Below are 72,089 nucleotides of genomic sequence, written 5' to 3'. Positions count from 1 at the left end.
AGCTCCTGGATCTCCCATGGAAGTAAGGGTGCTATGGATGCTGTACATGCAGCCCAAACTGTAAAGTGAAAGTACGATTACCTGCATTAAGGAATTAGTTCAATGAGAAAAACCATGAACAAGAGAGTCAGCTTTGATTTAGCATTCTCAACCCCTACAACTAATCCCACAGCAATTTAGTTGTATTTCCTCAAATGTCTCTAATTCCCTCCATTTACAATGACTCTGGCATGATCCAAGAAATTATCGAATTTTTTTCTACCAAGATCTTTTCTAATCAGAGCTTGTATTATTCTGGGAGATACTGTACTAATTGTCAATTATTTTCATTACAAAACAAATGTGAGCAATCTTTGGGCACTCTTGAACCTTGAAAAAGCTCAGAATCAGTCAGGTTATACCCAAATCTGGTAGAAAAAAATATATATATCAGTCTCTCCAGGTACCTTACCTATATCTCTGCCTCCTGTTCTTCAGCCTCCTGGAAAGCTCATGTCCCTGAATATATGTTAGGCAAATTAATTGAACAAATATTTATTAAGAATATGGTATGTGTTTAGTGATGGGACACCAAAAGTTAGTAACAGAGTGGCCTGGTCAGGAGTGTGACAATAAAATAGTGACATAGTTTACTATATAATAACAAGAGTGAAAAGTAACATGAAGGAAAAACAAATCATGGGGAGAAAATGTATGTGTGTGTGCTCATGTGTGTATATTGATAGCTTACGGTGAACAATGTTGGATTCGTGAACTCCAAAGAAGATTTCGCTTCCAGACCAGGGACCAGGCTTGATCACTCAAGAGCTTTTATGTAGCAGCGTTTTATTAAAGTAAGATAAGGGACAGAGAAAACTTCTGGCATAGACATCATCAGAAGGGGGACAGAGAATGTGCCCCTTGCTAGTGTTAGCAAGGGAGCTATATACTTTTTAAATTAGTTATTATAATAAATCAAAAGAATGTCTCAAGTTTTTAAAGATCTTACTAGACCCACTCCCATAATTTACATTTTAAGATAACAGGATTAGCCAGGAGGTTTTCAGGAAGGAGAAACTGTCCACAAGCAGGGTACATTGTTGTTATATGATCCTTAGTGCAGAGTTTAAACTGAGTTGTTTGTTGTGTAATCACTTCCACGCTTAAAGAAAAAAATGTTTCATGTGACTAAGACTAAGGAATGTAGAGGGAAAAAAAAGATGGTTGTCCTTTCCTCCTCCTTGAGAATTCCAGATCCCTAACTCTGTTTGGAGAGCCCCAGCCTCCTTTCTCCTCCTGGGGGACCCCAGACCTCTCATCAACCTGCCAAGGAATTGAGTCTCTCAGTATCAAAAAACTAAAGTAGGGGTAAGGAAGAATCTCTCTAAGGAATTTTAGAAAAGATCAGTTTGAGTTACATAAGCAAAGAAGAAGGATAGTAATATATCCAGGAAGGCCCTGAAAGACTATACAGCACAATTCTGGGGGAAGATGGAGACCAGGCAGAGGCAGGATAGAATCCTTGCTAGATTCTGAAAGGCATTAAAGATTCTGACATTTTCCCTGAGGTCACTAAGAAAAAGACTGCAGGGTTTAAAGAGGAGTTGACAAGATCTTGTTTATGCTAAGATAAGAGCAAAGTGAAGTGCACTGTGGCCTCAGTGTAGAGAATAGGCTGCAAAAGGCAGGAAAGTGGAAGCATAGAGATGAATTAAGATGCTATCCTATCATCCACTTAAGAGATGATGACCTCTCGGACTCAGGTGGTGATCATGCAGATGGAGGGAAAGGACAGATCTGAGCTATATCATGAAATAGAAATAAAGTGATGGGTGATAGTGCATGCATGCATGCTTAGTTGCTTCAGTCACATCAGGCTCTTTGCAACACTATAGACTCTTGCCTGCGCAGCTCCTCTGTCCGTGGAGATTCACTAAGCAAGAATAATGGAGTGGGGATCTCCACCACCCAGGGATAGAACCCACATCTCTTGTTTCCTCCATTGGCAGGCAGGTTCTTTACCACTAGTGCAACCTGGGAAGCAAGAGACAAGTCCCAAGAATTCTCAAGTTTCTGAGATTCTGCCTCAATCTTTGTTATAACTACATGATATATCATTTTATATGGATCATCTTATAGATTCATTTGTGCATTTGACAAATATTTCTGGAGCCTATAAGCACAATCAGTCAAATCAGTCAATCCTAAAGGAAATCAAACTCTGAATATTCTTTGGAAAGACTGATGCTGAAGTTGAAGTTCCAACATTTTGGCCACCTGATGGGAGCAGCTGACACATTGAAAAAGACTCTGATGCTGGGAAAGATTGAAGGCAAAAGGAGAAGAGAGCTGCAGAGGATGAGATGGTTAAATAACATCACTGACTCAAAGGACATGAATCTGAGCAAACTCTGGGAGACAGTGAAGGATGGGGAAGCCCTGCATGCTGCAGTCCATGGGGTCGCAAAGAGTCAGACTGAACAACTGAACAACAAAATACTCATCTGTGCATTTGACAAATACTTCTGGAGCTATTCACACAGTGATTTAGACTGTTGGTGACCTGGCTTCAAATATTGGTTCCGCCTCTGTCTGCCTTGAGCAAGGTTCTTAACCATAAGTATGTGTATCCTCAAACATGTTCCTTAACCACTTGTGAGGTTTCTGAGATTCTAGAGATTGTGGGAAATAGATGGAATACACATCCCTGAAGAATATCCTGATTCTTAGATATTTGACCTTGCACCATTGGTTTATAGGACAGAATCAAATACTAGGGCTAAGAAACGACTTTTCTTTTAGTGAAGGTCTCCAGGTGACTGTATTTCCAGCAGGTGAAACAGTATTTCAGAGGGGTCTCCTTGAGTTCACAGATGGCAAGGACTGCACCAACTGAATGTTTCTTTTCAGAGGTAGAGATGGCTACAACAGAGTTTGCAGACATTGGTATCTATAGGATGAGGTGGAGTGGAGTGGAGTGGGATGGGGTAGACATAATAGAAGAATTCTAACATTCCAACATCATCTTATTCATTTTTCAACACTGCAAATGGACACTCAGCCTCAGCATCCGAAATACAATACAGAATGACAGAGACCATGGTTGACAGGAAAGAACAGGCCTGATTAAATGTGACAGCAGATACTCATTTCTAGCTGTTACTAGTGTGCCTGGATTTTTTAAAAGAATCCAGAAATCCAGAAAATGTTAATGCTACCTCTCCTAATATGTAAATGTTGGCCTAATTTTTAGAATAAATTGATATATGGGTCATCAAAGACCTCCAATGTGGAATCTTGGGTTTCTACGACCTCAAATGGTCCACCATGGGATCGAGTAACTTTGGAAATGAATGAAGAGGACGGAATCTCCACTGTGACAGTAGAGCAGTGTGACGCTGACACAGAAAACTTGCCTCACCAAATAAGCAATGATCCAAACGGATGAACTGACACAGAACATGAGTGTAGGCAAAGGAACGGAAATGTGAAACTAAAAGACAATTCAATCACTTCCAGTCTGGTGGTAAATAGATGCTACTTCCTGGGGCACCTACACTGCTTGCAACTGAACACAGCTGCAGCTGAGAAAGCATGTTACTGCTAAATCACTGTTTTCATCTCATTTTTCAGATAATTTCCATCCAGTTTATAAGAAACCCCTTCAACCCACTGCAAAAAAAAAAAAATTCTAAAAATAAAGGTAAATGCGTTTTTCCTGCTGGTATTTCAAGATACCTAAAAGCAAAACCAGTTTTACAGTGATAATCTATTGTTATAAAAATCTTCATTATACAAAAGCTAGGAGGGTGCAGACTTTTTAAAATTTCCGTTTCTCTTTTAGATATGTTATACTCCACACTGTTGTTGGTGGTTTTTGTTCAGTTGCTAAGTCATGTCTGACTCTTCATGACCCCATGGACTGCAGCACGCCAGGATTCCCTGTCCTTCACTATCTCCCGGAGTTTGCTCAGATTCATGTCCATTGGGTTGATGATGCCATCCAACCATCTCTTTTCTCAATTGTCACAGGCATCACAGTTGCTTCTTCAGCTGAGCTGTATTGAATGAGTGGGAATCTGCTGGCTAAGATGGTATGATTCTCAAAGGTAAAATTCCTAGAAGTTAATATTTTGATTCATGTAGACTGCTACCAAGGCTAGATGCTTATCTTACTTTTTCTTTTCCAAAATTGGGGAAGCAATCTTTAGCAACCAAAATTTCTCAGTAGATAATCCAGCAGCTCTGAGCAATGCTGGAGAGCCTTCATCATTTCTGTTTGATGTACTTTCATGAGGGATAAAAGCATAGAAAACATTCCAAACTCAAACACCATGATGCTCTGTGACTTCAGCAGTAATCCTAAAATAGAACAAAATGTATCATATCTGTTTGAGGTTCTTCCTGAGAATTTTCCATCATGAGATGCAGCTTAACCTACCCATTGGAAGTGTACAGCTAAGTCGCTTCTGTCTTGTCTGACTCCTTGTGATCCTATAGACTGTAACCTGCCCGGCTCCTCTGTCCACGGGATTCTCTAGACAAGAATACTGAAGTGGGTTGCTATTCTCTCTTAAGGGAGGCCCAGGAGGAATTCCTGAGCCATCCTGACCCAGGGATCAAACCCATGTCTCTTATGTCTCCTGCATTGGCAGACAGGTTATTTACCACTACGGCCACCTGGGAAACCCCACTGAGAGTATAACTAAACTATTTATTTCTTAATTTGTGCTTGGGTGCTTCAGTTGTTTCAGTCATGTCCAACTATTTATGACCCTATGGCCCATAGCCTGCCAGGCTCCTCTGCCCATGGGATTCTCCAGGCAAGACTATTGGAGTGGGTTGCAATGTACCCCTCCAGGGGATCTTCCTTGCCCAGAGGTCAAACTGGAGTCTCTTATGTCTCCTGCATTGGAAGGTAGGTTCTCTACCACTAGCACCACCTGGGAAACCCCAAATTCTTTTTCTAAGTTCAATTCTTAGTAAACAATTTTGCTTGCAAAGCGCAAGTTAAACTCAATGGTGCTTGAAAATGTTTTTGTGTTTCTCTTAAGGAAGGTTTCTGTTAAGGCTAAATGGTTTGGCTTGGAAATCTTAAGCAGACACTTGCAAAACTAAATAACTACAGAAAACTGATCAGTTGGGTTTAGCTATTGTGATGAGCTTGATGATATAACCGTAAAGAATCCACCTGCTAACGCAGGAGAGGCAGGTTGGATCCCTGGATCAGGAAGACCCCCTGTGGGAGGAAATGACAGCCGCTCCAGTATTCTTGCCTGGAAATTTCAGTGGACACAGGAGCCTGGTGGGCTGCAGTCCACGGTGTCACAGAGTTGATCTAATTGAGCACACACACACTTCCTTTCGAGTCACTAAAATGTCTCACAATGTATGTGTTTGCTTTCCTCTGGAAAAAAAAAAAACTGAATATTTAAGGTCGTTCCTTGAAGAAATCTGCCTGCTAAGTTGCTTCAGTCGTGTCCGACTCTGTGCGACCCCATAGACGGCTGCCCACCAGGCTCCGCCGTCCCTGGGATTCTCCAAGCAAGGACACTGGAGTGGGTTGCCATTTCCTTCTCCAATGCATGAAAGTGAAAAGTGAAAGTGAAGTCACTGAGTCACGCCCAACTCTCAGCGACCTCATCGACTGCAGCCTACCAGGCTCCTCCATCCATGGGATTTTCCAGGCAAGAGTACTGGAGTGGGGTGCCATTGCCGTCTCCAGAAATCTGCCCAGCTTTCCTTAAACTTAGGGGGGGAAAAATTACCATTTATCTAACTAAAGCCTGCTTTGTGATTTCCTTCTACAGAAAGTAAATTAGTAAAGGTGAGTAATTCCTGAATAAGTGCATGTGAGTAGCATGGACCACAGAGCCCTGTGACACACTTAATACCAATAATTTCCTTTGCCACAAAGTGACTGCTCCTGAGTCTTCTACATGAAAACACTCACAATTCCTGACACACCTTGGGGAGGGTGTGTACCTCAACTGAGAGCCAATGACTTATCCAAACCACTTATTATACAGATAAATAAAGACCAAAGAATTGCAATGATTGGTTCTATCTTTTAAAGAATAAGATCAGTAGCCAGACTTCCTGGATTTCAAATTCTTGCTTTTTCCTAAATTGGGCAAGTCCTTCTTATTGCTGTGATACATACAAATATATATTATAAAAATGGACTCTACCAGAATCTCTTTAATTTGTTTAAATATTATCCTTTTTTCTAGTTCTCTCTTATATGTACACTTGGCAGTCACCAGAATATCCTCCCCAGAGGTCATGGGAAGATGGCTCTGAACATGTCTCTGAATCAAGAATCACACACGCAATGTTTGACTAATTTTGCTTCAACCTTTTTAAAGTCACATGTTTCTTTGGAATCATTAGCTTGATCAACAAAGTAACATGAGAAATAAATTTGTAAATTATAAAACAAATGTATTAAATATTTTCTTTATATTTATTTAGATTAGCATACATTAATATAGTTTTACTAATTACTAAGTATTACTATCATTACCTTCAGTTTTAACTGAACTGTTTCATGAAGTTCAGTATTCAAGATAGCATTTTCTATCTTTTCCCATTTTTTTCCTTTCTGGAATCTTCTAGAAATAATTATTGATTTAGTTTTAACAGAATAATTTTGTTAATTATAGCTTTATAATATTGAATATTTCTTTTTCATCTCATCCTAGATTTGTTTCTTTCCCCAAGATCTTAATATCTTGACCTGAGTGTACTATCGGCTTATGTCAGTACTGTTTCACAGGCTTTCTAGTTCTATTACTGTTCCATTTCCTATTTGTAAAGTTTTTTTTTCTTAAGGTCATTTACTATGAAAGACTAGAGATCTCTTTAAGAAAATTAGAGATACCAAGGGAACATTTCATGCAAAGATGGGCTCGATAAAGGACAGAAATGGTATGGTCCTAACAGAAGCAGAAGATATTAAGAAGAGGTGGCAAGAATACACGGAAGAACTGTACAAAAAAGATCTTCGCGACCCAGATAATTGCCGGGGTCCAGCCCCGGTGGATCCAGGGTGATTCGAAGGTGGAGGGACGGAGTCGGCATCTTTGGAAAAATACATATTTAATCACAGATATAGAGAGATTAGAAATGGATAGTGTAGTAGGAAGATTAGTGGAGAAAAGGAGGCTGAATAACTTGGATTACGTGGAATAGCATCCATGCTCCAGATGGGAATTCAGCCAGAAAAACGGGAGCAAGAAAGAAGCGACATGGGGGAATCAGTCTTTCCGGAAACTGATCCGATTTCTTTATTTTGGGGTTTGCTTATATACCTTTTGTTACACATAGGGATGAATACAGAGTCACGCGGGGGTCAGCAGTCCTGACCTTTATCAAAATCAGGTGCTTCACATAAATGTATAAAAAAAGGTCTTAGGGATATTACATCATCTTCTGGCCATGAATGAGACCTGCTGACATTTTATGATCCATTCTTTCTGATAACCAAAAAACTTATTTCTTCCAAGGGTGTTTTTTCTTAAACCAGGCACCACCCTCCAAATAAAGTTTCATTCCTATAGGGTGAGGGTGTAGTGAGTTACAATCAAGAAAGGAATTTATTTAACCCAAGGTTAACATGATTAATCTTAAAGGTTAATACTTATTTCTCCTATATGTTTAAAGGTTAATACTTATTTCTCCTATATGTTAGTTATATTCATTATAAGGGTAGGGAACATGGATATTTAGCAGCAAACATCAGCCCAACAAATGAAAATCCTTTCACCAATGCTCCCCTTAAGATCTATTTAGTCTTAAGATATGATAAAGTTACATTCTTACATAGCAAGGACACAGTGATTTATAACAAAGTACAGTGATCTATTACAAAAGAGAAAATCCATTAACTCAAAAAGTCTAGTATTGCTAACATCAAAAACTACTATATTTCCTTTGCTATATTCCAAATACATTGATTAATATATTCCCAGGTGCCTAAGGATATAGAGGCCTGGTGGCAATCATTGACTCAACAAGAAGAAAAAGTCCCATGCTAATTAAGACTCTCAAAATACTCCAAAACTCTCTGTGCTGTTTACAGTTAAGAGGTAGTAAACAATCATGTGGCAGGAGTATGGATAATCCTGTCACACAAGCTAGTCTGTCAGCAGAGAGGTTTGACCTGAGACATCCTTGTCCCACCCAGCCCAGGGAATTAGCAGCAATTATTGACACAACAAATGAAAAACCCTTCACCAATATAATTCCTAACCAACTATACTAATAATTTCTAACTCCCCAAAATAATTTGCCTTTAGTAAGTCTAAAACATCTCATGCCTCTCAGGTTGGGAGGCTATAAACAATCACATGTGGCCGGACAAACCTATACAGGTGGGCTAGATAACCTTCAGAGGAGTCCGTAAGCTGAAACACTCTTGTCACGCCCAAGAATTTTTATTGCCTTGGAGCTGCACGTTTACTCCTTCTCCGAGAGAAACGGTTATGGGGGAGAGCCCCCCGTAAATTCAGAGGTGTAGGTGAGAGCATAAAACAGACTCTGGCTTTGGGGTTGGATGCTCGGGAACAGGGGGTGTCCTGAGGCTTGATCACGCCTTTGCGTATGCCAAGCCTCCTTCCTCATGACCTTTGCCATGGGCGGAATTCCTCACACTGGCCCCCGGCAGATAATCATGATGATGTGATCACTAATCTAGAGCCAGACATCTTGGAATGTGAAGTCAAGTGGGCCTTAGAAAGCATCACTATGAACAAAGCTAGTGGAGGTGATGGAATTCCAGTGGAGCTGTTTCAAATCCTGAAAGATGATGCTGTGAAAGTGCTGCACTCAACATGCCAGCAAATTTGGAAAACTCAGCAGTGGCCACAGGACTGGAAAAGGTCAGTTTTCATTCCAATTCCAAAGAAAGGCAATGCCAAACAATGCTCAAACTACTGCACAATTCCACTCATCTCACATGCTAGTAAAGTAATGCTCAAAATTCTCCAAGCCAGGCTTCAGCAATATGTGAACCGTGAACTCCCTGAGGTTCAAGCTGATTTTAGAAAAGGCAGAGGAACCAGAGATCAAATTGCCAACATCCACTGGATCATGGAAAAAGCAAGAGAGTTCCAGAAAAACATCTATTTCTGCTTCATTGACTATGCCAAAGCCTTTGACTGTGTGGATCACAATAAACTGTGGAAAATTCTTCAAGAGATGGGAATACCAGACCACCTAACCTGCCTCATGAGAAATCTGTATGCAGGTCAGGAAGCAACAGTTAGAACTGGACATGGAACAACAGACTGGTTCCAAATAGGAAAAGGAGTCCGTCAAGGCTGTGTATTGTCACCCTGTTTATTTAACTTCTATTCAGAGTACATCATGAGAAACGCCAGACTGGAAGAAAGGCAAGCTGGAAACAAGATTGCCAGGAGAAATATCATTAACCTCAAATATGCAGATGACACCACCCTTATGGCAGAAAGTGAAGAGGAGCTAAAAAGCCTCTTGATGAAAGTGAAAGAGGAGAGCAAAAAAGCTGGCTTAAAGCTCCACATTCAGAAAACGAAGATCATGGCATCCGGTCCCATCACTTCATGGGAAATAGATGGGGAAACAGTGGAAACAGTGTCAGACTTTATTTTTTGGGCTCCAAAACCAGTGCAGATGGTGACTGCAGCCATTAAATTAAAAGACACTTACTCCTTGGAAGAAAAGTTATGACCAACCTAGATAGTATAGTCAAGAGCAGAGGCATTACTTTGCAGACTAAGGTCCATCTAGTCAAGGCTATGGTTTTTCCAGTGGTCATGTATGGGTGTGAGAGTTGGACTGCGAAGAAGGCTGAGTGCTGAAGAATTGATGCTTTTGAACTGTGGTGTTGGAGAAGACTCTTGAGAGTCCCTTGGACTACAAGGAGATCCAACCAGTCCATTCTGAAGATCAACCCTGGGATTTCTTTGGAAGGAATGATGCTGAAGCTGAAGCTCCAGTACTTTGGCCACCTCATGCGGGGAGTTGACTCATTGGAAAAGACTTTGATGCTGGGAGGGTTTGGGGGCAGGAGGAGAAGGGGACGACACAGGATGAGGTGGCTGGATGGCATCACAGACTCGATGGACATGAGTCTGAGTGAACTCTGGGAGATGGTGATGGACAGGGAGGCCTGGCGTGCTGCGAATCATGGGGTCGCAAAGAGTAGGACACGACTGAGAGACTGAACTGCACTGAACTGAATAGATATGTAAACTTGGATAAATTTAATACCTTCTCTGAAAGTCAGTTTCCTTATCTGTAAAATGGAAATAAAAATATCTACCAAACTTTTTAAACTTTCTATTTTCTACTGAGATATAGCCAATTTACAATGTTGTGATAGTTTCAGGTGAACAGCAAAGGGACTTAGCCAAACATGTCATGTATACATTCTCCTCCAAACTCCCCTCCGATCCAGGCTGCCACATAACATTGAACAGAGTTCCATGTGCTATACAGTAGGTCCTTGTTGGTTATCCACTTTAAATATAGCAATGTGTACATTTCCATTCCTTATATGTATAATCTAAAAAGATATGATATAAATGAACTTATAAAACACAAAGAAACTCATAGACTTAGAGAACAAACTTATAATGGCCTGTGGGGGAAGGACAAAGGGAAGGGATAGTTAGGGAGTTTGTGATGGACATGTACAAACAATGTTTTTATGAGAATTAAAAACAGAGGGTTTTTATTTTCCCCAATCTTCTTTCCTCCAATCTATTTTTAAATTGCAAATAAGTAAAAACTGAATTGGAAAAAATAAAATTAAGGGAAAAGGTCTATAATATTTTAATACTATATTTATAAATGTAACAGATTCAGAAAATTGAGTCTTTGCTAACTTGTTTAAGGTTTTTTGCTTACTACAAACAAGAGTTGAAGTCCTTTGATCTAGTGGATACAGAGCAAAGTAATAACTGTTCATCTCTTTCCTTTTTATCTTCTTTTTAAAAATTTTTGAAGTATAGTTGATTTGCAATGCTATGTTCATTTCAGATATACTGCAAAGTGATTCATGTATATATATATATATATATACTTTATAAATTATTTTCCCTTATAAGTTACTACAAAATGTTAAGGATAGTTCTTTGTTCTGTACAGTAGGTCCTTGTTGGTTATCTGTTTTATATATAGTACTGTATATGCTCATGTCTTTCTAATAAGTAAGAGGGTACAGAACAGGGAGACTGAAAGCTCATAAAAAAGTATAAACCTAGAAATTAATAAGGGTGACACTTTATTCTACATTAATGGTGAAGAATAATAACTTCCATTCAAAAATCACTTGCCACCTGACACATCATCTTGGCTTATACTATTTTGTGAGAAGTGATACTCAGTAGAACTAACCTTATGTGACTATATGGGCAGGAAGGATAAAAATAAAGCTGTTAAAGAGGAACTTGACCAGTAGCTTCAGGATACAAAGCACAGCTTTATAAACAGATGGACGGCTGGGGAGGGACAGCTTATAGTTAAAGCTTAGATATATGTTTTAAATTATTAATACTAAATTTTTGTAGAATGGACTAAGGGTGAAGATTATTTTATTACTGTGTAAAGCAGACATTCTCAGAGCTATAATGAAGCAAAGTCTGCATTTCCTGGGAATCTGGGTTATATGATCTATCTGCTCCCCTCAACTCTTAGATTCCATGAATTGATGAGGAAAAGTGGCAAAAGCATTTAAAGAAAACCAAGGAGAAATATTATTTGACCAAGATTATTTATTAAGCAGAGTGCTTGATACCTAAGAAATAGATTAATCAGATGATTGCCCTTGGAGACAGACTCTTTAAGAGTTTCACAACTTGCATCCGAATTCAGATAGGGTGAATTTTATTTTTTACAAGATATACAGAATTACAACTACCATCTGAACAACACATCAAGAATTCTTAATTGCTTCAAAAGATAAAGAATTAGTAACTTTTGCTATTGCTCTAGAAACTAATTATAGCAGAAGCTATGTACCTGCCTAGCAACTAGTATTTCTTCAAAAACAAAATCACAACCATTTTCCCACCCAGGATATTATTATTCCATTCTACCAAGAGAGTCTCTGAAATTAGATTCTTTGTGCAGAAAGCATGTCCAGAAAACACACAAAAGGAGGACTTTGGAGTTTAGATTACGTGCCTGAGTGTGTAGAGCTGAAAATGAGGAGCAAAAATACAGAAGACTGACAGCAACTGGGTACATTTTCTTCACAGTGGAAAATTTGAGAGACTTTTCCCCTGACACAAAACCAAGAAAACAGCAAGATTGTTGACACCCCCAGGGATTTGTAAAATGCTTCACAGTTCCCTCATAATTATGAAAACAAAAGTCCTGATTTCTGAGATGTGATTAAAGTTTCACAACTGATCATTCAGTTCAGGTCTTGGTTATCCTTTCACTGACCACAACTTTTTAATGAGTTGGCTAAAATTTATGTTAAGGAAGAATAGTTGTGTCAACATTCTTTTTTTTTTTTTTTCTGTTTTTATCCACTGAATCACTTATTCATACAGCTCTAATTGAACTTTAGTTTTTTCTAATACTCCCTCAAAGCACTTCTATTTCCCCCTGATTCAACGCCCCCTTTAAGATTCATTTTTTACATTGTTAATCTGAACTCCGGTATCTAAAGACAGAAACAAATACTGTAAAGACAGGTAATTTTGTTATTTAAGAAAAATGTGTTTACTACTACGAACATTCATCATTTTAACCACAAACTTTTTTAAAATAAATTTTTCTTACCAGATATTTCCTGGGCTTTTTATTTAACAAAAAATTATTGCATGGCTATCATATACCATGCATTGTTATTGAGGGGTACAAAAGTACTGGGGATATGAGGATGAATAAAATATAATGCATGCCTTCAAAGATGATTCTTTAATTAGGCAGACAGACTTGTGTATAGTTACTTTGAGAATGTACAAGGTGCTTACAGAATCACAAAAGAGGAAAAGTCAGATTCCAGCCTCAGTATGTTAGATGCACATAAATACATCACTGAGAAAGGTTTTAAAATAAAAAACATGCAATATTATTCATCGTGTAACATTGCTCCTACAGAAAATCAGAGTCAGAATAATTATTCTTAGTGAAATACTTTTTTAGGAATGCAATTTGCCACGAATAGAAAGCTTTCATGTTACTAGTAAATATGAAGTATTCCTCTTCTGTATTACTATTCTCTTTCTTATGAAAAGTAAAATAAAATATACATCCCGCTCTCTTCAATTTCTGGAAGCCTGACTAACCTCAATGATCAACATTACTGCAATAATCATATATTTTCTGCTACCATTACCCAAAAATCAATGGGCATGAGGTGAGAAATAAGGGGAAAAAATCTGAGTTGTTGCAGCCAGAAAAATATATTTATTAGTATTACAAATGAAATGCAATCTTGGCCTTGCATCTGCAGAGTTCAAGGTCTAATTCCAATGCAGCATTCTGGCCAGTGAGGAGATGGAAAGTCCCTCGCACTGCACAAGAGCCATGGTTTTCACTAGACATCCTTAGAAGGCAGGGGAATCTTCAAGGACTCGCCCTCCAAAGAATAAAAATGAGCTAGGGTCTGAGTGTAAGAAACTAAGATATAGTAGTGACATTGGTTCTCTCCTGTTGAGCCCATATTGTCAAAGCAGACAAATGCAATTACAGGTTGTGAGCCATCTGTAACAGCAGAAGTGTGTACAATTCTGACCAAAGCCTCCTTGAATTAGACCACAGGCAGAACGAGTTTATGATTAAAACCAAGGTCACAGTGCAAACCACTATGAGTCACTGTTGATGGAAACAACAAACAGATCTGCAAGGTCTGCAGAAGGGACATTTTGTAATATAAATAAACAAAGGAAGCAATCGCAAAGATGAGCACACAAGAGACTACCCGAAAAAAAAAAAAAAAGCTGATTGGGGAAAGTGGCAAGGAGGGGGAAGACTTCTAGAAATAATTTTTTAAATCATTTTTCTATCTTTGTCTTGAGTGTTTGGTTCATTTCTCTTTATAGTGCATATTTACAAGTAAAGCCATTGTTCTTTATTTTAAAAGCAAAGACTTTTTAAATAATTACCATTGAGTTACAGGATGCAATAAAGGAGTAATTTTTTAGGATGTAAAGATTTTCAATACATATAGATATAGCAAAGAAATTCATGGGATTTGGTGCTTAAATGTTATGTTTTGAACAAATGCAGAAGTATAAACAAGACTTATGGCAGAAAGTGAAGAACTAAAGAGCCTCTTGATGAAAATGAAACAAGAGAGTGAAAAAATTGGCTTAAAGCTCAACATTCAGAAAATGAAGATCATGGCATCTGGTCCCATCACTTCATGGGAAATAGATGGGGAAACAGTGGAAACAGTGTCAGACTTTATTTTTCTGGGCTCCAAAATTACTGCAGATGGTGATTGCAGCCATGAAATTAAAAGATGCTTACTCCTTGGAAGGAAAGTTATGACCAACCTAGATAGCATATTGAAAAGCAGAGACATTATTTTGCCAACAAAAGTCCATCTAGTCAAGGCTATGGTTTTTCCTGTGGTCATGTATGGATGTGAGAGTTGGACTGTGAAGAAAGCTGAGCACCAAAGAACTGATGCTTTTGAACTGTGGTGTTAGAGAAGACTCTTGAGAGTCCCTTGGACTGCAAGGAGATCCAACCTGTCCATCCTAAAGGAGATCAGCCCTGGGTGTTCATTTGAAGGACTGATGTTGAAGCTGAAACTCCAGTACTTTAGCCACCTGATGCGAAGAGTTGACTCATTTGAAAAGACCCTGATGCTGGGAGGGATTGGGGGCAGGAGGAGAAGGGGACGACAGAGGATGAGATGGTTGGATGGTATCACTGACTCGATGGACATGGGTTTGGGTGAACTCCGGGAGTTGGTGACGGACAGGGAAGCCTGGCATGCCGCGGTTCATGGAGTCGCAAAGAGTCGGACATGACTAAGCAAGTGAACTGAACTGAACTGGGCATGCAAGGGCCAGAAGCAGAATCTAGCCTTCCAGAACAAATAGCTAGAAGGAAAAGCAGAAGCACAAAGATCAGAACCAGATCAAAGACTTTTCCCTTAGCTACACTTATTGGAGGTAGTCACCAACTACTCAGTGATGCCAAATTAGACACTAATATAGAAATATACTGCATACCATTGGTTAAAAAAAATTGTATATGATTTTTCCAGCTGGTCACACAGGGTAAGGCAGAGATTCAAAGCATGAGAGGGATTTGGCACAAGGGAACTTTTTCAATCCTGAGATGAAAGAGACCCTTTGAAAGTGTTCCCTGGATTGGAGAGAGGTTCCCTACTGACAGCCAGCAAGAAAATGGGGGTCACAGTCCTACTGCCACAAAGAATTGAATTCAGCCAACACCCTGAAACCTGGAAGTAGATTCTTCCCTAAGGCTTTCAGATAAGAATCAAGCCCTCCCAACAACTTGATTTTGGCTTTGGTATTCTCCTAAGCAGAGTATTCACCCAGAGAGCCCTCTCAGACTTCTAACCTACAACAGCATGTGAGATAATAAATGTGCATTTAAACTATTAAGTTTGTGGTACTTTATTACACAGCAATAAAAATCTAACATACTTTCTTTAAACTTAAATTTAAGTTTAAATTTGAATCTAGGTTTGCTTAAACTAAACTTCAGATTTGACTATATATCTGAAGTTTCAAATATAATGTTATCAAATATATTTGATTATATATCTGAAGTTTCTAAACTTCAGATTTGATTATATATCTTCTTTCGCTTGAAGTTTTCACAGGCTTCCTGTTGAAGGAATGAATTCTCCTTAAGCTTATCATGACATTCCGGAAACTTTATAATCTGGCTCCTACCTACCTCTCCAGCTTCATTTACAGACAGTCATTCTCAGGAAAGAAAGAAAGAAAGTGAAGTCACTCAGTTGCGTCCAACTTTTTGTGACCCCATAGACTGTAGCCCACCAGGCTTCTCCATCCGTGAAATTTTCCAGGCAAGAGTACGGAACTGGGCTGCCATTTCCTTCTCTGGGGGATCTTTCTGACCCAGGGATCAAACCCAGGTCTTCTGCATCACAGGCAGACGCTTTGCCATCTGAGCCACCAGGGAAGCCCAGATTTTCAGGATACCAGGCTCCACCCATGCTGGACCACTTGCCTGTCCTAAAACACAGTGGTGAAGGTACAACAGATTGCCTCTCTCAACATCCCTTTCAATTTGTATATTGCAGAATCTAAAAAACTAAAAACTGTATTCCCTATTGTGGTAGACCCACCCAGATGAGTCATGCCTATGTATAATCCTCCCTCGCCAGGTGCAGGCAGAACCTGAGATTTGCTTCTGACCAATTAGTATATGATAACGATGATGACATGTCAGTCTGATGGCTAGCTTATGCAAGACTGTATCTTAGCAGACTGGAAAGATTCTACAGCACATGTTAAGTTGGGATTTTTTAGGTGTCTCTTTTTTCTGCCCTACTAATTCAGCTTAGAGGTAAAAAAGTGGGTTGTATATATCTCCATGGCATTGAACGCCACCACATCTAATAACTCTCATTGAATAGAACCACACTGTTAGCGCCAAATACAGTTATACCTGAATAACTGTAATCAGAGAAGCATCCAATGTTTTGTCAACTCTGGAGTATCAGGTGACTGATTCTCTTCCTGTGGCCAACATAGCCATAGGAATCATTTAATTTTGAACTTCATACAGAAAAAGAGTGAAAGAAAATATCTGCTTTCATGCCCTACAAAACTATCCTATGAACCCACTCTTTTCAGCTCTCCCAAAATATCACTAAACTTGCTTAGATAATAATTATCTCTCCAGATCAGGCACTTCTCTGACTTGTTTCCTTAGTTACTCCTACACTTAAGGATCTTGATAAACATTAGAATGCTTTCCAATATAAACGCAGAGGATTTTGAAAAGTAAAAATAATATCATCCAATTTTGTTATATTTTAATCATTGTAAGATTCAAACATTGGTAATTTGAACTTTTTAGTAATGCTAATTAATTTTTCATCTCTTTTATGACCAAAAAGCTAAAAGCTGGCATTTTTAAACTGGGAAAACATCTCTGAGAATGATCAGACAGGTCCTGAACTGGATATAAATAAAATATTAATTAGGCTTGGTGGTGGCAGGAAAGACTTTAATGAGTAGCTTTCAGGAGACTCTGGAGCCAATACTAAAGCACAAATAAAAATAAATCTTATTCAATATTTTACTTATGCATATTTTTCTACCTAAGTAGATAGTAAATTAGTAAACCACAGGAAGTATGACATATTTATTTGGATTTATCCCTATTAATAATTAGGTCTTGAAGAAAAGAGATTTGTCCAAGATACTCAATTCCCAGATCCTAACCCAGCTACTATTATAGCTATAAGACACCTCTTCTATCTTCCAAAAGAAAATATAGACAAATAAATGGAACTTCATAAAAATAAAAGCTTTGAGCATCAAAAGACACTATCCAGAAGTGAAAATATAACAGGCATATTAAGAGAAACTTTGTAAACATATTCTGACAAGAGACTTATATTCAGAATATATAAAGAACTCTTATAACTCAATAATAAAAAGACATTACTCAAATTAAAAATGGGCAAAGAACCTAATTAGACATTGTTCCAGAGAAGAAATACAGTTGATCAATAAGCACATGAAAAGATGCTTAAATCATCAAGAAGCCATTAAAAAAATGTTTAGTTGGAAGTTTGGCAGTTCTCAAAAAAGTTAAATATAGAATTACCATATGAGATCTTGCAATTCCTCTCTTAGATACAACTCTAAGAAATGATAACACAAGTCTTCATTAAAAAGTTGTATATGAATTTTCAAACAATGTTATTCATAAGTTAAAAAAATAACCCAATATCCATTACTAAAGAATGGATAAATAGAATACAATAATAACTACGCAACAAAATGTTATTCAGCCATAAAAAAATAATGTACTAATAAAAATACAGGGATGAAATCTGAAACATATGCTAAGCAAAAAAGGTCAGTCTTAAGAAACATACTGTACTCTTTTTATTGCATTTAATTGTCCAGAATAGGCAAGTCTATAGCGAAAGAAAATAGATTAGTTGCTTCCCACTGTTGGTGGGGTTCCAGGGAAGTCGGAAGTAACTACCAACAGATATAGATTTCTCTAGGGGGGAGTAATGAAAATAGTATAAAATTGATTATGGTGATAGTTGCACAACTCTGGTGTATTAAAGTTGCTATATATTTTCAAGAGTGAATTGAATGGTATGTGAGTTATATCTCAACATAGCTCTTCTTAAATGCCTTCTAGGAACTTCTTTGGTGTTGCAGTGGCAAAGGCTACACACTCCCAATGTAGGAAGCCTGGGTTCAATTCCTGGTCAAGGAACTACATCCCACATGCAGCAACTTAAGATCCCATGTGCCCCAACTAGGACCCAGCATGACCAAAACTAAACAACTGCTTTTTTTAAAAGCCTGCTAAAATTTGTACTAAAAATCTAAAATAAAGTAAGTCCAAACTAGTGTTGGTGGGATGAGAGAGAAAAAAGGAATAGAAAACAATACAATTACAATCACTTCAGGAAAAAGTAAAAAGGGATGAAAAAAGGAATATAGAAAAGTACACTAAACAAGTATAAATATTAATTAATCCAGTAATTACTACTAATAAGTACTCTCATTATCAATGGGTTAAACAAGTTAAAATATAAATATAAAATATAAAGATTGTGGAACCAAGTGTTATATGCATGATGCCAACCTTAAACATAAAACATGGAAAGAGTAAAAGAAAAAAATGGCAAAATACATACTTAGTATGTATAATAGTTACAATACTAGTGATGTAAAAGCTCATAGAACTATAGTAAAGTCAGATAGAGATAAAATTATATACATTACTAGAAATTTTGTCATTAAATATTAGTAAAATTTTAGCTTCCAAAAAGGTATATCAATACTAAACCACTATACATGTAAAAAATTATAACTTTAAGATATTTTAAAGAAGCAGTGAGCAAACTACCAAGAAAAGCTAAGCTCACCGTGAAAGTGGAAGATTTTTACATACTTCGTTCAAAAAGCAATAGATTAAGCAAAAAAAAAAAAAAAAATATATATATATATATATATATATATATATATATAGTAAAACTAACTTTTGGGAATTAACAAGCTTAATTCAAGGAACAGGGGTAGAACATTGCATTTAAAAGTTGAAGAAATCAGAGTAAGACATTAGGAAAATTTTGTGTGCCATAAACCAATTCTCAAAAACATTCTTAAAATTACAAATGTAAAAACTATGTTTTCTGACCTCCATGTTGTTAAGTTTCCAAAAATGAAAGCATAATCTTAATACCCTAACACCAAGTTTACAAGTCAAAAAAGAATTTGTGGACTTTAGAAAATACAAAATAAATGGAAAAAAAATGCACATATAAGCTCAAAAGATGGTATTTAAAGGGAAATTTATAGTTCTAAGTAATTTGAAATTGTAAGTATTGGAAATCAACTAAATGTCTAACTTAAAAAATTAGAGAAAGAAAACCGAATGAACCCAACCCAAATAGACTAAAGGAAGAGAAAAACTGATAAGTGCTGAAATAAAAATAGAAGACAAATATTTAAAGTCAGTCTCAATAATACTACAAATTGATTTAACCATCTAAAAGATAAATAAAATTTTCAAATAACAATATCGTAAATGAGAAAGTAAGCAGAGCTACAGATCAGGCACATTAGTTATTGTAAACATTATTAGCAATTTCATAACACTAAATTTGAAAGCTTAGATAAAATAGACAAACACCTAGAAAACATTATAAAAATGTCTGTAGAAAATAAACCTACCTGAAGAGTCCTATATTGATTAAAGCAGTTAAATCTCTCTCAAAGATAAACATACGGCTTTGTAGGTGAATTCTATTGAACTAAAGGTAAAAAATGCAATTTATACAAACAATTCCAGGGAAAAGAAAATGAGGAAGCACTCACTGTATCTTTCAAAGAGGCTAATAAAACTCTGATTTTGAGAATAGATAAGTGCTGTATAAATATGTATATATGGCTGAGTCCCTTCACCATTCATCTGAAACTACCACAACATTGTTTGTTAGTCGCTATACCCAATACAAAATTTAAAGCTTTTTTTAAAAAAGAAAATTTATAGGTAAATCTAAGCCAGTGGTAGTTTTAAGATTCTAAACAAAATATGAGTAAATCAAATTCAAATATAAATATATATATACACACACACACATATATATATGGCAAGAACCATCTGAGTTTAAATTAAAACATGAATATTTGATGCAACATTAGAAAATATTTTAATACAATTCACCAAATTAAGAGATTAATGGAAGATTACCTCAAATGTCCCAATGAATTTTTTTAATTGTGATAGATCACTACACATTTATTATTTTTTACAAAACTTTAATAAACTAAAAATAAGTAGCATATTGTTTAAGGGTATACTTATACACAGTTCACAATGAGATTGGAACCCGTGACAAAGATGCAGTAGGGAGACCTGTTTCTCAGCTCTGAGGACCCCATGATCACCAGGGTGTCTGGCCTTTGGATGATAAACCTTAGAATGGCTACTAATAACTAAGCTCTTACTTTACGTCTGCTATTTTACATATATTATTTCTAATCTTGACAGTGATCCTGGAAAGCATATATTTTAATCCCCTTTCTACAGATGTAGAAACTGAACTTCCTATTAGTTAAATAATATCCCCAAGTCACACAGATGATAAATTACACTCAGAATGTTAATCCAGTTGTAACTGAATCCAGAACCTGTGGACTTCCTAACTCTTCCATCACATCCATAAACACAAAAATTCTTTAAAAAATTGAAAAATCAATATCTGTAAACAGATAGCCAGCAATAAATAAAACGAGAGTAGTTCTGGGTTAAAACCATGTTTGTTCATTTTTTTTAGAAGTCACACAGCTTGCTTTTACTTTTAATCAAATCTAGATTTAATTTTAAATTGGCTTTCAACAAGACTGAAATAAGTCACTTTACAGGTCTATTTCCTTTTCTGTTCTCCCTGAAGACCAACTTGGACCTGGCATACTAATCAGTGTCTGAGGACTGACAGAATAAATTTTAGGTATCAGAGGCTTGATAGCCTTTCTCACAAACCTGGTAGGAAAAAATTCTCTGCGCTCAGCGCCACCAAGGTGAAAGCCACAGACAACTGGCTGTCCTCCCACTGGTTGACCCTCCTCTCCCCTAAAGACTCTCCTATTCTCTCCTCTTTGAGTAAAGTTCTATTTAGAGCCACAGCAATCATCAGTTTCTATTGAACGTCTTCAGAAATTTTCAAGGTAAACCTAAAATTTAGCAGAACTAACGCAGCTTATCTTCTTTTAATTTTTAAAAATAATTTTATTTATTTAGTCTGCGGTGGGTCTTCGTTGTTGTGCAGGCTTTTCTCTAGTCGCTGCAAGTGGGGGCTACTTTCTAGTTGCAGTGACTTCTCTTGTTGCGGAGCACAGGCTCCAGGGTGCTCAGGCTTTAGTAGTTGTGGCACATGGGCTCAGCAGTTAGGGCTCTCTGACTCTAGAGAACAGGCTCAGTAGCTGCAGCACAGGGCTTAGTTGCTCCATGGCATGGGGGATCTTCCCAGTCCAGAGATGGGACCCATGTCTCCCACACTGGCAGGTGGATTCTTTATCACTGAGCCACGAGGCAAAACCCCTGTTTAAAATGTTAAATGCCACTGTATTAGCATGATTGGTTGGTGTAATCAAGAGTGCAGCAAATTAAAATGAATTGCCTTCACCCCCACAATAGACAATAACATTGCATGATTTAAAGAAAAATGTCAGAGGTTAACTGATGTCAAGGATTTGCTATTTCTCCCAGCAACCAGTCACACAGTGGGCTGTCAGTATGCTAAGAGCTCAAAATCATTCCAATTGATAGGCAGCTTGAAAGGTCAAGTGTAGGCAAAAGCAATATGTAATCCTTTCTGCATTTACTCCAATACCTCTTTCTCATAATAAATATCATTTGTTTTGAAGTTTAATGTAACAAGGCTACATATGATTAGCAAAGTATGGCTTTTTTAATTTATATTTTAACATATATATGTATGTATACAGAGCTACTGTCAATCAGGAAAAACAAATCCTTCTCTAATGTGAACATGTTAAGTAGCACAGTTTTTTAAATCTTTAGACCATATTGAGTTATTCAAAGATTTTAACAGTTTCACTCTCATTCAATAAAATCAAGTGAATTTGACTGTTCAAGCCATTAATAGTAATGATGAGTCTTATTAGCAACCAGCATTTTGCAGCTATTCTTAGGATAAATTTAGCTAAACTCAGCATGTCAAATTAGAGCAAAGGATTTGATATATTTTCTCCTCTCCTCTCTCCACTATTCTTTACTTTGCTAAAAGGGTGATGGCAGAAAATTAAAAACGTTCTTAGGCATTATCCTTCCCTTTAAATAGAGCACCCATGGGTTCCAGTAGGCACCCGGCTTCAGTGCCTGGGAAAATGGCAGAATTTTGTTTCACATAGATCAATTTTATGTCTCAAAAGATCTTGAAAGAAGAGTAGAAAATGTATATGCATACGCAACGTCATTTTATTATTGCTTAGTGACTCAGATAGCAGTTGCAACAGTCGTAAATATGTCTTACCCATTTCTTACCCAGTATTAGCATCCATCTAGTCAAAGCCATATTTCACATACTAAATATCACATGGATGTCTTAGCTCAAGTCTTAACTGAAAACCAGATAAGGTTGGTATACAAGTGTACTATTTTATATGTGAGACAGGGAGCAGAAAGTGGAAGACCAGGGAAGGAGTGATGGTTAATTTTGTGTATCAATTTGACTGAGCCATGGGATATCCAGGTATCTGGTCAAACATTTTTCTGGGTGTTTCTATGAGGGTCTTTGAGCTTACCTGGTGGTTCAGATGGTAAAGAAGCTGCCTGCAATGTGGGAGATCTGGATTCAATACCTGGGTTGGGAAGATCCCCTGGAGGAGAGCATGGCAACCCACTCCAATATTCTTGCCTGGAGAATCCCCATGAACACAAGAGCCTGGTGGGCTCCAGTCCATGGGGTCACAAAGAGTCAGACACGACTGAGTGATTAAGCATACATATGAGGGTCCTTTGGATGCAATTATATTTAAATCAGTAGATTGAGAACAGCAGTTTGCTCTCCTTAATGTGAGTGGGACTCATCCGCTCAACTGAAGGCCTGAATAAACAAGAAGTCTGACCCTCACTCAATACACAAGAATTCCTCCTTGAGTTCCTTCAATCTGGGATTTCAGCCCTTTCCTGCCTTTGAACTTACACTGGAACAGGGACTTTTCCTGGGTCATGAGCCTACAGACTCACCCTATAGAAACATGTGAATCAATTTCTTGTAATAAATTTATGTGCATATATGCACACACTTTTGTTACATACATACATACACACACCTTATCAGTTCTGTTTCTCTGGAAAATCTGACTGATACACAAGGTAAAAGAGAGAAGGTAACAAGTCTCTATAAGGCCGTGTTCTCGTGTTGTAAACCAGCGTGGACAATGGGTGACCAACCTATCGTGAAACTAAAGGATATATCTCACAACTCATCACGAGCAGTTCTGAGTTGCTCACTGTGCTGGATGCATTCCCACAGGTCTCCCATTCCCTGAGTTAGAGAAGTTCCAGGGCAGAAAACAGAAGACCAGCATATGTCCTCCAGTTAGCAGGCTGTCAGCAAAAAGAGGCTCAAATCAATGAAACTGAATATAGGAAATCAACAGAGAAAATCAATAAAACCAAAAGTTGATTCTTTGAAGAGATCAGTAAAATTAACGTCTCTAACCAGGAAAAACTTTTTTTTAAAGGAGAACAAAGAATATACAAATTACAAATCTAATATCAGAAAATTAAAGAAGAGACATCAGTATCATTGCCACTGATATTGACATTGACATTGAAAAGGACAATCAAAAAGCAAATACTATGAACACTCCAGGCCAACAAATTTTATCATCTAGATCAAATGGACCAATTCCAAGAAATATTGATATTTGTTGATGCATGAGAGAATCTAATCAGTTTGAAAAATTTAAGTGACGTGACTGGTTCACAGTCTATACTGTTAAAGGAAAATTGTTTGAAGAAATAAACATGATTGCTATGTGCCTGGTACCTGTGTCCTTCCCTGATTGTTTTCTCACCACTTGGCCTCCTGGGCTCTAGCTGCAGGCACGTCAGTAAGCCACATGCTCTCCAGCCTCAGATCTGTAACTCGGCACCACACCCCCTGAATGTGCCTCATGTCGTCTATTCCATTGCACCTGACCAATTTCCACATGATTTCACAGCTAAAATTCAACAAAGATGTTTGTTTTCTTGGTTTGCTTATTCATAGTGACAAGTAGTGGAGTTGAAGGAAAGAGTACAGGTTTTGAAGTGGCCAGAGATCTGAACAGAGATCTAAAAACTAGAGAAAATATTTGGTTATTGACCTGGTAGAGATGATGTAAGGGAGGCACATTAATGCAATGCCCAGAACATATTAGAATAATAATAATTTTCATCATATTTCCTACTGTATGTTAGTTATTATGACTGTGTGTATGGGCATGTCTGTGTTCATCAGCATAACCTCCTCATTTGAGAGTCAGCATCTCTTTTTGCAGTAGAATGAGAAACTCTTACTCTTACTGAAGACTAAAATGCCAATGCAGTGGCCTTGGCATTGATGAATGTCATCATTTCTGATATGCTTACACAAAATTATTATCGCCTTTTCCTCAGGCTATGTTCTTACTACCTATCACCTCATTAACATTTTTTTAAATCTTCTCTCTACTGATTACTGTTTGCCATTCTATCCCCAAAACATTTTTTCTAAAGATATGACTTCCTGTATAGTATTTTCTCTATCAGTAGTTATTTACCTGTTTTTTTTTCAATTAACAATTATTAATTGAAAGTTACTTTAAAGCCTTCACTGCATATACTGAGAGAAAGGTGACAAGGTTTAGTTTCTCTGCTCTCTAGGGAGTTTATTTTCTACATAAATAACACAGAAGCCAAAGGGCAATTTTGATCATAAGCTAAGTATTATTAAGGGCTTAATACAGAGAGTCTAGGAACTTAGGAAGCAACCAGTGGACCCAGTCTTAAAACAGCAGAACAGATTCCACAGAATAACTGAAATGAGATGGAATGCCTGGAGATCAAGTGGAAATTACTCAGGCAGAGGGGAGCAGAGAAAGCTTCCCAGGAGCATCAAGGGATACAGGACTATTACAGACCCAGGAGTGAGAAGAAAAATCAGAGTAAGACATAGGAACCAGGCACACAGCAATCATGTCCAAATCTCCAAACACTTTCCCCAAAGCAGTATAGTCCATGTACCAGTCATTTCAGTTATATTTTTCAAACCAATTAGAGTCATTAAGCATTTGGAAGCCATCCCATTCCATATACTGCACTAGTCCCCAAAAACACAATGGAGAATAAACCAAAGACCATGCCCTTGTCAAGCTTGTGTTGCAATGAAGTAGACAGGCAATAAGCAAGTCAATGAAAGCATGCATTTATTAAAATGTTTACTACTGTCATAAAGGAAATAAACAAGGCACTGTGACCGAAAAGTAGAGTGAATAAAAAGGCCTTTTTAGAGAGATCATTCAGAGAAGTCTTCTCTCAACATAGAACATTTACGCCAAGTCCTGAATAGTGAAGAGCCAGTCATGTAAAGAGCCGGGGAAAGAGCACATAGGCAGTGGGAAAAGTTGCGCTGTGTTGAGGACCCAGGTGTGTTTCTGGAACCAAAATATGGCCAGGGTGATGGAACATGTGCTGCAAGACTGAGAGTGGTATGAAAGGAGGGTGGCCAGAGATGCAGAGTTGAATCATTCAGGACTTTGAGGGTCAGCGTGGAGTTTATTCCAAACACGATAGGAAGAATCCAAAGAGTTTTAAGCAAAGACATGGCATGCTCTGGTTTATATCTTAATAACTTTTTCTGAGAAATTATTGAATGCTGATGATTGAATGTGTATACTTATTATTGATTCATCAACAAATGTTTGCAGAATGAGTGAATGAAAAATGTATCTGTTCCCTTTTCTATAAACTGAAACTTTCCACTAACTGCCACAGTTTAAGAAGCTACAGGAGGCTGTAGTCCAACAAAACAAGGATAAAAATCAATAAAGAGAAAGACAGGAGTCCAGGAATAAGCGCAAGGAAATAGTGCAGTATTATCTGGCCAGCAGATCAAGGTATTTGCCAACCTCTATTAAGGCAAGGATGAGATGGCTGGATGGCATCACCGACTCGATGCACATGAGTTTGGGTGAACTCCGGGAGCTGGTGTTGGACAGGGAGGCCTGGCATGTTGCGGTTCATGGGGTCGCAGAGTCGGACATGACTGAGTGACTGAACTGAACTGAACTGAACTGATTGAGGCAAGAAGATAGCTGGCTCCAGAAGAGAGTCTTTCAAGAAAGAAATGTAACTGATTATTATGCTCGACTATATCAGCTTTGTTGAATATTTAGAGGCTTCCCTGGTGGCCATGAATCATAGAGAACAGGACTTCCTAGGTAGCGCAGGTGATAAAGAATCTGCCTGCCAATGCAAGAGACACAAGAAACTCAGGGTTTGATCCCTGGGTCAAGAAGATCCCCTGGAGTAGGAAATGGGAACTCATTCCAGTATTCTTGCCTGGAAAATTCCATGGACAGAGGAGCCTGGAGGGCTACAGGCCATGGGATCATGAAAAGAGTTGAACACAACTGAGCAACTGAGAACAAACACACATACAGAATATTGAAACATATCCCAGTGAAAAATACAAATGTTAACATTAACTCCAAGGAAGAAAGGAAAAGTAATTGGAATATCGCAGGATACTATTTGGCTCAACAGAAAACAGGCCCAGGTGTCATTTAAAAACTGCCACTAATGCAACTATGTATCTATGCTTGCTTCTGGGAAGCCAGACTAGTGGGGGGAGAGGTGAGGCTCCTGTGTCTCTTTGCTGGGCCTGGTTTTAGAAGTGATGCTGTAGAAAGCCTGATTAAGAACTTTACCTATTTATACAAAGTTGGGTCCCAAGCTATCCAAACTGGTTCTAAATTCACTTTACCTATTCACAAGAGTATCTCATGTCTGCAGCCTGTCTTGATTGTTGCCTAAATAGCCTAGAGACTATGAGCATTACTCTTTATTTATTTTTCTCACCTGAAGACTGAAGGTTCCATGTAAGGATATTAAAGTATCTTTACAGAATTATTCCCTTTGAACATCACTTCTAAATCTGAAAAAATGTTTCCATAAACAGAGAAGAAATATGTCTGTTATTACTGTTCCACATTCACTGTTTTGCCCTGTCATGACCCAGCTGCAATTATTCATATAATCTCCTTTGTTTCCAATCCACTTTAGTCCTATTAAAGAAAAAAGCTTATGCAAAAACTTAATTACTATTTAATCTGAGGATTTAATAAGTTAATTTGGCATTTATGGTTTGCCAAATAAAGTCAAAAATTCCCACCATCACATCTAGCTCTAGGCCACCTTACAGAATCCATTAATAAATTATATGTAGTAGCTAATATCTGAACACAGAGCCAATAATTTCACTTTTAAAATTAAGAATGTGGCTTTTAAAGTGTATTTCCAGAATTCTAACTAACACAAGCTAATGAGCTGAGTACTGGGGGCAAGCCAAGGACACAATTAAGAGAAAACTAATGAAAGACCAATAAAATGTAATTATTTTTCAAACCAGAACTTAAAATGACCGCTGCTATTTTTAAAGCATGTGATTATGTGACATTGTATGTAGACACGATGACCTCATCAACTTAAAAAAGCCCTACTGAATGCAAGCTTTCTGAGGGTGGTGATTCTTACTGTATTTGTCAAAACTCAACATCCTGTGCTTTGAATGGTGCCTGGCACTAAGTAGATGCTTTAGTATTCTTTTGAATTCAGGAATAAAAATTTAATATACCATATTCTACTAATTGACACTTTAGCATGAGACCAATTGCACTTTTGTTCTGTAGCATGAAAATGAATTATCAGCATTATAACCCTGGAATTTCACCAGACCCTAAAGTTCACAATAAATGGTGGAAAATTCTGAAAGAGATGGGAATACCAAACCACCTGACCTGCCTCTTGAGAAACCTATATGCAGGTCAGGAAGCAATGGTTAGAACTGGACATGGAACAACAGACTGGTTCCAAATAGGAAAAGGAGTACGTCAAGGCTGTATATTGTCACCCTGCTTATTTAATTATATGCAGAGTACATCATGAGAAACGCTGGGCTGGAGGAAGCACAAGCTGGAATCAAGATTGCCAGGAGAAATATCAATCATCTCAAATATGCAGATGACACCACCCTTATGGCAGAAAGTGAAGAGGAACTAAAAAGCCTCTTGATGAGAGCGAAAGAAGAGAGTGAAAAAATTGGCTTAAAGCTCAACATTCAGAAAACGAAGATCATGGCATCTGATCCCATCACTTCATGGGAAATAGATGAGGAAACAGTGGGAACAGTGTCAGACTTTGTTTTGGAGGGGTTCCAAAATCACTGCAGATGGTGATTACAGCCATGAAATTAAAAGATGCTTACTCCTTGGAAGGAAAGTTATGACCAACCTAGATAGCATATTGAAAAGCAGAGACATTACTTTGCCAACAAAGGTCCATCTAATCAAGGCTATGGTTTTTCCTATGGTCATGTATGGATGTGAGAGTTGGACTGTGAAGAAAGCTGAGCACTGAAGAATTGATGCTTTTGAACTGTGGTGCTGGAGAAGACTCTTAAGAGTCCCATGGACTGCAAGGAGATCCAACCAGTCCATTCTAAAGGAGATCAGTCCTGGGTGTTCTTTGGAAGGACTGATGCTGAAGCTGAAACTCCAGTACTTTGGCCACCTCATGCTAAGAGTTGACTCATTGGAAAAGACTCTGATGGTGGGAGGGATTGGAGGCAGGAGGAGAAGGGGATGACAGAGGATGAGATGGCTGGATGGCATCACCGACTCAATGAACATGGGTTTGGGTGAACTCCGGGAGTTGGTGTTGGACAGGGAGGCCTGGTATGCTGAGATTCATGGGGTCGCAAAGAGTTGGACACGACTGAGCAACTGAACTGAACTGAATTGAAAGTTCCTTCTGAATTATCAAAGGTACCACACCATTCATACTTTACTGTAATTTAATAATCACTTGTATTTTATTATATTCTGATCCTTTGATCAGTGGCCAGGCCTCAAACCTGACAGAATGGTAATAAAATTCTTGTAGACATCTTTCTTCCCATTGCTTAAAGGAGGTCACAAACTTGTGTCCCTCAAGCTATATACAGTTTGCAGGTATATCTTGCATTATTTGGTCTTGATATCATTGGTATATATATATAAAATTTAAAAATTGAAATTGTTGGGACTTCCTTTGTGGTCCAATGACTAAGACTCCGTGCTCCCAATGCAGGGGGCCCAGGTTCCTTCCCTGATCATGGAATTAGATGGTACATATCATAACTAAGTGTTCTCATACCACAACTAAAGATCCTACATGCAACAACTTAAGACCTGGCACAGCCAAATAAATAATTTTTTTTAATTTTCATTGCTATCAAAATTTATGTCAGGTCATTTCATATCAAATTTTAGATGTGTGAAATCTTTTGGAAAAAAAAAAAAGTATAATATCTGATGACACTGTGCCCAAATTCCCACATGGAATCAATAGGCAGAAGCTGAGCACCACCACTGTCTTTAAACAGAGCAGGTATGTTCTGTGTTGCCATGCTTCCCACCATTCTCTTTAGACTTCTTAATCAGACTTGTTCATTTCAGTGCTCAAACTGTTGATTCTTGGAGAATAATTAAGAAGGACATGAAATACTTTCCTTCGGCCTCTCTATTCTTTAATATTACCTATAGGAATCCAAGCTTGTAAGTTCTGGCCTAAAGGATAGAGTACAATTGCTTTAGCATGGCAGACCCAGCCCTTCATTCTCTGACCAAAAGAAACATGTTCATCTTTATCTTCTCCCATTACTCTTCATGAAGTTTATTCTAAACAAAATTCATTTCCCCAATAGACCATAACCGTTCATTCCTGCCTGTCTTTTGTAGGATCTATATTTGGCCCATTATGCTTCTACAGGAATTCTGTAAATTTTTTCAAATGCCATCCCCTCTCCTTCAGATAGTAAATGCACATATGCCAAGAATTTTAATGGGTTCTATGGGAGACAGAGGTAAACAAGGGACATAAATCCTACCATAACAGAAATTAACAACAAAGTCACCCTTGTTAAGAATTAGAATAAAATGTGCTCTTGTCTGCTTTCCTGAACGGTTTGCTCAGGGAGGGGTGGGGAGTGCACAAAACAACCTGAAATTTTTTAATTCAAAAGAAATTTCATATACTGTGTATTTGGTAAGATCTCTCATAAATGCTCTTCCCCTGCCCGCAAAAAAAAAAAAAAAAAAAAAAAAAAAAGATGCACTAAAAACAGAAACAAACTCAAATTCAGATGAGAAAGTAAATGTTTTATTCAGGAGAATAAAACAATCTTGAAATAACAGCTTAACGAGTGACATGAGAAGATTAAAAAGTGTCACTGTGGTCACTGCCAATATCTCATCGTTTCTAGTTTAGAATGTGAAGTAAAAGGGAAAAGTAAAGAGTAAACACTGCAGAATGCAGTAAGAAAATCTCAGTCAGCAGGTTTGTATGGATTCTGTCAGAGAATAGACATTGTTTCTCATAACTTGTCAATAACCACATTAAGACACTAGAAGTTTTCACTGCATGAAGAATTAGAATTTGAAAATAAAGATGAAAGTAGGGAGGGTGTGGGGACAAAGAAATTTAGCACATGGGGGTTTGCAGTCAGGAACTGAAGGAGGCAGATATCAGGATCTAGCCTGGCCTTGGCTAGTCAAGGAAATTGGGATCGTACCCTGTCCTCTTGCTCCCATTCTGAAATCCCCTCTATTCACTTTTCTGATGGCAAAATCATATCCTAATATATACCTTTCCATCCAGGTTGCCAGAAGCCAAGAGAGAAACATAGATTTATGATTTTAAACTTCTGATGAGACCTTCACACAAATGCCTTATTCCTTCTAAGAGGCTTCCTAATCCTAAAATTTTCAATCTGTCACTTATAAATCAAAAATTGGGAGGCACAGAATTTAAAATTCTGCAATGGAGATGCAACTGACAGTTCCTACCTCTTCCTAGTGTGATTTTCTTCACAACATCTTCACAGGTGAAGACACTGAGGCTCAATGATTTAAACTCAACTTAAAAACCCAATATATACACCACTTTGCTTTCTAAAGAGAAAATGATAGAACAACACTTGTTGAGGTAAGTTGAACTGTACATATATAACACAGTTTGAAATAAAAATCAATACAGTAGCATTTGTTTAACAAGAATTTATCAATAACCACATTAAGACACTAGAAGTTTCTACCACGTAAAGAATTAGAATTTGAAAATGAAGGGGGAAGTAGGGAGGGCATGGAGGAAAAAGAAATTCAGCACGTGGGGATTGTAGACTTGAAATAGTTTGAAGAAACACATGAAGAAAAAATACTTTTAAGTTATGTTGACTATAATGTTCTCCTCTGTCCGTGTGTGTGTGTGTATATATATATATATATATATATATATGTGAATATGTTTATATTTGAATATATTTAAATATATTTAAGGACTTATACAGATATAGACATATAATTTTAATAATGATGTAGGATTATAAAAAGAATTTATAGAATACTATCTAAATGAAAAAAATTCCACATTTTTTTAGACAATGGTTGCCTAAATTAATTGTACATAGATCCTGAAGATAATATATTTGCTGACCTGCATGCTAATTTTACCTTATATGTGCTTTTCCATTATGATCAAGATGAAAAAAAAATTCAGAACTAAAGGCCAACACTGCTCACCTTAGACCATTTGGGGAGTTGGTTTTAACTAAAATGATCAGAACCAAACTATGAGTTTCTCTGGTGGCTCACATAGTAAGAATCTGCCTGTGATGCAGGAGACCTGGGTTCAATTTCTGGGTCGGGAAGATCCCCTGGAGAAGGGAAAGGCTACCCACTCCAGCATTTTTGCCTGGACAATTCCATGGGGAGAGAAGCCTGGTGGGCTACAGTCCTTGGGGTCACAAACAGTTGTATACAACTGAGCAATTAACACACACACACACACACACATCCATACTACACTGAATGGAACTGAAGTGATGTGATCTGAATTAACACCACCAGCAACTAAGCAATGCTTATAAACTCGAACTTATGAGAAAATGATAAGAGATTTTTTTAACAGCATAAAAAATAATGAGGTGAGCCATGGTTATAACAATCAATGAGCGAGAACACAGTGTGTTAGGCTTTTACTGCGTCTTCAGCTCATCATTCTGGCTGGTGATTTTCACAGTGAAGATGCAGATGGAGATGAAAGCAGTGTTTAGGGAAAGACAAAGCTTTCATGATGCTAGAACATATCTTAAGACCCAACTTTTAAGTGAAGTCCTTATCACAACATATTACTCTATGTGCTTAGTCGCTTAGTCATGCCCAACTCTGCAACCCCACAGACTGTAGCCCACCAGGCTCCTCTGTCCATGGGGATTCTCCAGGCAAGAATACTGGAGTGGGTTGCCATGGGATCTTCCCAACCCAGGGATCAAATCCAGGTCTCCTGCACTGCATGCAGATTCTTTACTATCTGAGCAAGATAAAATTTAGACCTATTTAGAACTATTATAATTATCAGTTCACCTATTTAACTTACCAACTAAACAAGAGTTCAGAAATGAAAGAGTCAATGCCTAATTCATTTCGTAAGTACAATTTCCAGCACAGTGTACATCACGGGTATGTAGGTATGAAATATTTACTGACTTGCCTCATAAAATTATTATGTACGACACACACCTAAATGAGAGAATCTAAATATTTGAAGTTTTCCAGTTTGCTAGCTTCTGATTGATGAAAATTTTACTAGTCACAAAGGTCCCCAGAGCTTGTGAGCAAGAACTAATAAACTAATGTGGTTTATCCCATAAACCTAGTCTATCCTATAAATGCGTGTTTATGAAGTGTTTGAAAGGTAAATTATGCAAATATGGGTTTAAGAAATTTAGACATCATGGATCATTGACCTGTTGGGCCTCAACAACTTCCTAAAACCATTAGCATCTGTTATGTCAATTCACACTTACAGAGCTAATAAAATGCACATTATTCAACCAAGAGCAGAATTAGGTCCAGATTTATTTTTCTTTTAAGAAGAATAGCCAAAACATTAATTTGAGAGCTGAAACTTGAATATAAGCAGGGAGTTTTTGTCCCTTTCACCTTTAACACCTTTAGACTTTTCAATTTGGCTGACACAGTTCAGAGTAATTGATGGGTTTTCTTACAATGCAAACAACTGAATTTAGAATATCTAATATACCTATACTGCTACTGAAATATGCATGACTTTCCATTGCTTTTAATATATAGAACTTATGACTTTAAGATGAACTGGAAGTTATGCAGCAATAGAGTTTGTAGAAACAAATGGAAATGAAGAAAAACAATCCTACTGTTACAAATCAACTACAGATTCAATGTCATATTCAGGGCATATGAATAATGTCATCTTAAAATAGTGTATTATTGCAAAAAAATTTAGCAGTGGCATACAATTGTTAAAAAACCATTTTCTTTCTGTTAACATCTTATTGAACGTTTTGATTATTAATTTAAAAATCAAGGTTTTTTTAATTAAAATGTTAGATTACATTAAAAGTTAATAAACCATATCAGAACTACCAAAGATGGAGGAGAGCTTTTTGCAGACTCATCAATTTGAAAATTATTGGACTCATAAATATAGTCTATGAAATCCCAGTAATAAATGAAATGAGATACTTTGCAACATTCTCTTTGGAATATTACATTTAGCTTACCAAGCTAAAAAACTCTCTCTGGTTTTCTGATTCAACCATCTCACCTTCCTCCTAACATAGATGACTAAGTCCTGCTTCCTTTTTGCTTTCAGATAAAATCAGTGCATCTTCTTATGAGAGGTGTATTCAAACTAAGGAGTCAAAACTTCATCAGTTTCTTGGGTCCCTGAGTAACTAACACAGTGGTGAGAATATAATTAAAGTCAGTAAATATTTGTGAAATTAAACCAATAACTCAAAGTAATGTGGCTTTAGTGGTGGACAATAAGCCTTGTTAGGACAGGAATAAAGATGCATGCTGGGAGATATCCACAGAGCCCCTCAATTCACAAACAGGAGCAATGGCTATTCATAGGCTGCTGCTGCTGCTGCTGCTGCTGCTGCTGCTGCTGCTGCTGCTGCTGCTGCTGCTGCTGCTGCTGCTGCTGCTGCTGCTGCTCAGTCGCTTCAGTCATGTCTGACTCTGTACAACCCCATAGACAGCAGCCCACCAGGCTCCCCCATCCTTGGGATTCTCCAAGCAAGAACACTGGAGTGGGTTGCCATTTCCTTCTCCAGTGCATGAAAGTGAAAAGTGAAAGTGAAGTCGCTCAGTCATGTCCGATTCTTGGTGATCCCTGGACGGTAGCCTACCAGGCTCCTCCCTCCATGGGATTTTCCAGGCAAGAGTACTGGAGTGGGTTGCCATTTCCTTCTCCATTCATAGGCTAGAAGACCTGATGCTGGGAAAGACTGAAAGCAGAAGGAGAAGGGGACAACAGAGGATGAGATGGTTGAATGGCATCACCGACTGGATGGACATAAGTTTGAGCAGGCTCTGGGAGCTGGTGATGGCAAGGAAACCTGGCGTGCTGCAGTCCACGGGGTCGCAAAGAGTCAGACATGGCTGAGCGACTGAACTGAACTGACCCTGAAAGAACTAATTTACAAAACTACATAAATATTTTAGACCATCATTTATTATTAGAATCTCACTAACATCTGATAATTTTTTAATTTATATTTTAATTGGAGGAAAATTGCTTTACAATGTTGTGTTGGTTTCTACCATACAACAATGAGAATCAGCCATGATTGTAAGCATATCCCTTCCCTGTTGAGCCTCCCTCCCCTCCCCCATCCCACCAGTCTAGGTCATCTCAGAGTGCCAGGCTGGGCTCCTTGTGTTATATAGCAACTTCTTAGCAGCTGTCTATTATACACACGATAGTGTATATACATCATTGCTGCTTTCTCCATTTGTCTCACCCTCTCTTTCCCCCACTGTGACCACAAGTACATTCTCTACTTCTATGTCTCCATTCCTTCCCTGCAAATAGGTTCATCAGTACCGTTTTTCTAGACTCCCATATATATATGAATTTGAAGGAAGTCTCAGTGACTCAATATTTTTCTAGGTTTCTTTGGATGCTGTTTCTAACTTTATCCTCAGTGTCTAGCCTTATTATACACTTAATAGATGTTCAGAGTGCTTATTTAATATGTAAGTTTCAGGTTGATAGATTACTTGAACTGAAGTGAGTAGTCAAAATATATGTATTTTCTCATTTAGGTAAAACAACTGATTCAAAAGTTTGATGTAACCTATTTCAGACTGCTTTTATTTAGGGGAGCAGGGGTGGGAGTTTTTTAAATATAACACTTCACTTTCAAGCTGAAATTCCAAACTACTAAATAAGTCAATCCAAATTATTTAATCAAAAAGAACTATTTACATAATCTATTTGAACTTTTTCCTGGGCTATATATCCAGTATATAGAGATATGCTATTTAGGCCTTCTAAAGCAATGAATGAAATGAAAAGTTAATTTTAAATAAATCTGTCAGTGATCCTAATTTGAAAGTAAACAAACTGAGAGACAGATTGTATCTTACTTATACCTCATAGATATTATGCTCGAAAAATGTGTTGCACTAAGGGAGAGAAGGAAGATTCTTTACCATCTGAGCTACCAGAGAAGCCCATAGTTTGGTTCTAATCAATTTAGTTCAAGCCATTTCCCCAAATGGTCTGTGGTGAGCACTGTTGGCCTTTAGTTCTGGCATTGTTTTTTCGTCCTGATCACAATGTAAAAGCAGGTAAAGCTAGCATGCAGGTCTGCAAATGCATTGTCTTCAGGATCTATGTTCATTTAATTCAGGTAACCACTAACCATGACCTTCTTTAAAATCTTTAGTTTTTGTGGAAATTTTTTCATTAAAAGAATATTCTAGAAATTCTTTTTATAATCCTATATCTTTCTTAAAATTATATGTGTGTATCTATAGGATTCCTTAAATATATCTAAATATATACAAATATAAACATATTCACACAGTCATATATATATATACATATCTCATATCTCTGTCTCATAATGTGAAGTCTTGTAAAAAGAAAAAGCCACCCAGGGTTCACTAGCCCACACTGAAAGCAATGAGTTGTAGGAGATGCACAAAGTGAAGTTTTAAGCTACTAATGGAAGAATTAAAAAGAAAAAAAAAAAGGCTGAGCATTATTTTGATGATAATTGGTATACAAACTGTTCAATTTCAGCACAAATTTAGTTCAGCGGTTTGTTTTTCAGTCAAACTTGGATATTCTCCAAAATATGTTAAGACAAAACTGGTTCTAAAATAATTTTTTGCTTAGGTCTGCATATACCCTACATAACCCTCAAAACTGATTAACAATAATGCCTAATTTATTCTTATCCTAAACTTGTCAGGATTCAAGTGTATTACAGCCAAAAGTGTTTAGCATGATTACTATTGCCAATAAGATGAGATTTATGGTATTGTAACCAATGCCCAAGTATGTCTTGACCTTGGCTCCAGAAAATCCTTATTCTCTCTTCTCATGGTTACTGAGACATATGGAAACACGCAATGATCAATGTGAAAAATACCGTTTTGTAATCTGAGTCATATCTTAATGCCCTGAGTGTGTATGTTAGTCATTCAGTCATGTCTGACTCTTGGCGACATCATGGACTGTAGTCTGCCAGGCTCCTCTGTCCATGGGATTTTCCAGACAAGAATACTGGAATGGGTTGCCATTTCCTTCTCCAGGGTCTTAATGCCCTAATACTGAGCTAACTGGTAGAAGGTGGCTCAGTATTCATAGCTTAGGTCAGCAGCAATTTTACCTTGTCTTAAGTCAAAATTCATGGCTTAATGAATTTGCCATGGCTATCCCCCTGATAAAAAAGGGGTTTCCCTGGTAGCTCAGATGGTAAAGAATCTCCTGCAATGCAGGAGACACAGGTTCGACCCCTGGGTCGAGAATATCCCCTGGCCAAGGGAATGGCAACCCACTCTAATATTCTTTCTTGCCTGGAGAATTCCATGGACAGAGGAGCCTGGCAGGCTACAGTCCATGGGGTTGCAAAGAGTCGGACATGGCTAAGCAAATTCCACTAGACTAGACTATGATAGTCTAGTGCAATGATATCCAACCAGTCCATCCTAAAGGAAAGGACTAATGCTGAAGCTGAAACTCCAATACTTTGACCACCTGATGGGAAAAACTGACTCATCTGGAAAGACCCTAATGCTGGGAAAGATTGAAGGCAGAAGGAGAAGGAGACGACAGAGGATGAGATGGTTGGATGACATCACCGACTCAATGGATATGAGTTTGAGTAAGCTCCGGGAGTTGGTGATGACAGCGAAGCCTGGCAGTTCACGGGGTCGCAAAGAGTTGGACACGACTGAGCAACTGAACTGAACTGAGGCTATAATAAATAAACTCAGAACAATGAGCAGCTAACTCAGATTAGCATCAAGAAAGAGAACATTTAAACAACAAGTCTATCCCCAGAAGTTTCGCCTGGCTCATCATTATATAGTGTCATCCCTCAGTATCTACAAGGGATTGATTCTAGAATCCCACATGGATATCAAAATCTGAGAATACTCAAGTCCCCTATATAAAATGATATAGTATTTGCATATAATCTATGCAGATTTATCCAAACACTTTAAACCATCTCTAGATTATCTACCATACCTAATATAATATAAATGCTATATAAATATTTGCTGCAGAGAACAGATGCATGTTCTGCTTTTTTGAACTTCCTGGACTTTTTAAAACTATTTCAATTCACAATTGGTTGAATTCATAGCTGTGGAACCCATGGATATGGAGGGTCCACTGTACACCTCTAGCTCCTGGAAGCAATGAAGCAGAAGAGAAGAAGGGCTATAGTGTCATGTTTCTGATCACATAGTACCCTTACTCATCAGTAAATATAGTCTGTTCAAAGGAAGAATGGTGAGCGAGCACATGGCTTCCCAGGCTGTGCAAGATGCTACTAAAGAAACCTGTCTCTATCCTGAAGCCCTCAGAGCATTAAAGCAAATCTTCATGACTGGCGAGTGGGAGGAGGTAGGAAGGCGACAGAAAAAGAGACAGATATTATCAGACATCATGAAAGAGACAGGATTCCTGCTGACATGTTCTAGACTCCAGTGGGAAGCCTGCCCATGAGTTGCTAGAAAAATCTCACTCAAGCATCCTGAGTGCCAAACCCACACCTGCCCCAACTCTACAGCCAGCTCTTTCTATGAACTCCTGAGGGTGGTGGTGCAAGAAAGCTCAATCAGGGAGTGCACACAGAAAACAGGCTAGAGTCCACAGGCAAGGAAATAGGAGATAGGTGATATACATATCATGGTGGTGTAAGATGTCCTAAGGCTTCCCCGGTGGCCCAGCAGTAAAAATGTCTGCACTGCCGTGTTTACTGCAGTGTTATTCACAATAGCTAAATATGGGATTCTTCCATCTGAACAAGGATGGACCTTGAAGGCATTGTGCTAAGTGAGATAAGTCAGGAAGTTGAAGAGAAATACTGGATGATATAACTTCTAGGAGGACTCTTTTAAAAGCTGAACTCATGGAAACAGAATAGAACGGTGGGAAGCAGAGGTTGGGGGGTTGGGAAAACGGAGATATGTTGGTCAGATGGGGCAAACTTATAGTTAGAAGATGAATAAGTTCTGGACATCTAATACACAGCAATGCAATTATAGTTAAAAAATAGTCTATTATGTACTTCAAATTACTAAGAGACTAGGTCATTAATGTTTTCAGTACAAAAAGAAATTATAATTATGTGACATAATAGAGGTTTTAGCTAATGCTACAATGGTCATATTATAATACACAAATGTGTCAAGTCAACACATCTTACACCCTAAGCTACAAAGTGTTATATGTTATTCATATACTCAATTTTTAGTATGAAAAAGTTTTGGGTTGAAACTATTTATTACAGCTTTATTGTAATAGTCTTTTACATCCTGTATATCTGTTCAGCCTTTTGCTTGTTTCTACATATGCATGCATGATGTATGTGAATTTTTACACATGTAATATAAAAGTAACATTATACCATATACACAAATGTAGAATATATACCATAAATCAGTATGTATATATTATTCCATTACTTGATTCTTATTTATTTATTGATGTATTAAAAGGATTTTCTCATATTTTTAAATATGCTGTCAAGTATATTTGTAAGGACTGCATATTAATCGGTTGGATGAGCCCTTATTTATATTAGCTATCACACTCCTTGGAAGGAAAGTTATGACCAACCTAGACAGCATATTAAAAAGCAGAGACATTACTCTGCCAACAAAGGTCTGTCTAGTCAAGGCTATGGTTTATCCAGTGGTCATGTATGGATGTGAGATTTGGACTGTGAAGAAAGCTGAGCAACAAAGAATTGATGCTTTTAAACTGTGGTGTTGGAGAAGACTCTTGAGAGTCCCTTGGACTGCAAGGAGATCCAACCAGTCCATTCTAAAGGAGATCAGTCCTGGCTGTTCTTTGGAAGGAATGATGCTAAAGCTGACACTCCAGTACTTTGGCCACCTCATGCAAAGAGTTGACTCACTGGAAAAGACTTTGATGCTGGGAGGGATTGGGGGCAGAAGGAGAAGGGGACGACAGAGGATGAGATGGCTGGATGGCATCACCGACTTGATGGACATGAGTTTGAGTAAACTCCGGGGGTTGGTGATGGACAGGGAGGCCTGGCGTGCTTTGATTCATGGGGTTGCAAGGAGTTGGACGCGACTGAGTGACTGAACTGAACTGAACCGATCACAAATATTGTATGTTTAGCTTGTTCTCTAACTTTTCCTATAATATAAATAGCACAAAACTATCCATGATTGAATGAAATGAAACTACTTTTTACGATACTCGTAATGGTGAATACATGTCATTACATATTTTTCAAAACCCATACAATGTACAACACCAAGCATGAACTCTCATGTATACTACGGGATTTGAGTGATCATAGTGTATTAATGTAAGTTCATGAACTGGTATGTGACATTGATGGTGGGGTTGTGTGCATGGAAGTCAAGGAGTATGTGGAAATTCTCTATACTTTTCACTCAACTAAACCACTCTAAAAACTAAAGTCTAGGGATTTCCCTGAGGTGAAGTGTCTGAGACTCCACACTCCCAATGTGGGAGGCCCTGGTTTGATCCCTGGTCAGGGAACTAGATCCCATGTGCCGCAACCAAGAATTCGAATGCTACAACTAAGACCCAGCACAGCCAAACAAATTGAGGGGGATAAAAAGCAAATAAATAGAAAAAAAAAATTTTTAACATAAAGTTTGTCTATAAACAAACCATGATAGATCCGTGATTGTATATAAATCTGTGTATCTCTGATAACCAGTTTAATATATACTTCTAGATGGGAAAGTTCCAGGTCAATGATCATGTTCATGGTTAGACTAATCGTCTTTTTTAAAAGTTTAACCAGTAACACTGTCATCAACATTAGAAAAGCATCCTTTTCCTCTCAATCTTTCTCATATGGGCATTGTGGGAATTTTAGTTTCAACATCTGGTTCACAGAATATCTTCCTGTGCTGCAGCAGGAAAAAACACTCTAGTCTGAGTCCAAATCCTTGGATTTACATTTATATGTTTCATGAGGTTCCACCCACTGTCCCCCTCCAGGCTTCATCTTTATTACAGTATTCTTCTGCACACATTTATCTTGGCTATCTTACTCACCATCATTGCTTCATCAATATCTCTATAAGGATTCTTGTATTCTAAATTTACCTCTGAATATCAGTTTTTCTAAAACTTAACGTTTGTAGAATATGCCCAGCTGAATGACTCACAAGTATCAAAATCACATTTTAAAGCCAAAATCCATCATGTTCCTCAACTAACCTTGCTTTTCTTCCTACATTTTTCATTTTTAGGAAATGGCACCATCAATCATCAAGATACTCAGAAACCTTGGAATCATTTAAAATTTTTTTCTCAACCCACAGAAGTTCTACTAATTTTGTTAAAAATTAAACAGTAAATATTATACAGCACTTACTATTTTCCAGGCACTATTCTAATCATCCTCATATATATTAACTTATTTAATCTTTGTAACAAATATTATTACCTCCTTCTTACAGATGAGTAAACTGAGGTTGTTGTTTAGTTGCTAAGTCGTGTCCGACTCCTTTGCGACCCCATGAGCTGTAGCCCACAAGGCTTCTCTGTCCATGGAATTTCCCAGGTAAGAATACTGGAATGGGTTGCCATTTTTCTCTCCAGGGGATCTTCCTGAGGATCAGACCTGCATCTCTTATGTCTCCTGCATTAGGAGGCAGGTTCTTTACCACTGAGCCACCAGCAAGCCCAGGTAAACTGAGGTACATGGTTGGTAAAGAACTTGCCAAGATCATTCAGATCCAGAAATCAAGCTAAGGCAGTCTGGTTCCAGAACTCATGTTCCTCCTTACTACAACATGTTCCCTCTTCAATCAAATGCTAGGCTAGCTACACTAAATTCTTCAGGAATTAATCATTACCAGCCTGTCAAATATAATCTTCCTATCCTCCACCCTATGCTTTCTGAATTCCAAACATTTGTAGTTCATAGTTACAACAGATTTATTCTTCTATAACTTTGCTCATGTTTTTCCTGCTTCTTAGAAGACCCTTCTCATCCCTTCCATCTTGCTGCTCTGTTAACATCTAATAATTCAGTAAGTCTTAGCTCAGATATTCTCTCAACCAAAAGCATTCCTTAAATACCCACATTGGCATGCAGGTTTCTTTTCCGTATCTTCATAATCCCCAGTATACTGTTCTCTTTTCAGCCACCATCTTCTGCTGATATCATTTAATTACTGATAAGCCACAGATTTTTCAAAGAATAGAGGGTTTTTTAACCTTCAATCTCTCAGCATCTATTTAAATGTATGACATGTAAAAGCTTATATATAGTGAGGTCTTCTTAACTTTGCTACAGAGTCTTGCAGATGAAGTTAATATACCATCTCCATCACTTAGCTATTGTATGACCTTGAGCAAGATATTGATTGCCTATAATGCCACTATCCCAGAAAAATGTTGTTACATATTTTCCTATGACCACTATGTTGCTGACAAAAGAGCAGACAGAAAAATGTGTGAACTTCATCCTATTCAATAGTGTAGCCAACAGCATTTATCTAGTTCTAAGAAATCACTTAGCCTTCTGAAAAGACATATAGCCCACAATATAATGCAGTCGATCTAAGCCATTAACTTAAGAATTAATGAGAAAAAAAAATCTTCAAAATGCCAATGGATATCGGACAGATAATGAAAATCCATGATAAATCTGCATTCCCTGGGGTTCTAATTAAGGGTCTCCTGGTTGCAGTTAACACACAACAGAGATTTGCTCTGACTAGATTAAGTATAAAGGAGAATTTATGGGGAGAGTGCTGCTGTTTCTCAAGAGGCTGCAGAAGGAATTGAGCAAAAAACTTCAGGAGAGGAAGAAATGAAGGTAACTTGAAGGAATCTCGCACAAGATACCAAGAATATGTTTACTGCTAGAGAACTACCATTTGAGTGACTCAACTCTCATGAGTCATAAACATTATGTCTCACTGTTTTCATATTTCATTTTCTTTTAAAGAGAATGTATAACCCAGTTTGTATCAGTGGCCCTGGTCAAAGGTGATTGTCATATATTGTAGAAAGCGATCCCAAAGAAAGGAGAAAGTGCCATGAGCTGGAAAGCATCTTATGTAGTTGAGATATTCAGCCTTAAAACAGATTACTTCTTTTATAATTAATACAATAAGAACAAATAACTGATCTACTCATTAAGTTGGAGACAATCAAAATAATTGAAAAGAGAAATAAAAACATCTTCCTTGGTGTTAGTAAAGTGTGAAGGCTTGTAGAGATAGAAAGAATTCTCTTTTTTTCCCTATAATTTTATGCATTTATTTATTTTTGGCTGTACTGGGTCTTCATTGCTGCTCAGGCTTTTTCTCTAGTTGTAGCGAGCAGATCAGGGGCTATTCTCTAGTGTGTGGATGTCTCATTGTGGAGCCTTCTCTTGTTGCAGAGCATAGGTTCCAGGTACACAGGCTTCAGTTGTCGCAGCTCCCAGGCTCTAAGGCACAGGCTCAATAGTTGTGGTGCACGGGTTCAGTTGCTCCACAGTATGCAGGATCTTCCCAGACTAGGGCTTGAAACCATGTTTCCTGCATTGGCAGGTAAATTCTTTCCCTCTGGGTCACCAGGGACGTCCCAGCAAGAATTCTGAAATAAGTATTTTTTTATACTAAAGATGAAGTCAAATGGTAGAAAATATTACAAAGTGGCAGATAATTTACCTCTTGTTGTTGTTCAGTTGCTCAGTTCAGTTCAGTTCAGTTCAGTCGCTCAGTCATGTCCAACTCTTTGCAACCCCATGAATCACAGAACGCCAGGCCTCCCTGTCCATCACTAACTCCCGGAGTTCACTCAGACTCATGTCCATTGAGTTAGTGATGCCATCCAGCGATCTCATCCTCTGTCGTCCCCTTCTCCTCCTGCCCCCAATCCCTCCCAGCATCAGAGTCTTTTCCAATGAGTCAACTCTTTGCATGAGGTGGCCAAAGTACTGGAGTTTCAGCTTTAGTATCATTCCTTCCAAAGAAATCCCAGGGCTGATCTCCTTCAGAATGGACTAGTTGGATCTCCTTGCAGTCCAAGGGACTCTCAAGAGTCTTCTCCAACACCACAGTTTAAAAGCATCAATTCTTTGTTGCTCAGCTTTCTTCACAGTCCAACTCTCACATCCATACATGACCATAGGAAAAACCATCGCTTTGACTAGATGGACCTTAGTCTGCAAAGTAATGTCTCTGCTTTTGAATATACTATCTAGGTTGGTCATAACTTTTCTTCCAGTTGTGTCCAACTCTTTGAGACCGAATGGACTGCAGCACTCCAGGCTTCCCTATCCTTCACCATCTCCCGGAGCTTGCTCAAACTCTGCATCCCCATGTATTTATCTCTGCATCCCCACAAATTTACCAAATTTAGCTCTGCATCCCCAAAAATGTGGTAGAGCTGGACAACTGGCTACAAGAATTTTTTCTTCCTCTTCCAAGTTATAGAGTCATTGCAAAGATGCCAATGCATAAACATAGGCTCCATTTCCCAGGACTATTTGTACGTATCTATTTGGGGCCATGTCTTTAGTTCTTACCAATACAGTGTGCATGGAATATGTGTGTTACTATCTACACAGACTTAAGCCCTGAGTCTTCTCTGTGTGCTTTTCCCTTTCTACTGACTGGTTCTGGAAAATTACAATACCAATGGAAGAGCTAATATTTCTGAAATACCTTATGGAAGAAAGCCTCGCACCAGCCAGGAACTATTACATGAACAAGAAATAAAGCGCTAAGAGTTGGGGGTCCATTTATCACTGCAGATAGCATTAATTCAGAATCGACCCAGAAGAGGCTGGAAAAGCTGGAAGGAGATACTGTTTTGGATGACAATTGCTGGATTAAGTAAAATATTATAGGAAAAAGGTAAACTCGGGCAAAAATTGGCTGGTTTGAGAAGTAGAGAAAAAAATTTATAAAATCTGATTGCTTCCAGACCTTGTATATGTAGAAGGTGGGAGAAATAAAATTTAAAAGTACTTGGTGCAAAAAAAAAAAAAGAATAACTGTTAAGATTCCTCAGTTAAACAGTCTATCCTTATGAAAAGAAACGATTAGGGCTATTGTCTTCATAGTCAAAACGATTTTTTCAGATGACTTCAAGATAGCAGTCATTACATTAAAAAAAAAAAAAAGACACAAGGACTAAGAGTCAAAGAAATAATGCCTGTTGGAGAACTATATCTAGGAAACTACACTGAGGGAGGGGAAGGGTGAATCCTGACAATGGAATGGACTGGAAAGAAATAAAGCAGATGTTTGGTGAAAGAAACCACAAGTACATCCTTGAAAAGTCTTTGACTGTTAAGACTTTCAAACATCTCTGAGGATACCTGCTGAAAATTTGAATAAGCAGAAAGCGACTGGAAAACTTGAACAAATACAAAGCATGATGCTCTCACCAATACCTAGTTCAGGTATCCATGGAAGGTAATGGAAAAGAAGATGGTGCTGGTGGCCATGGAGCGAAATGAACAAGACTTCCTTCCAGAGTTAGATCAAGTACCTAAATAAGGATTCTCTTTTGGCACAATTCTTCCCATCAGGATTCTCTCATTGCAACTGACTGTTAGGGGAAGCACACTGACTGAAGCCGCCCACCCTGGCCAGGCACCGTAGTAACCATTTGCATGAGTTGTTATAGGACAGGAGGTCCTGGTAAGGAACACGGAACTAATAAGCCACCGCCAACCAAGAGAGTTCAGGAAAGGTCAAAAAGTGACACCACATGTCCAACTACCTCTCAGAATCCTCCTCAATGGCATCCATCTTGGCTGGACAAGGCACACACCACCAGGAAGGACTCTGAGTCAAAATGATTGGCTAAAGACAACCCATCACCATAAAATTTGCAAGCCACGTGGCAAAGAAGTTCTCCTGGGTTCCCTTACCCTACTGCTCTCCACCCGAGCACCTTTTCCCAATAAAATCTCTTGCTTTGTCAGCACATGTGTCTCCTTGGAAAATTCATTTCTGAGTGTTAGACAAGAGTCCAATTTCGGGCCCTAGAAGGGGTCTCCTTCCTGCAACATGACCAGTAATTATTGTTGTCGATTCTTCCTTTTCTAGACTGGTGCCTATACTCCACCATTATATATTGTGTATATGTGTATTTAGCAGGGTGTAAAGAAGTAAGATAACCTGTCTTTGCCAGATTTTCAAGAGACACATCTGGATCTGATAGAAATGATTAACATTGTCCAGGGATACTGGATTTTGAAATAGATAAAGGAATGAAATTGAGCACTTAAGCTATCCCCCTTGAAAAGGAATAAACCTGTAGAAAGAAGAGCGCAAGTTTACAAGTGGATATTTGGTAACCAGAAAAGAAGACTCTGTAGAGATGGTTAGCTGACAGGCAAAATAATGTTTCCCCAGCAGCCAACAGTTTCTGTTCCCTCCCTTTGTATTTAGCCATGTGGCAATTATTTATTAATGGAATGAGAGGAGAAACCTATGAATTTCAGGCCAAGGTTTTGAAGAAGCAAGTATTTTTTTTTCATTATTAAAAGGATTTATTTGGCTGATATTTTCAGCTTATCTTATTTTTTAAATTAATTTATTTTAATTGAAGGATAATTACAATATTGTGATGGTTTTTGCCATACATTGTTGGGTTATCAGCCACAGGTGCACATGTGTCCCCCCATCCTGAACACCCTTTGCACCTCCCTCCCCACCCCATCCCTCTGGGTTGTCCCCAGAGCACCGGCTTTGAGTGCCCTTCTTCATGCATCAAATTTGCACTGGTCGTCTATTTTACATATGGTAATATACGTGTTTCAACGCTATTCTTTCAAATCATCTCACCCTTGCCTTCTCCCACATAGTCCAAAAGTCTGTTCTTTAGATCTATGTCTCTTTTGCTGCCTTGCATATGGGGTCATCGTTATCATCTTTCTAAATTCCAAATATATGTGTTAATATACTGTATCGGTGTTTCTCTTTCTGACTAACTTCACTCTGTATAACAGGCTCCAGTTTCATCCACCTCATTAGAACTGATTCACTTGTGTTTCTTTTTATAGCTGAGTAATATTCCATTGTGTATATGTAACACAGCTTCCTTATCCATTTGACTGCCAATGGACATCTAGGTTGCTTCCATGTCCTAGCTATTCTAAACAGTGCTGCAATGAACATTGGGGTACAGGTGTCTCTTTCAGTTCTGCTTTCCTCTGTGTGTATGCCCACCTGTGGATCACTGGGTTATGTGGCAGTTCTATTTCCAGTTTTTTAAGGAGTCTCCATACCATTCTCCACAGTGGCTATACCAGTTTCCATTCCCACCAATAGTGTAAAAGAGGGTGCCCTTTTATCCACATCCTCTCCAGTATTTAGACTTTTTGATGGTAGCCATTTTGACTGACATGAGATGGTACTTCCTTGTGGTTTTGATTTGAAATTTTCTAACAGACTGGTTCCAAATAGGAAAAGGAGTATGTCAAGGCTGTATACTGTCACCCTGCTTATTTAACTTATATGCAGAGTACATCATGAGAAACGCTGGGCTGAAAGAAGCACAAGCTGGAATCAAAATTGCCAGGAGAAATATCAATAACCTCAGATATGCAGATGACACCACTCTTATGGCAGAAAGTGAAGAAGAACTAAAAAGCCTCTTGATGAGAGTGAAAGAGGAGAGTGAAAAAGTTGGCTTAAAGCTCAACATTCAGAAAACAAAGATCATGGCATCTGGTCCCATCAGTTCATGGGAAATAGATGGGGAAACAGTGGAAACAGTGTCAGACTTTATTTTGGGGGCTCCAAAGTCACTGCAGATGGTGACTGCAACCATGAAATTAAAAGACGCTTACTCCTTGGAAGAAAAGTTATGACCAACGTAGATAGCATGTTGAAAACCAGAGACATTACTTTACCAACAAAGGTCCATCTAGTCAAGGCTATGGTTTTTCCAGTGATCATGTATGGATGTGAGAGTTGGACCGTGAAGAAGCTGAGCAACAAAGAATTTATGCTTCTGAACTGTGGTATTGGAGAAGACTTTTGAGAGTCTCTTGGACTGCAAGGAGATCCAACCAGTCCATTCTGAAGGAGATCAGCCCTGGGATTTCATTGGAAGGACTGAGGCTGAAACTCCAGTACTTTGGCCACCTCATGCGAAGAGTTGACTCATTGGAAAAGACTCTGATGCTGGGAGGGATTGGGGGCAGGAGGAGAAGGGGACGACAGAGGATGAGATGGCTGGATGGCATCACCGACTCGATGGAACTGAGTCTGAGTGAACTCTGGGAGTTTGTGATGGACAGGGAGGCCTGGCGTTCTGTGATTCATGGGGTCGCAAAGAGTCGGACATGACTGAGCAACTGAAATGAACTGAATAATGAGAGACATTGAGCATCTTTTCAAGTGTTTATTAGCCACCTGTATGTCTTCTTTGGAGAAATATCTGCTTAGTTCTTTGGCCCACTTTTTGATAGGGTTGTTCATTTTTTTGGCATTGAGCTACATGAACAAAGCTGGTAGAGGTGATGGAATTCCAGTTGAGCTATTTCAAATTCTAAAAGATGATGCTGTGAAAGTGCTGCACTCAATATGCCAGCAAATTTGGAAAACTCAGCAGTGCCCACAGGACTGAAAAAGGTCAATTTTCACTCCAATTTCAAAGAAAGGCAATGCCAAAGAATGTTCAAACTAGCACACAACTGCACTCATCTCACACGCTAGCAAAGTAAGGCTGAAAATTCTCCAAGCCAGGCTTCAACAGTATGTGAACTGTGAACTTTCAGATAGATGTTCAAGCTATATTTAGAAAAGGCAGAGGAACGAGAGAGCAAATTGCCAGCATCTGTTGGATCATCAAAAAAGCAAGAGAGTTTCAGAAAAACATCTACATCTGCTTTATTGACTATGCCAAAGCCTTTGACTGTGTGGATCACAACAAACTGTGGAAAACTCTTCAAGAGATGGGAATGCCATACCACCTGATCTGCCTCTTGAGAAGTCTGGATGTAGGTCAGGAAGCAACAGTTAGAACGACATGGAACAGCAGACTGGTTCCAAATAGGGAAAGGAGTACATCAAAGCTGTATATTTTCACCCTTCTTATTTAATTTATATGCAGATTACATCATGAGAAATGTTAGGCTGGATGAAGCACAAGCTGGATTCAAGACTGCTGAGAGAAATATCAATAACCTCAGATATGCAGATGACACCACCTTTATGGCTGAAGCAAAGAGGAACTAAAGAGCCTCTTGATGAAAGTGAAAGAGGAGAGTGAAAAAGTTGGCTTAAAGCTCAACATTCAGAAAACGAAGATCACGGTATCCGGTTCCATCACTTCATGGCAAATAGATGGGGAAACAGTAGAAGCAGTGTCAGACTTTATTTTGGGGGGCTCCAAACTCACTGCAGATGGTGATTGCAGCCATGAAATTAAAAGACACTTGCTCCTTGGAAGAAAAGTTATGACCAACCTAGACAGCATATTGAAAAGCAAAGACGTTACTTTGCCAACAAAAATCCGTCTAGTTAAGGCTATGGCTTTTCCAGTAGTCATGTATGGATGTGAGAGTTGGACTGTGAAGAAAGCTGAGTGCCAAAGAATTGATGTTTTTTAACTGTGGTGTTGGAGAAGACTCTTGAGAGTCCCTTGGACAGCGAGGAGATCCAACCAGTCCATCCTAAAGGAGATCAGTCCTGGGCGTTCATTGAAAGAACTGACACTAAGCTGAAACTCCAATATTTTGGCCACCTCATGTGAAGAACTGACTCATTTCAAAAGACCTTGCTGCTGGGAAAGATTGAAGGCAGGAGGAGAAAGGGAAGACAGAGGATGAGATAGTTGGATGGCGTCACCAAGTCAACGGACAGGAGTTTGAGTAAACTCCAGGAGTTGGTGATAGACAGGGAGGCCTGGCATGCTGCAGTCCATGGGGTCACAAAGAGTCAGGCACAACTGAGCAACTGAACTGAACTGAGCTGCATGAGCTGCTTGTATATTTTGGAGATAAATTCTTTGTCAGTTGTTTTGTTTGCTAGTATTTTCTCCCATTCTGAAGGCTACCTTTTCACCTTGCTTATCGTTTTCTTCTTTGTACAAAAGCTTTTATGTTTAATTAGGTCCCATTTATTCATTTTTGTTTTTATTTCCTTTACCCTGAGAGGTGGGTCATAGAGGATCTTGTCGTGATTTATGTCAGAGAGTGTCCTGCCTATGTTTTCCTCTAAGAATTTTACAGTTTCTGGTCTTACATTTAGCTCATTAATCCATTTTGAGTTTATTTTTGTGTATGGTGTTAGAAGATATTCTAGTTTCATTCTTTTACACGTGGTTGATCAGTTTTCCCAGCATCACTTGTTAAAAAGATTGTTTTTGCAAGTATGTATTCTTAATGATTAATTTTGCTTCAACAAGCTTGGTACAAAGATAAGGAATTCCCAGGGAGTAGATGAACCATAAAATAGGAGGCATATGGGTTCTTGGATTAGCACATGGAAGAAAGATAATACAAGAGTCAGGAACACCCACTTGGGCAATTGCATGAGAAAAAAAAATCAGCTTCAATTGTGTTAGTTACTAAAATCCGAGAACAGGAAGGTTGGTTTAGTTCTTTTATCATCTAGAATTTATTAATTATAATTTATGCTTCAACATGAGAGGGAAAACATAGATTTACTCTGTTGTCCCAAAATACACTCTTGTTAAAAATGACAGAAAAGGGGGGTAAAGGCATAAACACAAAACAAATGATGAGTAAAACAATGTCAATGATATTTGGAAAACTGGAAAATACACGATTTAGAAAGGCTGATGAATTATCAAGAAAACTGTTACTGTAGAACATTAGATGATTTAGGAATTAAAGACCAAAAGCATTTTTTCTTTTTTTTTTTGGCTGCACCGTGCAGCCTGAGGGATCCTAGTTCTCCAACCAAGGACTGAATTCAGATCTTTGCATTGGATGTACAGTCTTAACAACTTGACCACCAGGAAAGTCTCAAGCCCAAACATATTTCTGAAGGTGGATATGGAAGAGAGATTGATGACAGAAGAGTGTATTGAAAATCAGTAAAGAGCAGTTAGACCTCTAGAGACCCACATAGTCCAGCTTCCTCTCTCTTAAGTAGGCTGAGGTTGTGGATCCACTGGAGGGATTGAAGAAACAGGCTACAGGATCACTGAGAACGGGATGCCAATCATGAAATAGAATTGAACAGTGAGCCCTCCTACCATCCCTACCTCCTCCCTCTGACTCAGCTTTGAAGGCCAAGTGATGACCAAGTTTCCCTATGTACTCTGGCCAATGCCAGTTGCAAGGTGAAGAGATTCTTCCTGAGGAAACCAGCCACTGGTCAAGGCAGGAACCTCATGTCTACAAGTAGTTGTGGATTCCTCAAGGGAATATTGCAGTTTGAGGCAGTCACAAAACCCTCAATAAGTCCTATTGTCATATAAAGAGCTCCCAGTTGGTTTTTAAGAACTCCATCTTAAATATGAATGGACATCCAAGGTTCACTGGACATCTTGGGCAAAGCCACAGTATGAATGAGAAGGACCAAGACAAACTACAGTTGTTCTTCCTCATCTGCAGTTTCACTTTCCCCAGGTTCAGCTACTAGTGGTCAACTGCTATCCGAAAATATTAAATGGAAAAATCCAGAAATAAATGATTCATAAATTTAAATTTCTCTGTATTGTGAGGAGCCTGAAGCAATCTTGTGCAATTCTGCTCCAATCTACCCAGGATCCCAACCACAACATCCCCTGACATCCAACCATTGACATAGTTATGGCTTAATGATCCAGGATCACTCAAAGCAGATGACCCTCCTTTTGATGTGTCAACAAAAAGTCAGTAGTAGCCTAACTCTACATCATAATGCCTATGTCATTCACCTCACTTCATCTCACCAGATAGGCATTTTATCATCTCACATCACATGAAGGGTAAGTACAGAACAATAAGATATTCTGAGAGAGACACTACCTTCACCAAACTTTTATTACAGGATATTGTTGCAATTGTTGTATTTTACTATTATTTATTGTTGTTCATCTCTTACTGTGCCTAATTTATAAATTAAACTTTATCATAAGTTTATATGTATAGGGAAAAAACAAAGTAATTTTAGGGTTTGATACTATGAGGTTTCAGGCATCTGCTAGGGATCTTAGAAGTTATCCCCACAGATAACAGCAGACTACTGTAATAGCTATAAGGAACTCAAAAGAAAAGTCAAAGGAAAAAATCCAGCAAACAAAAAACTAAATTGAGGTTTTCAGAAAGATAAAAAGATACAGTATATCCATTAAAATAAAAGAGTACAGCGTGGTTCAAAGAGAACTTTCAAGGAACAGAATGGGACTCTTAAAACATAATGACAGAAATAAAGATTTCAATGGCATGATTAGAAAATAAGGTTAAAGAAAACATTCCAAACAGTAAAACAAAGAAAGCATAGAAGGAAAATGGGAGACCAAATATAGGAAATTTAGAGATCAGTACAATAAGTCTAAATATCTCATTGGTAGGTGTTTCAGAAAGAGAGAGCAGAGAGCCCAGTGGGGAGAAAGTTGTAAGAACATCATAAAAAACAATTTCAAAGAACAGAAGAGAATGAACAGCCAGTTTGACAGGCACAATAAAAATAAATAAATAAATGTTTTAAAACACCCCACAGTGCATTTTTCAGTACTTGGGGAATAAAGAGAAAATCTTAAAGCTTTTAGGGAGAAACGCACTCACACACAAGATACAAGAATTGGGAAAAGCAGTTGGTGTGTCAACAGCAACACAGGCCTTGAAAGAACCATAGAGAACTGCTTTGAAAATTCTGAGGCACAAATGCATTTCAACCTAGAATTCTGATACCAATCAAGCAGTTGAGAGTCAGAATAAAATAAAGTCATTTTCAGATATGCAGGAACTCAGCTTTTCACCTCTCATGCATTTTTTGTCCTTAGGATCTCCTGGAATATATCTTCCAATAAAATGAGGGATTGGGCCAAGGAAAAGGAAAAATGAGATAAAGGGCATAGAGAAGCCAACACAAGAGAAAATAAAGAAGAAACGTAAAGTATCAAAAGGCAAAAAAAACAGTCTTAAAGGACAATCACATAAGCAATTTGTATCAAAAATACTTGCAGTCAGCCTTTCTGAAATTGGTGTGTAAGACTGAAGGACACAGAATGAGAAATAGTATTTTTTAAGAGTTGGAAAGGATTTTAGATATCTTCTACTTTCTCATTTTATAGGCAACAGAGCTGAGATGCAAAGCAGTTGTCACCTACTTTTTTGGCAGACATATTCAGTCTGCTTCTGCTCAGAAGCCCATGTGGAAAAAGCTGGATGCACATAATTAAGAAAGAATGAGGGCTTCCCTGCTAGTTCAGGTGATAAAGAATCTACCTACAATGCCAGAGACCCAGGTTTCATCCCTGGGTTGGGAAGATCCCCTGGAGAAAGGAATGGCAACCCACTTCAGTATTCTTGCCTGGAGAATCCCCATGGACAGAGGAGTCTGGTGGGCTGCAGACCATGGGGTCAAAGCTGGACACAACTAAGTGACTAACATAAATGGACTGCAGTCAAGAGCGAGGGAAAACTTTTTTAAATTTCATTTTTGTACAATTTTAAAGGTTACACTCCATTTACGGTTATTATACAACATTTGCTATATTCCCCATGTTATATAATACATCCTTGAATCCTACTGTATATCCGATAGTTTTTACTTCCCATTCTCTCATCTCTATATTGCCCCTCCCCCTACCCACTGGTAGCCACAAGTTTGTTCTCTATACCTGCAAGTCTGCTTCTTTTTTTGTTATATTTACTAGTTTCTTGTATCTTTTAGATTCCACATATAAGTGGTATTATATAGTATTTGTCTTTCTCTGTTGGACTTATTTCATTTAGCAAATACTTTCACTTAGCATGGTGAAACTTCTTAAAGCATGCTTTCTCCCTTTTTTTATAGTTTCAGCTTGGATCTCAGCCAAAACTGTTTCCCATGTTCATGAGCAAAGATATACTTTGCAGTTTATTTTCTGTGCATTTACTCTGGCATCAGATGATTTGCTTTTAGGTAAACTACTATATAATCACATTACTTTTATTGTATAGCTTTTGCAGCAGTGGCTATAAACCTTGGGTAAATTTTTGTTGTCCTTCCAAAAATAATAATTGGCTTCTCCTGATTTACAATGCATTCTATTTTTATCCTGTGAATCACACCACCCATAATGCATACGCAGCTTTGGAAAGAATGCAAAGATTTGTAGCAGACCAATAAACCCTTTCATTTTCCTTTTGTTTGCGATTGTTAGACATGTGCTGCATAAATCTGTGTCTCTTAGGAGAGTCATAATTTCAACTTTCTAAATTTTAAAACTAATATTTTCTTCTTTCTTCAGTTCTAACTGGATTACTCTCTTCATGAATTCTCTTCTTCAAGGAAGTGTTGGTACTTAATGAGAATCTGTTTGGCACTCTAAGATTCTATACACGAGCCACCTAAACATATACTGCTGGCCAGATGGGTTATTTAATCTTTTGTTTTAATTAATTAGATCAGTGTCTATCTTTCTCTGTTGGATTTATTTCACTTAATTAATTAATTTTATATTTAACCTGCTCAAAAAGACCTTTTATTTAAACAACAGACAACATGACTCAGTAGCCAGCTACTTCCTTATTCAAGTTTTTGAACTTTTGTGTAACTGTCACTTTTTTCAAGTTTATTACGCTTAGAATGTGTGTAAGATCAGACAGCGAACTGTGCCTGCTGATTCTCTTCTTTTACAAATTTTTGTGAGACAATTATACAATTTATTGACATCCTTTAATTTTGTTTTTCATTTGAAAGGATGTGTTTTTATTATTACTTAGTTCTTTAAAAATAATCAACTTGCCTTCAAAGGTAAACATCACTTTTGGGATCAGAAGATGATGACTAAAAACCTTAGGATAAAATCTTCAGAATGAAGCAGAAGTGGTCTCAATCTAAATTACCATTATCTGTCACATTTCTGTAGCGATGCATAATTTTTAAGGCATTTTCAGATACACCATCTCAGTTGATCTTCACAACTACTATATCAAGTAGATAGAAGAGAGATTGATTTTGCAAATGAAAAATCTGACTTCAACCAAAATTAGAGGGAATAGGTGACAGAACTGGACCTTGAAATCAATCCCTTAACTGGGCATTCCAGTATGAGATTGCCAGAATAAAACCAAACTATTAGGTCAGAAGTCTAACTTAAAAGTTTCGTAAACATCCATGAAAAATCTTTGTAAATTTAAATAAACTGCTAAACATTTCACCACTTGACAAAAGCAAATACCTTGTAGGAAAAAATTTATATAGCGATAGATCTATTGTCTAAAATAAAGACATGACACTTCATTACATTCCTGTTTCCCTATTATAAATATAAAGCCATATCAAAACATTCAGGAATATTTTCATGCAGAAATTAATAACTCTTTTTCTCACTGGCCCAACATAATTAACTGGCTTTATTTTTTCAAATTCTGATTTTAACTTATCCATTTCCATCAATATTTTACATTGTCCTAATCATAGTCAGTAAATCATCTCATGTTTTTGTTTAATGTTCTATTGTATATATTTCCATGTTATTCTTATATTATTGTAAACAGCATTATAATGATCATACTTAGAAACAGAGCCTTTTCCCTTTATTGAAAAAAATAAAAATAGGGCCAGTGGTCCCAAATGTATGAATGTTTAGAGGCTTTTGATACAGGCTGCCATCTTGCTTCTCAAAAAGACTGTGAAATTTGAGTCATTGGCAATGTTGGATGACACTTCGTTCACTACAAATCCATGTTTTTGGTTGCTCAGGCCAAAAATCTTCAGGGCATTCTTGAACTCTCTCTTTCTCTCATCAGCAAGTACTATTTACTTATCTGCAAAATGTATCAAGAATCCGTCCCCTTCTTATCAGCTCTACTCTATCTAGCCTCTCTTTGGTTTTCCCTACTTTTATCCTTGTGCTCTTAGAATCTATTCTCATTTTGTACACTCTCCATTGTGCTGACAAAATGTATAGGGGCAATGAGTCAGAAAAACCAATCATGAAGGTATAATTTAGTGAAAAATAATGCTAGCAGTAGTCCAGGGTAACAGTACCAAAGGTGCTGATGAGTGATCAGTTTCCAAATACACTGAATGTATTTTCAAGATAAAGTCAAAATATTCTAATGGTTGGAAGTGAGATATGAAGGAAAGGTCTATGTTAGAGATATAAATTGGGAGTTGCTGACATACAGAGAGTATTTAGAACCATGACACTGGGTAAGACTCAAGAAAGTGAGTGTCAATAAAGAAGAGAATCACTAATGAAGCCTCAGAGAGCCCCATTATCAAGGTGCAGAGGACAGTGAGGGAAGAGCTGCTGCTAAAAAGTCGCTTCAGTTGTGTCCAACTCTGTGCAACCCCATAGATGGCAGCCCACCAGGCTCCCCCATTCCTGGGATTCTCCAGGCAAGAACACTGGAGTGGGTTGCCATTTCCTTCTCCAATACATGAAAGTGAAAAGTGAAGTGAAGTCGCTCATTCGTGTCCGACTCTTAGCGACCTCATGGACCACAGCCCACCAGGCTCCTCCGTCCATGGGATTTTCCAGGCAAGAGTACTGGAGGGGGGTGCCATTGCCTTCAGAGAAGCCTAAGAAGGAGCCATCAGTCAAGTAACATGAGACTGAGCATTGAACAGGGAATTTAGTAAGGTGACCTTAAGGCCTTGACAAGACTGATTTCAGCAGTGTGGTCATGATGAGATCTTGATTGAGACAAACATAAGAGAGAACCAATGAGCAAAGGCAATGATTTTGTAGAAATTTTGCTGTAAAGAAAAGTGAAGGAATGGATTGATGATGGGAGAGGTTTTGAAGGAAGATGCTTTGTTGCTGTTGTTGTTTTTAATAAAGGAAACAACTACATATTAAGAAGTTTTCCAGAAGAGAGTGAAAGAAATGACCTTGAGATAGAAGTAGTGATATGCTTGAAAGATAATCCAAAAAAAAAAAAAGGCATCCAGTGTACAAAGATAGTCTTTAGATAAGAGCTATAATATTTCTCTCTGGTTACAGGCAAGAAAGTACAGTATATTTGGGGCAATGTTGATGGTAGGAAAATAGGTGGAGTCTATGACATAAATGCCACTATGTTCATATTTTGGGTTTCCCAGGTGGCACTAGGGATAAAGAACCTGCCTATCACTGCAGAAGACTTCAGAGACATGGGTTTGATCCTTGGGTCAGGAAGATACCCTGGGGGAGGGCATGGCAACTCACTCCAGTATTCTTGCCTGGAGAATCCCATGGACACAGGAACCTGGCAGGCGCAGTCCCTAAGGTCTCAGAGTCAGACATGGCTGAAGCGACTTAGCATGCTTGGGCCACACACACACACACACACACACACGTTCATATTTTAATTTTCTCACAGAATTTTTAAGAATTGCCTGGGCATTCTTTGGACTTTGAAAAATGGCCACTTACTATGAGGTTGGGGAAAAAAATCAGTCTTAGAAACTACAAATAACTTAGAGGAAGATACCACATAATACAGATATAAAGATATAAATTAATATATCCTATTTTGAAGTTCTCCCAAGGAGCTGAGTTCTGTTCAAAAGTGCAGTTTCAGTGAATGTTTGGGTCATTTTGATTTATTAATTCTATATTTAAATCTAAAATATCTGTGATAGTATGGGCTCCCCATTCCAACCTAATATGTTGCTCTGAGACTTCATAGAAATGTTGATTTTTGAGTTGATACTAGGAAAATGACAAAGTTATACCAAAGGGCCTACTTTCAATTATGAAACAAGCAAACTTAAGTGAATTCTTTTTCCTTTCAGATTACAAGCATTTCTGTTATCTGCAAACAGTTAGCACATAGCTGTATCCCAGTGATAACCTGTACCACCAAAAATCTATTAGAGTGATAATTATCTCACTAAAGCTGATACTGAACAAGGTCACCTTGAAGTCTAAATGAGTGGAAATAAAATGTATTATCAAAATAAGCCAAAATCCTAAAGACAAAAAGACCTGTACACAAATATTGTAATCTAGTTAGTAAATGTGTTTCTCGGAGGCATAAGTTAGCTATTCTGAAACTGCTTTATATGTGTACTAGGATTGAACAAATAAGTAAATATACTGGCAGTAACAGTAGCCAAGTTCCTTACTGTCAGGGGAGGAAATTACAAATAAAAAGAGGGGAGAGAGACCCTGTTGTGTTAGATTGAAATGGAAGGTATTGGTATACACTTACGTATTTCAATACGAAAATTAACATAGCTGCACTTTATACCTGAGTGAATATACACACATATATTTCCTAGTTTTATCCACTGAAAGAGGTTAGAAGCAATGTTACCCAAACAACCCAAATAGCGATTAGTATTCCTGGTTCCCAGAATGGTTGGTTTCTAAACATCATTCTCCAATAAAGAAGACTAGGACCCCTTAGAGAAGTGGTAGGTTCCAGGGCTAGGGTGGAGAAAACATAAGCCTCCATGCAAGACAGGAAGGATTTCTAATGGTCAATTTTTTTTAATGAACAATAAAATAATTATAAAATAAAATTAAAATTTATGGCATAAAATAATTTAAAACTAATAATTAAGCTTAATTACAATTAAATAGGGCTTCCTCAAGCCTCAGTGGATAAAGAATCCTCCTGCCGTGCAGGAGATGCAGGAGACGCGGGTTCCATTTCTGAGTCAGGAAGATCCCCTGGAGAAGGAAATGGCGACTCACTCCAGTATTCGTAACTGGAAATCCCATGGACAAAGGAGAGGGGCAGGCTACAGTCCAAACGGCTGCAGAGTCTGAAACGGCTGAGCAGCAGCAAGTGAGGTGAGATAATTAAATAATAAACTTATGTTAAAGAGTTGAATAAATAAATAGGAGAGTGGCTATATCTCTTCCTGGTTTCACATACAACCACTGTCACTTTCTTTCTTTCTTGGGACAGCATGCAATATCTCAAGGTAATCTCACCTGACAGCATTGCTTAAAATTCTGCTATAGAATTCTGGAGAGCCAACAGCAAAATCTATTTCAGCTCTGTGCTCAGAGTCCTGCCTTCTCTCCTTTTGGTGGGTGCAAGTCCTGCTTCCGCAGTTGGGTAAGGTCTTCCAAGAAACCATGGGTTGGTTTTAGCTGCTTATCTCTGTCCAAACACCATGAGCAGAGCATAGGGAGACAGTGCATGATGAGGCATGGGCAGAACAAGGAAGAGAAAAGGAGAGCAGGGATCTTCACTCCCACTGCTCACTGTTTGTTGCCATTACCTTCTGTGCTCTCATTTTCCACCAAATCTGCACAATTGCTGCAGTCTCCATTGGATTTTCTCTTTGCTTCCTTGTGTTCTGGTCTCATCCAATGGCCAGTAAAAAGGGCATATTTCCTTTGTCTTGCTGTTCCTATAGGATAATCAAGGATCGCCCTGATCCGATCCCTATGTGGGCCCCCAGAGGGCCAAAATCTGCCGCAGCTTGAGATTCTCAGAGAGATAGTCTCCACCCAGATCTCTTCTCAGGGAGCTGTCATTAGACTCACATATCATCAGAATGCCTCCGAATGCACATCATTTACCAGAGCAGATGCAGAAAACAGGGGTTCGGTGTCCAATTGGATAGGTTAATGATACAAAGACCATCGCTCAGTTGTGTCCTATTCTTTGTGACCCTATACACTGTAGCCCAACCGGCTCCTCTGTCCATGGGATTCTCCAGGCAAGAATACTAGAGTGGGTTACCATGCCCTCCTCCAGGGGATCTTCCCAACCCAGGGATCGAACCCAGGTCTCCTGCATTACAGGTGGATTCTTTACTGTCTAAGCCACCAGGGAAGCCTGGTACAAAGACAGATGGCTGTAAACTATTGAGCTCAAGAAAACATAGAGAATGCGAGCTGCAGGCCCACAGCTCCAGCAAGGCCAAGGGGTAGAAAGATAATTCTTTTTTGCTTATGCTGCAAAGGATGGCAAACTGGTCATTTGGAAGCAGAAAACTACCATTCCATGCGAGTCTAGATTTTAGTGAACTCGAAATGGCTGGCATTAACTTACCCCCAGAGCAATAGCCAGAAATAACAGATTGTCCCAATAGCCAGCCAAGACTTGTAGCCAAAAATGAGAAGCTCATCCTTCATATGCTCTCTAATAGGACAACAGATTAAAATACTTCAGCCAAAGTGAAATGTTGGTCTCTGAAAAATAATCATTGTTATTCATTTTCATTGCCCTCAATGTCCTGTCAAGCATCATAAAATGCTTGTGCCTGCCCTTGGAATACTTGCATTTGCAGTGAAGCCTGAATGTATTGCTCAGGTTTACAGAGCATTCCTTATCCAGGTGCAGGGTTACAATGGCTCACTCTTGAGTTCCTGGTCCACCACTCCTGTTTAACCCTAAGTTCATGATTCCCCAAGGAAAGAAGCACTGATTTGATTCCAAAATTGAAGAATATATTGTTTTTAAAGAGCTGGCTATATCTAGTTTAATATACCAATCAGCTACATTCTGCCTGTGTCGTTATTTTTCTAAGGTCGCTCATAAAATCACTCATCTAAAAATTTCAGCTTCATGCTGAATGTTAATGATGAAATTCTAAAATGCCATAGTGTTTCAGATTCCTGACAGCTGGTTCTTTTGCCTACTACCTAATGTCTTACCCGCTGGATAGGCACTGGGGTGGGTTTCACCCCACCATCAGTCATGTCATAAGGCATCTGGTATTCAAGAGTATAAAGGGATTTAGGTCTTCACTTTATGCTTCTTCAACCATGTTGTACAGAGGTAGGCAGATGGTCTTTTCCAGGGAAATGACCACCTACCTGTACAGTGTCTTCTGTTATCAGACATCATATTTCATATCATATGATGAAAATAATAAAAACTGTTACAGATGGATGTTTTCCTACCCCTAATATATAATCAGATCAGAATGCCATTGCTTTTGGATAAACTTCCACATCAGAGAACAGATAACATATAAACTTCCAAATTAGTATGAAGTTAGATTGCCTTTCCAAGCATGAAAAGAGCATTTCTAGTCTTGTTAGTTTACAGCTTTATCAGACAAATAAACATAGTGCCAGGGCAATGCACTGTTGGATGTAAAATGACTTATGTTCTCCATGTTTCTTCAGAGCAGATGCTATGTCTGATTCTGTATTGAGGGTCCAAGCCCTCGCTTCCCTTATGCAAATGTTTGTTGTTAGACACATTTTTTTTTTTGCTCAGTTGTGCAAAATAGAAAAATACTACCTTTACAAATATAGTTTCATCAAGAAAAAATACTTCAAGAATGTCATTTCTTAGCTCCTTTGGGGAATGTTGCCCTTTCATGATGCATTTTCAGACAATCTCTCTTTGCCAGGGGTCATTCTTACATCCTCCATTTCTGAGTTGGAATAGTAGAGTAATTTTGTATACCCCTAGGTGCTTCTTGACAACAGTCTTTCAATTCTTCTTTATAATCTTGCTCCCAAGACACTAATTATCTGCAAGAAGTAAAAGTTCACAGATTCCGTCTCTAACTCAAGATCTCACCAAAATATTCTGATAACACCATTTCTCAGATTAGCTAAATAACAAATACTGTTCTCATCATCCCATGTGGCTTTATTTGTACCATTTCTTCCTTCTTCCTACTCATCCTGAAATACTTAAGGAAGGATTATTGACATTCCTCTTTCCCTCTTCAAAAATCAAATTTTAGGGAAGTCTCTATGTTAACAATAGTAATTTTTATTTTTGTTGTTTTTATTGATATTATAGAAAAGTTTAATATGTACAAAACAATAAACCATGGACTCTGCAAGTATTATTTAATATAATACAAGCATAGACTTAATATTATTGCAATTTTGCAAAAGAAGGAACTAAGGCTTACTGAATTCAAAAGCTTGCAAATAGAATTAGTAAGAAGTACCAGCATGGGGACTTCCTTGATGGTCCAGTGGTTAAGAATCTGCCTTCCAATGCAGGGGAATGAGTTCAATCCCTGATCAGGGAACAAAGATCCTATATGCCACAGAGCAAGTAAGATCACACTTTGCAACTAGAGAGCCCTTGTGCTGCAACAAAACATGCCACATGATATGATGCAAGAAGATGCCATGAGCCACAACTAAGATCCTGCAAAGCCAAATAAATAGATAGACAAATATTTTTTAAAGGGAGGAGTAGCATGAGTAAAGACCAGATAAACCTACATTTAGAATTCCATGAGATACCACACTGCCTGTCTTCAGCCCTTCTACCATTGGCTTCTCATCCTGCTGTTCTTGGTACCTTGACTATCGTGGCACCAGGAAACTCTCATCATCTTAGTTCTTAGTGAACTCCTCATTTCTACCCCTTAAATTTGCCATGATTGTATCCTTACCTGACTTCTCTGTCTCTAGAACTGAGATACAAAGTATTAAGCACAAAGTATTTTACCACTCTACATTATCAGTAACAATACAGCTTCTTTCTGAGATAAAAGAAGAGAAATCATCAATTTTACATGCAAGTTGATTCTAATTGTGTAGTGCCTATCTGAATGTTTTCTCTCCACTCTGTTAATGAGAGCAAGATTTGAGAAGGTCACCTACAGGCCTCAAGAAAACCACATGGTTCTTTTATCACTTCTAAGGAAGTCTGTTTCTGCACTGGACCTTAGTTCTTTGACTCTGCAGAAAAGCTATTGCAGTGGTGTTTGGTCATTTACTGTGACTTCACACCCTCTGGACAAACAGAATGAATATAGACACCTGTGCAATTTGTTCCCCAAAGGACTGTATACATTTCTCGGTTCACAAAATAATATTTACCAGTATACAACTTACTTACAAGAGAAATGGATTTCCCTGGTGGCTTAGACAGTAAAGAATCTTCTTGCAATGCAGAAGATCTGGGTTCGATCCCTGGGTTGGGAGATCCCCTGGAGAACAGAATGGCTACCCACTCCAGTATTCTTGCCTGGAGAATTCCATGGACAGAGGAGCCTGGCATCTATAGTTCATGAGGTCACAAAGAGTTGGACATGACTAAAATAGCAAAAGAAATAGCATTTAAGAAGTAAAAAATACCTATTTATCTTTGAATAAATTCAAAATGCCAATCACCTTCTCTTACAAACAATGCTCATGGGAACTAAAGATAGTTTTAAAAGAAAGATCAAAATTTGCAATGAATTGTCTACATCAGCGCATTTGCTAAGGATAAAGCTGAAGTGTTTGTCAAGACAATATATATCTTCTTAATATTCTCTTGTACTACAAAGGGCTTGGGCTTCTTTGGTCACTGTTTAGAGATATTCTGAATCACCACTTACTTGGTGTGCAAGAAGTTCTGATTTTCCTAGGATTATCTTCCCCTGGATCTGACAGTCCTTGGGGATACTTACCTGTATAACAAAATGTCCCTCATCATCTGCCCACTCAAATATTCTAATTAAACCTCCTTAATAGCCTTTAATCCAGCTTCCCAAGTGGCGCAGTGTTAAAGAACCCACTTGCCAATGTAGGAGACGCAAGAGATGCAGGTTCAATCCCTGGATCAGGAAGATACCCTGGAAGAGGAAATGGCAACTCATTTCAGTATTCTTGCCTGGAAAATTCCATGGACAGAGGAGCCTGTGGGTTATAGTCTATGGGGTTGCAAAGAGTTGAACATGACTGAGTGACTGAGAAAACACACACATGCACAATAAACCTGTATTAAGGATCTTAACCTTTTAAGTAAAGAACCTCAGTTTCCCCTATTTTTTTATTATTTTTTTATTTTACTTCATTTTACTTTACAATACTGTATTGGTTTTGCCATACATCAACATGCCTATCTTAGTCAATTTGGACTTCTATAACAGAGTATCATAAGCTAGGTGGCTTATAAATAACAGAAATTTATATCTCACAATTCTGAAGACAAGAAATCTGAGATAAGGGTGCAGTATGGTCGAGTTCTGGTGAGGACATTCTTCCAGGCTGCAGATTTCTGACTTCTCTCTGTTTCCCCACATGGCAGAGAGCAGAGAGGGGGAGCAAGCTTTCTTGTGACTCTTGTGAAGTGAAGTCTCTCAGTCGTGTCTGACTCTTTGCGACCCCATGGACTGTAGTCTGCCAGGCTTCTCTGTCCATGGGATTTTCCAGGCAAGAGTACTGGAGTGAGTTGCCATTTCCTTCTCCAGGGGATCTTCCTGATCCAAGAATCGAACCCAGGTCTCCCGCATTGCAAGCAGACACTTTACCCTCTGAGCCACCAAGGAAGCTCTCTTGCGGCTCTTAAGAGCATACTAATTCCATTCATGAGGGTTCAGTTCTCATCGTCTCATCTAATCCTAATTGCTTCCCAGGGGTTTAACCTCTTAACTCCCTCACCCTGGGGGTAGGGTTTCAACACATAAATTTGGAGGGATACAAACATTTACTCCATAACAGTCCCCAACAGGTAAGAAGAACAGCATTTCACACAGAATGCAAGTCCCTGTACTGTGGCTTGGCAGTCCCTCTCTTGACTAAAATTCTCCATGGGTTTCTGCTCCGTGGTCTAATCATTGCTCTGCTTACCTCAGGTCGTGTGAATTCCTCTCTGCCGGCATCTACATTCTACCTAGCACCACTAACGTCGTTGGGGGAGCGAATTACCTTCACTCTCCAGTCAGTATCCATGTCTTGAGCTTTCCGCCATCTTGCTGCCACACCTCCAGTTTCCACCCAGTCCTCAATCATAAAAAAACATCTTCTTCTCTTTGTGCTCAGCCTTTAAGAGAGTGAATTCCACAGCAAAGAAACATGACTGTCTGGTCCACCAGAATCTGAGAGTGCCTGTACTAGAGCCCAATCAGGCACAGTCCATGTGCTACACTGAAAATCCTGTTCATTCTGGCCTACTCTATTATGATTCTTTACCCACTCATATGACTTTGCTCTTCAGAATTGTACGGCGCCTCCTTGCTATACAGCTTTGGTAGGTAGAGTCTCAATCCCTCAACCATGTCTATGTATTATTCCTAAACCCCAGTTATATGCAGAACCCTAGTAAATCAGGAAAATTTTAGAGTCTTTTCTCTGAGAATTTCTTGACTATTAAATGGCATCTTCCCTGAGTAGACAGAGGAGCCTAGCAAGAGGGTGACAGCTAACTTCATGTGCCTACATGAACCTCACCGGAAACACCTTCCTTCACTTCTAGTTACTAAGAGTGTCTACAGAACATTTGTATTCACAAATATTACTTTGAGACTGAAATGTTATTAATAAACCATCAAAAAATTTTATTGTGGTTGGGATTCTAGATATAGTTTTCTCAGTTAAACATATATAGTAAAAGAAAATATAAGAGGATAGAGAGATACAACTCATATTCGTATATACCTCTGCTTGGATGTAATAATCACAATTACTAGTACATCTCTTTAAATTATTGATAAATTATTTGGTTAAGAATGGAGCTGGGAATAATCTGCAAATGTTTTCTCATGTTTCCTCTTCACCAAATAACAAGAGAAGACTGTGTTTTTCACTTTTGAGGATTTAGTGCCATTTTCCCAGTGTGTTAAAAATTAACTACTCATACTTCTATTTCTGGTAATAGTAGACCAACTCACTGACTGCATATAACCAGAATTTCTAGACCATAAAAAGGTGGTTGAACATAAGAGAGTATTGAGTCAGTGAAGACTAGGTAGCAGAAGAAATAAACCTAGTTTGTCAAGTTTGGTATTTGAAGCTATATTTCTACCAGGGGTATCTGACAGTTCTCAAAAAGGAGCTGAGAGTCTGGTTACTAAATCCTCCTTTTAGAAATAAATATAAATTATGTCTTTCATATGATAAAATGATCCTAGATTTCAAAATTAGGTTAAAAATTTAGGTTGCTAAATCTCCCTTTTAGAAATAAATATAAATTGTCTTTCATATGATAAAATGATCCTAGATTTCAAAATTAGGTTAAAATTTTACAAAATCCATTATTCAACTGAAAAGAGCCTGGCTTCTGAGGAACAGAGCAATGTGACTGCAAACCAAGGAAACAAAAACAGCCAATAGGAACAGACACACAGGATATACAAATAATGGAGCTATCGCATAAAGTGAGGAGCCAGAGTGTGAAGGGCCATGCTTTCCACCAAGTCTTCCACCTTATTCTGTACTGGCACATAATCTACAGGCTATCTATCCTACTCAGTCTTCCCGATAAAAGATTGTTTTTCACAAGGCATGTAGGCGAATGGCACCTTAAGATACATGGCCAAGTTACTCTAGGCAATGATGAACCATTACCTTTCACAAAGACAACCCAACAGGACAAAGGAAGCATCACAGGGGTGAAAGGAAGGCTGGAGCTAGAAGCATATCAGTTAGGAGACTATTGTAAGAGTCACTTGGGCTTTTCTTATGCCTAAGATGGTAAAGAATCTGCCTGCAATGCAGGAGACATGGGTTCAATCCCTGGGTTAGGAAGGTCCCCTGAAGAAGGGAATGGCAATCCACTCCAGTATTCTTGCCTGGAGAATTCCAAGGACAGAGGAGCCTAAGGACAAACTATGGGGAAAGAATCCAAATTGCTTTGAATCTTCTGTTGAAATAGTTACACACTCACTCTACCACTACAGTCCAAGAGCACTAGGAGATTGCAACACTGATGGAGAAAACACATGCTTCCAGGCAGTAAGGTGTCTGTTCACAGAAACCCCCACAGAGCCTTCACTCTTACCTTCTGTAGAAACCCACCCTGTGGCCCATGAATATTCCCCAATTTAGGGCACCTTGAAAGGACACACAGAACCTGCAGTTTGAAGAAATACTAATAATCCTCTTGGCTCAAATCCCACATTCAGTTCGCTAACCTTGTAAATCCCACCATTCCATAACAACAGGGTTTCCATTGCTAGCTCACTGCTGAGTCTCCCTCCATCTTGCCACTGCCTGAAGAGGCTGCTAGCCACCCAGTATGTATGGAATGTGATAGAACCCAAAGAGCAGGTCCAAAAGGCACCATTTGGGAGACAATCCAAATTAGTGACACCATGTGCCTCTCCTGCTAATGTCATACCACGCACACTATTTTGTTTTTTGTTTTGTTTTTTTTTTTTTTTTTGGAAAATGGGGAGAAAAATTTTTCTAAGGCCATTTAAAACTATATAGCTAATTTATTTTACTGGATTTCTACTCGGAAATTCCAGCAACCACCTTCCACTGGTACTGCCAGCCTGTAACAGAAAGCCATAAACTGTGGATGGAAATCAAAGTGATTTCCCAAGACACACTATCAATTTCCTTCAAGTTTCTGACTCACTTGGTCATTAATCCAAGAAGACTTAAACTTTGGGTCAACTCCAATTTCAGTTTCTTTCTCTGCCTCCTCCAGTTTTGCAGTTCATGAATTTTGCCTCTGCTTACAGCTTTGGGTCCTTGTTTTCTAACCTCCTTTCCTACCACTTTCCTGTCGGGAAAAAAAACATTCAACATAGCAGAGGCCAAGAGGAGCCTAGCTCACTCCTGTTCACTTTCAGGTTTATGAATAAGAAAGTTGCACAATTTGAGGCAAAATGTAATAATTCTAAAGGATATATGATTTGGAATTTTTCCCCTCTGACAAGGGAAGACAGAACAGTGAAATATCACTTTTGGCTGCAGGCATCATGTTTCATGGACCTGATGGCATTCATTTGGATGAAAAGAAAATATAATAGAGAGACAGCCAGGAGAAAAGTGTTATGTGAACCAAAGTTTTTGAGCAAGAGTATGACTTGATCAAGTTCTGTGTGACTATGTGTATGAGAGAAATGGGGAAGTGATATGAGAAAAGCAGAAAAGAAGAAAATTTGGCTACAGGAATGAGGAAATCTGCTAGAGTTATTGGGTCACAGTTATAGATGAGGCATCAATAATTACAGAGCTAAGTGAAAGCTGACTTCAAAATAAAAAACATTTTGCTGTAAAGAATAAGATAATTGAAATATATTGCAGATTTCAGTCATGTATTCTATTGGTATAAATATATTAATTTTTTTTAATTTTAAAGAATTCTTGAAAATAAAAAAAAAATAGAGTGAGAGATTTGACTTAAGTGCTCAACTGAATGTCCAAATTTTAATCTGGTGGCTACTGAAATTGACTGCAAAATATTTTTGTTTCACAGGCTTATGTTTCCATAAAGAATGTCTAGTGCATAAAAGTAGAATAGTCCTCTAGGGATGGTAAATATTATACAAGGTAATATAAGGCTTTGGTATAAAAAGCTGCATTGCCAAAGAAAGACCGTATCCAAGACTACGACAGAAAAATATTTTGAGAAATACATCATAGCAACATGTACAACATGGTCATACACACAGAAACCCTGTGATTTTAATATAGCCTATAAATGTGGGCAGGGCTTCCCAGGTAGCTCCGCTGTTAAAGAATCCTTCTACAATGCAGGAGACCCCGGTTCAATTCCTGGGTCAGGAAGCTCCACTAAAGAAGGGATAGGCTACCCACTCCAGTATTCTTGGGCTTCCCTGGTGGCTCAGATGGAAAAGAATTCACCTACAATGCAGGAGACCTGGGTTCCATCCCTGGGTTGGGAAGATCCCCTGGAGGAGGGCGTAGCAACCCACTTCAGTACTCTTGCCTGGAGACTTTCCTCCTGGACAGAGTAGCCTGGCAGGCTACAGTCCATGAGGTCACAAAGAGTGTGACATGACTGAGCAACTAAGCACAGCACAGCATAAATGTGGGCACCTTTAAATGTAAATATAAAGATGCCAAGTATACAATTTTTGTGAATATATAAAAATTATTACACTGAGAAGAATGTGAATGGCAGGTTATTGTGTAGTCACTAAATCGTGTCCAATTCTTTTGTGACCCCATAGACTGTAGCTTGCCAGGTTCCTCTGTTCATCCGATTTCCCAGGCAAGAGTAAGGGTTGCCATTTCTTTCTGCAGGGGATCTTCTTGACCCAGAGACTGAACTCATGTCTCCTGCATTAGCAGGCTGATTGTTCACCACTGAACCACCAGTGAAACCCAAATGGCAGGTTACTATTTAGTATTAATAAATCACTGAATTAGTATATCATGTCCAATAGCATTTGTTCTAAGATCTTTCCACTTGGTCAAAATAAGCAAGACAATAATATCAAACAATGCCACTCTTTATGGAGCACTTGCCATCAGACATTACGCATATGAGTCTTTCAAAGGCATTATCTCATTCATTTCTGTCAATAAATTCAGGAGGTCCACATTTAACAATAAAGAAACTAAGACACAGAAAGATAAATCTAGCTATGTGTGTTATTCACTCAATCATGTCCAACTCTCTGCAACCCCATGGATCATAGCCTGCCAGGCTCCTCTGTCCATGAAATTCTCCAGGCAAGAATACCGGAGTGGTTTGCCATTTCCTTCTCTAGGTGATCTTCCTGACCCAAGGATCAAACTCTGGTCTCCTGCATTGCAGGTAGATGCTTTATCATCTGAGCTGCTAGGGTAGCCCCAAAGCTAGCTATCGAGCAAAGAATAAGACAAAAATTGTTCTAAAGCCTGTTTTGCTAAGCCTTCCACTACACTGCCCCCATTATATTACTGTTTAGTCACCTGTGAGACTGATAACACCGAGAATGGCAAGAATAGGACAAAAGCATAAGGAAGTAAATTAATCAGGATTAGATTTGACTCGTAAGAAAGAACCCAAAAGAGTGTTTTTAAAAAATGACTACTATAGCTTTGTAGTATAGTCTGAAGTCAGGGAGCCTGATTCCTCCAGCTCCAACTTTCTTTCTCAAGCATTTTTTGACAAACTGTTTAGAGTCTTTTTTGTTTCCACAAAAACTAAAAATAATTTTGTTCTAGTGCTATGAAAAATGCCATTGGTAATTTGATAGGAATTGCATTGAAGTTGTAGTTTGCCATAGGTAGTATAGTCATTTTGACAATACTGATTCTTACAATCCAAGAACACAGTATATCTTTCTGTCTATTTTTGTCATCTTTGATTTCTTTCATTAATATCTTATAGTTTCCAGAGTACAACTCTTTTGCCTCCCTTGGTAGGTTTATCCATAGGTATTTTATTCTTTTTGATGCAATGATAAATGGGGACTGTTTCCTTGATCTCTCTTTCTGACTATTCATGTTATGGTATAGAAATGCAAAAGATGGACTTCCCTGGTGGCTCAATGGTGAAGAATCCATCTGCCAATGCGGAAGACACAAGTTTGATCCCAGATCTGGAAAGATCCCGTGTGCCTTGGAGCAACTAAGCCCGTGAGCCTGTGCTCTACAGCCAAGAACCACAACTTACTTGAAACTCACGTCTGAACCAGTGCTCCACAACAAGAAAAATCACAGCAATGAGAAGCCGATGCACTGCTACTAGAGAGTAGCCCTCACCTGCTAAAACTAGAGAAAAGTCCAAGCAGAAATGAAGACCCAACACAGTAAAGATAAGTAAATAAAAATTATTTTTAAAAAAGAAATGCAGCAGATTTCTCTGTTTTTTTCCTCTCATGTGGAAGAAATTCAGAGTGAAGCAGTGCAGGACTGGGAAGGCAGCTCCGCACTGGCAGGTCACCCTTCTCCTATCTGCTGCTCCACTATCCTTAGTATCCTGCCTCATATTTCAAAATGGTTGCTTGAACTCCAGCCAGGGAGCACACAGTAGGAAGGAACAAAAAAAAGTATCGTGAAAGACACTCATATTTTCTTTTAAGAAACTCCCTAGAAGTTGCTGCATAGCACTTCCACTTATATTCCACTTGGGAGATGATGAATTATAAAGATATGCCTTTGAAATTATAGTATGGCTGAATTAGGAATGAAAATTAAACAGATCTTTGTAACAATTTTTTTATTACTTTGTAGAAATAAGATAGTAATTCTGAATCCCTTTAAACATGTAAATATTAATCATTTAAATTAATTTAAGTATTTTTCCACTGGAGCACATTTTTAACTTGTAAGTCATCCAAAACATCAATGAATATCCCAACCATTGTTCTTGAAGCTTAACAATTTATATTTATATTTTATCTTAATATTTTAGAGTTCCTCTAAAATATCCACTCTTTAGTGGATATTGGGGAGATTAGGTTTTGAAAAGAAGAAAAATGAGCATTCTTAGAATCTAGAGCATCATACCCAGAGTTACTGAAGTCAGCAAAATAAAAGCCTGAAGGCCGTTTGCCCAAGTTCAAGCAGACTTTTCAAGGAGACCCAGAGGAGTAACATGAGCATGGAGTGATTAACCAGCTTAATGACTGGTTAACTAAGAGTTCATATGCTTCACTCCAGTTTCCCTTGAATACAGAAAACCGCCTGCTAGTGCTTGACCTTTGGCCAGATGTACAGGATGTTGTCCAATAGATGTGGGAAATACCAAGATGCTAAGTCAGATCTTCCACCTTCAGCCAAAAAGATTTTCGAGGACAGGCGTCAGGACTTCCACGTCTCTGTTGCCCTTCTGCTTAGCTCAGCAGTTATACCAAAGCAGGTTTTCAGTATATGTTTGTTGAGAAATAGTACTGAAGTGTTTTGCTCCAATCCAGATTTTGCTTTAAGGACCTGAAGAGCATCACATCAGCATTTGTATCCGCAAATCTGAAAGAGAGGAGGATGTAAATTTCCTCAGATCCTGCCTATTTAGACACTTTCATCCTTCCACTCAGTGCCCCGTATGCATTGAGCCTTTTCTTCTCGGCTCTGTCAATCTTTCCAGCTTCTGAATGCCTTAAGATGAATGCAACTTGGGACCAGGTAAGGCATTCTCTCATTCAGTGGTTCCAGTCCAGAGTCAGTTTCACACTGGCTGAGCCATCCATCATGAGAGCCAAATGCAGACTGAAATCTATGTAATATCTTTATGCTGTGAAAAAAAGTATGCAGAGCCCCTCCTCTGGGAGCTTCACACTGAGTTACCTGTTCCTCACCTGTTAGTCTTGTCTCACTGTCTAAACTGCAAGCTCCATTAGGGCCCAGACTGAGTCTCAAGTCTCTTGGCTTTCCTGCCCCAGCCCCTAGCCCACGAGTCACTCCATAAACACTGTAACTGTGAAGGGCAGTCACCA

The sequence above is a fragment of the Ovis canadensis genome, chromosome 10, assembly GCF_042477335.2.
Source record: "Ovis canadensis isolate MfBH-ARS-UI-01 breed Bighorn chromosome 10, ARS-UI_OviCan_v2, whole genome shotgun sequence".
NCBI classification, from domain to species: Eukaryota; Metazoa; Chordata; class Mammalia; order Artiodactyla; family Bovidae; genus Ovis; species Ovis canadensis.
This window is presented reverse-complemented; position numbering follows the sequence as displayed.